The sequence below is a fragment of the Ochotona curzoniae genome, unplaced genomic scaffold (assembly GCF_017591425.1).
Source record: "Ochotona curzoniae isolate NIBS_2020 unplaced genomic scaffold, NIBS_Ocur_1.0 contig_4504, whole genome shotgun sequence".
NCBI lineage: Eukaryota > Metazoa > Chordata > Mammalia > Lagomorpha > Ochotonidae > Ochotona > Ochotona curzoniae.
The window spans coordinates 1730067-1791014 of NW_024466309.1; the positions used below are offsets into that span (position 1 = coordinate 1730067).

At 40.0% G+C, this 60948-nt stretch overlaps 1 protein-coding gene across 1 annotated transcript; it reads right to left on the reverse strand.

The window, feature by feature from the left end:
* Positions 1-18978: 18978 nt before the first annotated feature.
* SERPINI1 (serpin family I member 1) lies at positions 18979-48214 on the reverse strand. Its single transcript, XM_040986384.1, has 8 exons — positions 47955-48214; positions 46728-46958; positions 45847-46041; positions 43404-43608; positions 35093-35190; positions 21574-21660; positions 20161-20250; positions 18979-19292 (listed from the first exon to the last, which is right to left on the reverse strand). Exons 1-8 carry the CDS (start codon positions 48199-48201, stop codon positions 19216-19218), a joined length of 1230 nt encoding a protein of 409 aa, XP_040842318.1. The 5' UTR covers positions 48202-48214; the 3' UTR covers positions 18979-19215.
* Between the last annotated feature and the right edge of the window lie 12734 nt (positions 48215-60948).

A 60948-nucleotide genomic window follows, 5' to 3' on the forward strand; every position in this document is an offset into this window, starting at 1 on the left:
AGTATTCATGTGATTCAAGAGTGTAAGCTTGAAAATGGACTCAACGTTGAATCCCTCGATTTTAGACCCCTTTGCATCTGCAAAGTAAGGCATGGAACTTGAACTTGAATGACCAACAACGAGTTCCTTCAGGCAAAGGCAATACTTTTCTCATGTATTTGGACAAACTTCACAACAAACATACACAAATTAAAACAGAGGAAAGAAGTAGGGTGCCAGGATATAATGCCGCAGTTCTCAAACTTGAGCAAGCACTAGACTTTTTAGACACAGAGACCCTGCTAAACTCTAGTTGTTGGGCTAAACTTCCAGAGCTTTGGATTCATTAGGCCAAGAGAAATGCTTGAGAATTTGCTCTTATTGGAGACCTCCCGATGAGGTGAGTGCCCAGCAGCCAGTGGTATGGGCAGAGTCTGATGTGGGTGATCAATGCACCTGTGCCCTTCTCCACATCACAAAATCCACATTGCCAATGTCTTTGCAAAAATCACTTAACCTTCCTGATCTGTGATTTTTTTCCTTGACTTACGGAAATTATGTGTGATAATAACGAAGCTACAAGAATTCTCAGGAGGAACAAGTGAGTCAGTTAGGAAGAAGTTTGTAAGTGTTGGTTGATGATGGGCATTTCTTCTTTGACTTTTCAATCAAAAATAAACAAAACTCCTCCCTTTGTAAGTTTATCTCCAAGGGGCACGGTCTTGCTTTGGGGGATCCAGGGGTATGGCTGCAGGAAGGTTAATATAAGCCAAATAGGTTAGCAGTCTTATCACAATGACAAATGGTAACAGCAATGTTGAACCTGCCCAATAGCCACCATTTTTTCTTCTTCATGAAACATTGCTTCTGTTGGAGAATGGGGTCATTTGGCAATCAAAAAGAAAAAGAGCTTCCTCCTATATTTCAAGAAGGTGAATTGAAGGTTGATAATTTTGGCTTTTTTTCATATGAATAAAATATAAAACATATTTGTAGTAATATTTATTCAAAACCAAGCACCATTGTTGGTATAGGGAGTGAACGAGAGTAACTAATAGCCTTGAGTGAAGGGCTCATATTGAACAAATAACACAAATAATGTGTGTTTTGATAAAGTATCGTAGGCTGTAAGAATATGTGATTAGAATCTGAAACTTCTCTGGAGGAGAAAAAGTGGAAATGAGTGTCAAGAAGGTTTTTGTGAATAAGTGGCACTTAATTAAAAATTAAGGATTGATAGAGCAAAACCATTCCAAGCTTGTACAAAGGCCTTGACACTGATAATAAGCTCCATGTGTTACACAAATTGGAGAGCTAATGTGGGGTCAGATCACCTACAGAAGGTGACATAGGTTCTGTGAAATGTTTTACGCTCTAGCAAAATACAAAAGTGGAATGTCACTGAAGGGTTTTAGATAGAACCATTAGGACACAATGGCATTGAAAAGCATGAATTGCAATGGGATCAGGTGGGAATATGGGAAGCCATGACCAGTGAAACAAGGGATATTTGAATCTTGGATTAAAACTGCTCTGTCCAAGATGGTAGGCACAAGTCAGGTATTTTTATGGATGCCTTAAAACATGGCTGACCACATCACTGTGTACATTCAATTCTAAGATATATGTATGTGTCAGAATCCAAACTTGGTAAAAAAAAAAAAATTTAAATCTCAATATTAATTTTATATTGATCACATGTTAAAATGAAAGTATTTTGGATGCATTGAATTAAGTGAGGTATTTCATTAAGTTTGACTTCATCTGTTCCTTTTAAATTAATCTTATGCTGGTTTTTTTTTTGAGTTTTTTTTATGTTTTTTATTTGAAAGGCAGATTTTGCATAAAAAAAGGAAAGGAAAGAGAATCTTCCATTTGCTAATTCACTTACCAAATGGATGCAAAGGCCAGAACTGAACTGATCCAAAGCCAGGAACCAGGATATTCTGCCTGGTCTCCTACAAGGGTGCAGGAACCCAAAGGCTTGAGGCATTCTCTATTTTCCCAGGCCACAAGCAGGGAGGTGAATCAGAAGTGGAACAGCCGAGATATGAACCGATGCTCATATGGGATGCTGGTGTTGCAGGTGCAGGATCAGCAGGCTACCCACTATGCTGGCTTCTCTTTACTTTTTAATGTGGCTTTTACAGAATTTGAAATCTCATGTGTTACTGACATGTGTGGGCTGAGTTGTGTTTAACTGGACAACGCTGATTCAGACTGGTACATTGGAAATGAAAGGATGTAGGAGCATTTGAACATGTTTAGGAGGAAAAACTACAGCAACTAATTTGACGATTTATTGTGAGAGGATTATCAAGGGTCATGTATCTGTTTCTGACATGAAAGGCTAGATATACACATTAATTTTGGGAGGAGGAGAGTATGAAAATAATATATTCTTATTTGGTCATATTGAGTTTGATATTCCTCAGAAAGTATGTGAGCAGGATGTATGTTGCATATTCTGTTTTCTGTAGCTGATAACACAGCACGACAGTCGGGATGAGTTATGAAGAAAAGGTCTCATTGTGGAGATGGTTCTGGAGACACAAATTATGGATGTCATGTTTGGGATGGCCCGATTGATGGTTGAATTCCTTAGGCAGCACAGAGCATCACGTGGTGAGAAGCAGAGTCTGTGTGTGTGTGTGTGTGTGTGTGTGTGTGTGTGTGTGTGTGTTCTGGTCTCTCTCCCTTTTGAATGAAGCCACTAGGACTTGACCATGGGCTCTGTCTAGGGAACTCTTCTCTTCCTAACTGCCTCCAAAGCCCTGCCTCTGGGTGATTTATGTTTCCAGTCTCTTATGAACTCCCAAGTGGTTTTAAACACATGAAACTATGGGGTACGTACTTAACTCTACCCAAGTCACACAGCATATAGATGGAGAGTTGATCAAAGATGCTAAACAAAGCCATGGGGGTGATGGAACTGACAAAAGAGGAGTCTAAGGGTGAACAGAGGGTAAGAAGCGCAAACTCCGCGTGTTTTACCATAGGAAGCAGCGGATGTCACCACATCAAAGGCTGCTGAGACCAAAACTGCAGAATGTAGAGAAGCCTTGAAATCGAGACTTGATGGTGCTGCCAAGTTTTTCTAGAGAGGTTTCTGTCTGGATACTTAGAAAGAAAAGAGCCAAGATGTGCACATCGGGTGTGATGAGATCCTTCACACATTTTTTATTAGAGTCAAAGTTTATGGATACTGACAGTCCGATAATGAGAAGGTACAATAGATATGGATCTGAAATATTAAAAAGGCTTCTCCAGTGAAAAATACGTGTTCATTTTCTCTCTTCTCTGGCAATAACAGTGTAATTTCATGTAATTTGAGAAGGAACAATGTGAAAAATCCAGTTACTGTTGTATATTGGTGAGAAAGATGACAGAATATGAATGTTTGGATGTTGTCCTAATTTTTTATGCCTTTCTACTGACCAAAAAAAGGAACAAGATGTGTAAGTGTGACACAGAGATGCCAGTACGTAGATAACATGACAGCTCACGTTATGTTTCATTTACAGCTTCTTCGACAGCTGCAATCGAGGATAGTGTAGTCGGCCTCATTGTTTCCTACTGAAATTTAAGTTAGTGAAGAGTGAATATTGGTTAGGCATGCATGATATTGCAGAATTACTTTGATCATAAATTGGAATTTGTAAGATTCTTGGTATAATGATCTTAAAGACCAAGAATCAGTAGATAGCATTCCAATATATTTTTCTCTAGACATGAACTGACTATTCTTTAAGGAGAAGTGAGTTAAATCAGCATTTTATGTTAAATTGCACTGGCCTGTTTAATACAACGTGAACTCTAGGGAAACAACCCTAAATTTTTTTTCATGTACTGGGAAAATATATTTCACTTAGAAATAAAAATTCTCTTTTTTAATATGTGAGTAAACTAAAAAATTGAGAAGCAGAATATGTAATAATTAAGGATAAGAATGATTGATGTCAGCAATCTAAGCCTGAATCGCTCAACAAATGCCTCTGGAACAGCTGATCAGCTATTTTTAATTACAGAATAGAAATAGAATTATATTCTTAACAATTTATGCACAAACACACTAAAATAAACTCCATCTGGGTTGAATAACCAAATATAAAATGAAACAGAAGTAATAATAGCTAAGTAGTAACTATGGATGCAGAAAGCATGCAGGAAAGTATTGATAAATTTAACTTTGTAAAATTTACATTATATGTACATTAACAACTCTCTAAACCCAATGGAAAAGAAAACTATGTTTTTGGAGTAAACATTTGCTATACACAAAAAAGATTATATAATTGATAAAAAACATCTGAGTGTACTGTAGGAAAAACTTGTGAACAATTCATGAAGATACAGAGAAGTAAACATAAAAGACTATTTGCAAAAGTATTCACTTCACATGGCTAAATTTTTTTCTAGTTATTTGTTTATTTTGTAATTCAGAACTACAGAGAAAATAAAAGAGAGAAAGAGAGCCAAAAAAAAAGACATCTTCCATCCACTGATTCACTCACTTCCCAGCTTGCTGATGGCTCACACTCGGGCAGGTGCAAACCAGAGGCAGGTGCTTATTCCAGGGTTTTCCCGGGGACAGCACAGTCCCAAACACTAGGGATGTTCTGTGCTGCTTTTCCGGGCCATTAGCAGGGAACTGGATTAGAAGTGGAGCAGCCAGGACGCAAACCAGTGTTCTTGCTGCTAAAAGGTTCATGTGGCTTCTTTGCAGGAAGTGGCTTTCCTGGGTAAACTTCAACTACCAAAGATTTTTTCAAAAGAAGTTTTAAATGTTGCTCTCAGAACATGGGTTTTCTCATATACTGTTCACATAGCTTCTAATGTAATCATTTTTTTAAATTTGAAACATGGCAAATTGAAAATATACCTTTTTAAAATATTCATTTGTTCTTTTTCATTGGGAATGCAGATTTACAAAGAGAAGATAGATCTTCCATCTGCTAGTTCACTCCCCAAATGACCACAACAGCCATAACTGAGCACATCTGAAATTAGGAGACGAGAGCTTCCTCGGGATCTTCCAGGTGAGTGAGCCCGAGGCCTTGAGCTGTCCTCCACTGCTTATCCACACTGTACGCAGGGAGCTGGATGGGAAGCAGACAAGACATGAACTGGTGCCCATGTGGCATGACTGCCTTTGAAGCAGGGGGATTAACCAGTTAATCCGACGTGCTGGCCCCAGAATAATCGTTAAAGCTAAAAATTTAGTGAGTTTACAGCTTTAGTTTATAACCTATGCTCTTGACTCAGAAATTTTATTTCTACTCAATTTAAAATAATGTTATCCATCATTATGAATATACAAATGTACTCACTATAACATTCAGAATTATGAAAATTAAAACAGCTTGCATTCTGGGGAAGAGTGAATTGATTAAATGCATCATATTGCTGACATAAAACAACTGTCATTGGTGAAGAGGTTTGCACTATATACAAGTATTCTAAATGTTCTCATTCACCAGCAAAGGGGAGCATTTTTACCTTTTGCGACACCTGCGTTTCATGTTTAGTCCTAGGTTAGAATGCAGACTCTGCTTCCAATGCCAGCTTGTACTCTTTTGCCTTTGGAGGCAGTAGCTACTGGCTCTGGGAGCTGTGGCTCTGACGGTCACGTGGGAGACGCGGGAAGGTTGTAGGCTGCTGGCTTTTCCAGACTTAGTCTGGGTCATTATGGACATTTAGGGAATGAACAGCAAGTGGAAGATCCCTTCTTGTTAGTCTCTGTCACTCTCAACGTGTCTGTGTGTCAGCTTTGTGACACACAAATAACTTCATTAAATTAAAAAGTAACACGTGGACATCGAGCAGCCCTTAGGATTGTTGAGAGATTATGTTGTGCGACCTGTGCAGAGTGCAGGGGTGGCACCTAGGAGATGCACAGTCAGGGCTCACACGCAGATGCAGCTGATCTGTTAGGTGCAAGCTGTCGGTTTCCCCAACTGGGATCTTGTGATGAAAATCTGTATTTCCTTTCAGTAAATTAGACATTGTAGGAGGCCTTTGAGGGCTAGTCCAATGAATAAATGCACAGAAATAGCAATTCTTACCCCAAAATTAATACAAGTTAAGTTTCCATAATGTTTACCTTTATGAAAACTTGTTCTATTTTTGTCATTATCAGTGTAAGGCTTAGGGCACGTGTTTCGTTTTAGACTGTCGCATTTAGCTGTTCATTATTACTTAACATTTTTTGGGGTTTTGAAGTCTTATCTTCTTCTCAGCTGAGTTCAATTGCCTTTAGTTTTTCCTCACCTACCCTGCTGTAATTTAAAGCTTCCACAGCATTCTATCTTTTCAATGCATTTTAACACTGTTTTAATTTGTGCTGTGCCTGTGAAATGAGAATTCCATAAATATCTTGAAAATAGGTTAGTTTATGGAAGGATCAGTAAACATCTTGACTTTCAGGAGAAAATGAAAGCCCAAATGAAAATCAGAAATAATTGATTATTTAAACAAACGCAATATGGAAAAGGAAATGATCCTATTAAAAAGGAGGCAAAGGTTAATTAATAAATGCTATTTTTAAAAGCTTTAGTAAGTTTCTTTAAAAAAAATTTTTTTGCTTGCGAGGCAAAGAGTCAATGACATGTCTTCTATTCCCCGGCTCATGCTCAGATGGCTGCAGTGTCAAAGCTGCACCAAGGCCAACGCCAAGGACCAGGAATTTACTCCTGGTCTTCCACCGAGTGGCAGAAACCAAGTACCATAAGCCACTGAGCCATTCCCACCAGCTCCCGGGGGTGAATTGGTAAGCGGCTGGGGTCAGGAGGTAAGGTTAGAATCTGAACCCAAATCCTCTGATGTGAGAAGTGGGCATTAGAAATAGCTGGCCAAACCCACATAAACAAGTTTCTTGTATTATGTTGTCTATAATTAAAGTAACAAAACTGTATCTCTCACACATCCTTTTGCCATATACCTGGCCTGAGATTCTGAATGCTTCCTGTTGTCCTTCTCCCTTTCAGCTCCTTCATGAGTGTGGAAACCTTGAGGTAGGGACTGAGTCAGCCTCATTTTGTCCTCTGTGACATCTCAGAGCCAAGTGGATGTTCAATGATGAATAAGTAACACATAAAAATTATTACTAACCTTTTCTGAGCTCAGACGAGTGGGGGATGGCAAATGATAAGGTTAAAGGCTGTGAATGCTTTTAGAACATTCACCCCAAGTGTGTGAAGCTAAGTTTCTCATCAAATTCTCCACCACAGTTCAGGGACCCCAAGGAGAAGTGGCTAACGCTGCAGAATCTTGATCATATGGGACAAGCATTGGGGTACCAGAATCAGAAGCTGATGAGTGGTAACAATCTAATCAGTAGCTGGCAGCTGACCCACAAGAGCAATGCAGGGAGATACACAAGGTGCCAGTGCTTGGAGATTTTCCATAGACTCTGTGGTATATTCACAACTTAGAGTGACAGCAAACTCATAACAATCTAATATTAATTTAAAAGAGGTGTTTTACTGATTAGAGCCACATTGTTATGTTGTGTAAGTTTGTTACATAATATGTAATTATGAAAATAAATTCATCAAGTGTATGCTTGGAGAAGTAACAGTTATACAAAACAAAGAGATTAAAGCTTAGTGACTTAACTCCACAAATCATAGCTTACGTTCATGCATGGTCCAACTGGGCATTTCCGATTTCAATGTCTTTTGGGGCCTTTTTCCAGATGGCCAGTCAGGGATGTAGCTCCTCCCTTGGGATCCTGGCAGCTCCTGGAGCCTGGGCTCCTGTCTGCAGGTGCATGACACTATCCATGAACATCCATGGCATCACAGAATGAGTACAGCAGTTACTTCTTTCCTCTTGTGTTTTCATTTCTAATGAGTGAAAAAGTATTGATAAAATAGTAGCTGGCTAGTTGGATCTGTGTCATAAAGCTGGAGATAATTGCATTTCAAAACAAAAATTCTGTTTTTCCAAAGTTGTAATTGCGTTCCTGAGGCTCCAAGGGTGCATTTTCTGGTTGTTAAGGCAGAAAGCAGCTCACATGACAACCTGGTTCTGTACCTCTTGTGAGAGTAACTTCTTTAAATGTTGAAAGTGGGTGCTATCTTATGAGTTTATTAGGGTTATAGTGACATCTTGTGGTATATAATCCCCCCTTTTAAAACCACTGCCCATGTAGACATCTACAAGTAGAATTTTTCCTGAAACAAAGAATAATTGAGTGAACAAACATCAGATTCATATATTTATGCACTGTGAAGCTGTTTAATAAAGAGGAGCAATGGAGTGGCAAGATAATTCAACTGGCTAATCCTTCCCTTGCAAGTGGTGGTGTCTCTATGGGTGCAGACTTGTGTTTCTGCTGCCTTTGTCCCCGTCCAGCTCCCTGCATTGGTGAGAACAGGAATAAGCTCCTGGCTCCTTGCTTGGGATCGGCTCACTCCAGGCACTGTAGTCATTTGGGTTGTGAACCCATGGAAGATCTTTCTCTTTCCTCCCTTCCCCCGAAAAATCATAAATCTTCTTATATGGGAAGGGGGCAAAAAATAAAAGGAGGACTCCCAATGAAACTGCTAAATATCCCTCAACAAAGACTATCTCTGGTCGTCTACACCGACAATGCCATGATAGAGTAAATAGCAGAATGCTGGACTTGTGACTGTTGCTGAGGGGCTGCAATATTGTAAGATTATGAGGGGAATAGTAGAGCGTCTGGGAAAAAGGGGGAAATCCCTGTGCCATGAAAAACAATAATAATAAATGAGTGTGTGTGAAACATTGACTCCTTGTAAAGATCTAACACTTCGGTTCTTGATAGAGTTTTAGCTTTATTAGCTTAATAGTAATTTTTCAAAAGATTTGGAAACTACTCATTGAGTTAGAAGCTAAAACACATTCTAATTTGTTTCAATGGGTTGATATTTCTGAGTAAATTAGAAAAACAAAATGTTAGCAATTTTCAACATAGGAAAAATATGTTTTTGTTGATGGTATGATAAACAAAGAATCTGGGCAAGGAATTTTTTTATTTGAATTGGGTTTTTTGTTTCAAATTATGCTGTGACCACAACTACCATGAATTGTGAAATTCATCTCATTAAAATAATCATATCAGAGGACATTTTTTGGAAGGAACGACATTTTCCAGAGAAATATTCAGCCTGTGCCATATGAAGCCTACTAATTATCACCGCCCTTATGGGTGCTTCTAATTAACCAGTGTGGAGTGTAAACCGAGAATGATATCAAGCTAATTAGGAAATATAAACCATTAAAAACTGTGCTGAACTCAACAGATTCTTTCACGCCCACCTCCCTCCCATCCCACAGCACAGTTAGTCACAAGCGCTCACTGCCACGTTACAGTTCACTGATGGCAAGCTGAATGTACTTTGGGAAATGTAAAGGGGTTCTCCTGAAAATTATCACCCCTCGTGGGGAACTCAGTAGGATTTGCATTTCTCTTTCCCTTCTCCTTCTCGCAATCAGTTTCTCTCCTTTGATTTTGAGCATCTAAACAACCATTTGACTAGCTGATGAAAGCAATGCCATTCTAAAATGACAGGTGACAATATTTTGCTTTCCACATGTTACTAATTATGATTGCTTCTCAGTCTTGGTGTGAATAATGTGCCATTTCATCAGATTCCAGACATCAATTGTAAGGTACCTTTTTGTTTTGATGTACTGTCAGAAACGAAAATGAAAAATCTGTCCATGAAACTGTGGTACATTAACTAGGATGTTTATTTTGAACTTAGTAAATAGGCCTTTTAGAGTGGTTTAAGTACAGCTTCTAATATACCATACTTATGTGTACTTTAATATGAAAAAGCAAACCAAACACAATGTTTCTGCAGCACGGAGTCCAGCTCCCAGCCACTGGCTGTGTAAACAGCTGTCTGCGTTGGCACACATCACTTCCCTGACTACTACAAGGCACACTGGGGATTCAGAAGTGCCCAGAGGAGTCCAAATTCTGTCTTCAGGGTTTTCCTCCAAGCTATCGACAGCTTTTCTGAACAAACTGAAACTGGCACTTTATCTTACAGAAAAATCAATGAAAGGTTTTTACACAATAACCAAGATTTATGATGCTTCCCCGAGATGCGGTCATGATTCTTTCTCAAGCGGCTGACCAAGACACAAAGCACAGTTGGTCATGAGACAAGATTACTGCTTCTCAGGCAATGGCATCGAGGCCAGCCCTGACCACCAGCAATGGTAAACTACTTTTAGCCATTCCATTTTCTTACATGTTGAAATGTGAAAATGACGGAGAGAAAAGCTTACATTCCGTCATGTTGACCTAGTATACAATTGTTGTTGATGCCATGTGTCAGATAACTATACTGACCATGCACACCATCTTATTTAGTGTTTCATACAATCCTATAAAGTAGATGCTGTTATTTGATTATATAGACAGAAATTAAAGAATTTGCCTCAATGGCAGAGCTTTAGGAGGTGGCAGATACAGAGCTTTTGCTCAACTCTGTCTTAAATCCAAATCCATGATGTTTTCATGGGTCCTTACTGTAAATATTTGAGTAGGAAATGCCAGGAGAAGGGGCTCACTCAATTGTATGGAAAAGGACAGGCTGTTCATCAGCTATTTTTCTTAACCAACAGTCAGAGCAAAGAGAAACTGCAAGGACAAATGTCAGATTTCTGTTTTCTTGAAGTATGACATAACTTTCAGAATGGGAGAGAGATGAAACACTGTTTCCCACTTGAAGAAAACCTGCGCCATCAGCTAGCAACTGTGTTGACTGCCGAAGAAACATGTTCTAGAACCTACTGTATGTCACCAGTGAACGCTTTATTTTGCTCAAGGAAACAAAAAGTTCAGCAATTTTCCAGGATAGGAAACGTATATTTCTATTTACCATGCAATCAATAAAGAACCTCAGCAATGGATGTTTTTGCTGGAAGTAGTTTTATTTTCATCAGTCGACACTCCTTTCACAATTATTGCCTTACTCAGATCAGAAATCCATATAAACACAGCCCATGTTTACTTCTCAGTTGATTGTTAGATTATCTTATACATTTTAAACCAAATTAGTTTTTCTTTTTTAAAAGCAAGCTGATTTTTCTGCAGAAGCTCAGTTTCTTCACGGCAGGTTTTTTTTTTTCCCCCTGCAGGCTATTTTTAATACAGAAACAGCATTCCCTCAAGAATAACTTTGTTGGCAGACATGAAATAAAGTGACTTGGCTAAACATCGTGTTTGCTATGTTTGGGCAAATCAAGATGAAAGAATATAAATCATGAGATTCCTTTTGCTTTTAATAAAGTTTATAGCCTTGCATAATTTTATAATGCTTTTAAATTTTGTATAAAGTTTGAAATTGGCATGAATCAATGAAATTTTCCATTTCTTAGAAAAATATTTTATCTAATAAGTTAGAAACAGTTTATAATTAAAAAGTAAATGGATACTTATACATAAATTGGAGACTTAGAGAACTTAGTCCTGGAAATTCATTTGATTTTGCTCTTTTATAGGTTATTTCTATCCTTTTTTTTAAAAGTTGGAAAATTAGGGCCTGGTGCGGTGGCGCAAGTGGTTAAGGTCCTTGCCTTGCACGCCCAGGATCCCATATGGGCGCCGGTTCTATCCCGGCAGCCCCGCTTCCCTTCCAGCTCCCTGCCTGTGGCTCGGGAAAGCAGTCTAGGACGGCCCAAAACTTTGGGACCCTGCACCCGTGTGGGAGACCTGGAAGAGGCTCCTGGCTTCAGATCAGCATAGCATTGGCTGTTGCGCTCACTTAGGGAGTGAATCATCGGATGGAAGATCTTCCTCTCTGTCTCTCCTCTCTGTATATCCACCTTTCCAATAAAAATATAATAAAAATAAATTGTTGGAAAATTAATAGTCCTCTTAACTATTGCTAGAACTAATTTTATGATGGAATCTATAAAAATGTAGAATTTATCAAGAACAAGCATAACTATCTGAATATTAAATTAGAAGTATAAAATAAAACTGAATAAACATGTATGTTATAAAATAATAGTAAAGGTCCTGGAGTCCTATAAAAAAACACATAGTATTTAGCCTTTGCTTGCTTTTCCCTTATTTGTAACTCCAGCATGAGCTTCTGGCCCACAGATATGAAAAGGAAGAATCCACTGTGCAGTAAAGTAGATTGGAAAAGAAGAGAATTAACAGGAAAGCGACCACAGAATAACAAAAGGGAGACATCCTGCCATGTCTAACCACCTTTATGATTCAGCGAGCAGCTAACCTGTGACCCATCGAACGGCAATAAGCATCTCAGCAATTGCGTGCTCCCTTTACAGCAGGTGTATAACGGCGTTTACAATAACACGGACTTACAGGAAAGGTTATTATGTCCAGAACATTCTAAAGTATCAAAGAATGACTTTTATGAAAATATTTCCATAAAATATAGCAAAAATGAAGGATGTGGAAATTTAAAAACTGTTACTGGGAAAATTTACAGTTGAAATTATATTCATTTCCAATAAAGCTATTTCTATTGAATTTGTGTTTTCCTTAATTATGCTAAAAAAAACAGGTTAGGCATATTTATCCAGGTTTAGAGTTTTCCTCCTTGTGGTCTGTGGATAAATGGTACAAGCATTCTCAGACAAGTTGTCAGAAGTACTAATCCCAGGGCCTGGCATGGTGGCTGAGTGGTTAATGCTGCTGATTGCATTTCCAGCATTGCATATGAGTGTTCGTTTGTGTCCCAGATGCTCTACTTGTAATCCAGCTCCCTCCTGGTGGCCTGGGAAATCAGTAGAGTATTGGGCAAGTTTCTGGGCCCTGCTACTCATAGGGGAGATGCAAGGGAAGCCCTTGACTGTATGCTGGCCCGGCTTTGGCCATTGCAACCATTTGGGGAATAGATCAGTAAATGACAGATTTTTATCTTTCTGTCTCTCTTCCTCTATAATATGACTTTCAGTTAACAAATAAATATTTTAGAAACACAGAATTTTATTTCTGATTCACATATCTATTAATCACAATCTTAATGTCTACTTTAAAATTTATTTTATTTGGAAGGCTTAGTTTCACAGAGAGGGAAGGTTAAAGAGAGATCTTCCATTTGCTGGTTCGCTTCTCAATGACTTCAAAGGCTGGGGCTGGGCCAGGTGGAAGCCAGGAGCCAAGTGCTTCTTCCAGAACTCCCATACGAGTGCAGAGTTAAAGCACTTGGGCCATCCTCTGCTGCTTGCCTGGGCACATCAGCAGGAAGCTGGATCAGAAGTGGAGCAGCCAGACTTGAACAGGTGCCCACACGGAATGGCAGCATTGAAGTGAAGCAGCTTTACCTATTACATCACAATGCCAGACCCTACACTCGCCTAAATTTTACCAGGATTTCCCCATGAATTTTGGAACATATTAAAGTTTTAGAAGAATTGGTTTAGAGAATATTAAAGACTCCACTACAGAGAAAAAAATATATTTTTTAAACGGGTCACACAAGTTGAGTGTAATGAGTTGAATACTTCCTGAAATGTCAAGTGCTGGACCGACTTTAAATAGTATACAAAATGCTTTGATAAACAAATCAGAGTGTAGAATAAAGTTCAAATGTCCAAATCTTGCCAGGGCACACATTCTGGTACACAGAAATAACACTATAAAACTGCTGTGTTGGAAATACCTTCCACAGAAAGCAAATCATAATATGCATCCTGAATTCAGTCGGGTCAAACATCTGCCAAAATGAAACAAAACACATTGAACCAACACTCTCCAGAAAACTGAAGTAGGACATTCACATTTCTAGAATATCATTCAGTTATGGAACACAGACACTTGTGAACTCCTGATGGGGAGAATAACCAAAGGAAGTGAGATTCATGATCAAAATATTAGAATACATCAAATAATTTAAAGTAGCTATTATAGCCTGCTCAAAGAAGTAAAAGCAGACACACTTAAAGTGGAGTTGAAACTGCTCAAGCTCTGTTGAAAGTTACAAAGAAGAATAAAATGACTATTTTAGAGCTGAAAAACACAATAATTGAAATAAATGAATCACCTAATAGGCTCCTGGTAGAGTAGTCATTACTGGGATGATAAACTGATCTTGAATACAGACAAGTAAACCAATCACTTTGAACCACAGAACAAAAGCAAATCTTAGGAATTAACAATCCTCAATGAGTTATTAGACAATATCAGAATCCAAAAAGAATTACACTATGGTGGAATTTTATTACAGAAAAAAAATGTTAAATCTTCCTAAATTTTATGAAAAAAAAGTTACAGTTTTGAGGATAAGACCAAAGAAAATTACATTCAGAAACCTCATAATCAAAATGTTGGGAAAAAATGATAAATATTTGAAATGATAAGATTTGGATGCAAACTACACATTCCCCAGTGCCTATAAAACTGTACTACATAATACAATGTAAGCAACAATAAAAAAAAAAAGATAACATTCTAAAATACTGAAGGGAAAGAACTGTCAATCAGGAATTCTATATACACTGAAAATACTTTTCAGTAAGAAATGGGAAGACATTCTCAGATGAAAAACACTAAAATATATTCTCACTAGTATTCCTGTTGTAGAAGAAATGCTGACGAGATTGGTTCTTCATCAAGCAGAGATGTGATACTGGAAGTAACTCAAGTTTACCAAGAAAGAGAAACTTGGGAAGTCCAGATTTTGGAGGCAGACATTGTGTGGAAGCAGGTTAAAATGCTGATTACTATAGGAAAACCCATACAGGTGCTGTTTTTTGTTCATGCTGTTTTACTAATGATGCGGTTCCCTTTCAACGGCCTGGGAAAATGGAATAACTTGGCCCAAGCGCTCGGGTCCTTGCACCCAGGTGGGAGGCCAGATGAAGTTGCTAGCTGCTGGGTTCAGCTGGCCCAGGCCTGGTCGCTGCTGGAGGAGTGATTCAGCAGATGGAAAACTGCTTTTCTCTTTCTGTCTCCTTTCTGTAACACTGTCTTTCAAATCAATAAGCAAATGCTTTAAGCAATATTTTCATAAGCTATAAGCTATGAAACGTTCTGTTAAAATACCCACATCTGTCCTTTAGTTCTTTTCAATATGTGTAATTTAAAACAAAAATTATAATTATTATCTGATGGGATTTCTCCATTGTATGCACAGGTAACTTAAAACAACTATAAAATAAGAAGTAGGGTCAAGAAATTACATGGTTGGAAGATTTCTACATTCCACATGAAGTGATGAAACACTAATAAGCGAAATATTATGCAAAATGTGAAAACTGTAAGTCAAATCTCTGGAACAAGCACTAAAACGTGTTGAAAGACAAATAATGAAAAATGAAATGGATTTAGGAAAAAAGGTCAAATGTTCTCAATGAAGCCAAGAAAAGGGAACAGATGGATGAAAAGAGTTGACCAAAAATACACTTTTCCTATTTTTTTTTTTTAGTATTTGCACTGCAGCTTTTTCTCCTCAGTATGGGACAGATGAGAGCTGTCCTCCCACATATATCGTTATTTACTGAGCAGCAATTTCCTTTACCCCAGGATGCTTCTGGCAGCTTCCCCCAAAGCCCCTTTAGAGAAAAAAGGGAAAGAATTTGCAACACCAAACTCGTTCCACATAGATACCCTCTGCTCTGCAAAGTGGTGTCATGCTGGTTTCTTATTCAAACTCCACAGTCTTTAAAATTGAGCAAGAAATATTACTGCTGTTTTCGAAATGAGTAAACTGAGATTTAGATAAATTAAAAGCATAACCCAAAGGGGTATTCAATTAAGTAACTAAAAAGGAATAAAATAATACTTTCTTCCATCATCCCACCCTGTATGACACACACAGCAAATTCACTTTATCTACCAAATGTGTAGTTTATGTGGATGAATGAATACAATGTTGTTTCTGCCAAGGAACTCTTGTTTTGGAGGTTCTTCTCCCATTCAGCCCAACTTGCTGACAGGCTCCTGTACCCAACTCCTTTCTAAGGTGGGTCCTTTCTGGAAACTGGTCACCAAGAGAGCTTAGCAGAGCTTGGGCCAACATTCAGAAATGTTCCCTTTTCCAAATGTCAGGTCAGTGAACAGGAATTTATATGCCGCAACATGCCTGGGTAATACGGCACAGGAAAGAAGTGCCGGAGAAAGAGGATTTGTTACAAAATCAGAGAAATAACCAGCATTGTGCCAGCCTTTGTAACATCAAAGTTGCTCTTACTGTGTTGATGGTTCTTCTGTTTGTAAGGGAGAATAAATAATGACACTGTTTTTAAACAAAATGGCATGAGTTGCTAAAAGTGAAAATTTTACATTAAAAAAATCCTTTTTGGTGTATAGCTCTAAGCAACGGTAAAGTACAGCTTCCTGGAGCCTTCGTCATAATGAAAACAACAAAAGCTCCTCCCCCAAACCTCTCTTCCGCTGTCACATTCAGTCACACACCCTCCTCACCTGCTTCCACCTGCCCAGAGGTCATCTGAACACAGCAATGAGTTATTTTATTCAGCATACATGTGTCAGCAGCTCATTCCTCTTTATGGCAAGGCAGCAATCCATTGTGTGGATACCTCACACTTTGTTGGTCTACTCATTCACTGGCATGTGTGTTCTTTCTGTTAGCAATGACCAACCATAATTTTAAACATTCATGCCATTTTTTGGGGGGAAATTGTGTGAAAACTCTCTGCTTTCTTATCTGTACAATAATATACATGATTGGAATTGCTGGGTCATATAGCAGGTTTTAAAGCAAGTGATATTGAATAATAGAAAGTTAATTTTTCCAGAGAGAAAAAAAAGTAAAGAAACTATAGACAAAATTAAATAAAAGGTTGACTAGAGTATTCATATATTTGGGTATTTCACAAATATGCTAATAACAAGAGATAGTACATTTTCTGGCAAAACATACATAAATTGTATGAAATGCTATAAAAGTAAACATTAATTAGTAGAATTTAACCTTATAGTTGCTAATAAAAATTGCCTTTGGGATTTCATAAAATCTGCATGATTGTGTAATGATGTTTTCTCTTTCTGATAGGTCTGTGGCTGAAACAGACATAGTAATTTATACAGTACTTGATAAATATCAGAACACTGAATGAAAATCAGTTAACCCAACCTGCATATATTATGAATGAAACAGTGTTACACAATAGCCTCACGTTAGAAATGAACTGTAAATGCTCTAGAAACATATACTATAAATGATTCAGTGATAAGTATTGTATTCTTGAATCGTCTTAAAGTTGTCTGCGGGTATTGCCTATAAAAGATGCCATATTGCTAAATAACATAACTCTTCTAATATGTGGAGTGATTCTTTGCATTTGTCCACATAATGAAACAGATAATAAAATCTGGAATAAAGCTAGCTTTTTTTTTGTTCCAAGTGTATTGCATTTTTAATGCATGTTTCCAAACTATCGCCTGAATCATGGAGAGCTCTGAGAGAATCACACAGCTCTTCTGTCTTCACTGATCCAAATACCAAGCATGAAAACCTCGTCAGTGACAAACAGCCATGGCGTCAGTGGTGAACTTGTCAGAATGTGCAGTCTCAAGCCTCTTCTCCCCGCAAGATCCACCAAATCAGAATCTGTATTAGTCCTAAGACTCCTAGGTGATCCATCACACTTTGACGTTTGACAAGTTCTTAGCATGCTTTATTGAATGATTTAATTTTTTACAAATCAACAATATCTAAACATTAGTACCGTGTAAGGATTTTTCCACATTTCCTTTGACAGGCTCAAGACTGCAGCATGTAATAACAATGCTGATAGAAAAGATTTCACATTTATATTCACAGTTTATAATTTATAGATCAAGATCGGAGTTTGCTTCTTGGAACTCCTGGATTAAATTATTGGTCATGTTAATTGTTATCAAGCACAAAATGATAGCGAAAATATCTAATGCATCAGAAAGTAACAGGTAAATACTTTTAATTTACAATGTTCCAAAACTTTCTGGAAACTGTTAATCATAGAAATAAAAATGTTGCTTTAAAGAATCTGTGTTTCCCAGAAATACCACTAATTCTGCTGAAAGATAGCAAAGTAATTTACTGGAGACCTTGACTGTAACTCCACCTGCCCTGGTGGACAACTTCTAATAAAGGAAATAAGTGTGTTAGTGACAGCTTTCCAGCAATCTCAACCACAAATACATTCAGGAGTCTGCAGCCAGCAGGAGAGGTGCAGAGCGTGATAGCCCAGTCTAAGTTATCAAGCCCCCATGTAGAGGGACCCGAGTGTGTCTGTGAGCCCTGGTGAGCCAAGGACCATGGTCACCTCTGGACCACCGACAGCCCTTGGGGATGGTCAGCCCAGGGTGTGGTAAAGCATGGCTTATGCTGAGCCCTGGTCTGCAGACAGCCCTTGGGCATGGTCAGCCCAGGGTGTGGTCAAGCATGGCTTATGCTGAGCCCTGGTCCTCAGTCAACCCTGGGCTGCGGTCATCCTGGGCCTTGTACCTGTCCTCCTCTGTACTAGTAAGGCTTTTCTTGTTAACTCTCCAGTCACATACGTATGTGTCTACTTTTACTAATTTGCTTATATGGCTCATTTTGAAACTTTGGGGAAATTGCAATTTGAATGATACTTGCAGCAGCAAAACATGATAATAGCTTTCTAACTACATCAAACATATGAAACCAAGGGGATTTTTAAAAATTAGAAAAGTAAGCCATTGGTATCACCAATGGCATTTATATAAACTTATTTTTTTTAACAAAGTTTATCATGTATTAATGCAAAAGATGTTCATTTTGTACTCCTATATACTATGATGCTAATTTATCAAAAATGACAATAAGAATTTATGCGGAGTGCTTGCCTTCATTTATTGCTGTTCTTGCTAAATGTGTAATGCTAACTTACTTTGCTGCTTTGGTCCTCCATCTCTATGAAAGATTTAAGACATTCAGAAACATGACTATCTCCAAGTTTCTCCTCTTGGTATTTAGATAGTATTTGGATTTCGAAAGAGAATCACATTTGCAAGCTAGAAGTAACTTTAAATTCTGAAATGAAAGAAAAAGAGCTGTTGATATGTTCGACATGTACTTTTATTGTGATAACAGCACAACAAATACAATCCCATAACAAGACTATTGCCATAATACTGACCACATTCCTTGGCAAGTTGCTTATAATTTACATATATATATATATTTATCTGGAGTTTCTTAAATACTATCATAAGATACACCATTAAACACAAATGCGAAGGGTATACCAGTTGCAGACAGGATGTGCTTTGTTACTGCTTTCCTGCTGTGTGGATGAAATGACTCAGAGTTCCTCAAAGTCGTGTCCACTCGTGTTCATTGTTTCGGGGTGCATGACTCGCCCCATGAACAGGATGGTGCCTGCAACAAGATGTGAACAGAAGAGAGGACCATTCAGCTCCCTCTGTGCTTCCTATTAGCAGTGCTGTAAAATGAAGCTTTAAATTTCATTTATCAATACTTATGATTCATATAACACTTTTTTCAAAAAAGCATTTGAATGTTCAACCAAGGATATAAACTGTGGTTGACTGCACATTTTGCCTGCTGGGAACAGCAGCTCTCTGTGTATTAGTTCATGTTCTTTGTGTATTGATCTATAATGGGATTCCTGGTTCATTTGGCAGATCTATATAGCAGATGAGTAAATTAAAAAATATATACAGTTATTCAACTATTTTTAAAAGACCGAAATTCTATTCTTTTACAACAAAATGGCTGGAACAAGAGGCTATCAGGTTGAGTGAAATAACCCAAACACAGAACAACAAGTATTGTCTATTCTTCCTTATACAGGGCAGATAAAATTAACCTGTGAGTACCAGTTTTTACTGTAATTACAGTGCTTTATTAAACTTTTTAAAATATCTGCCATACATATTAATATTGTATCCTGCCATTATTTCAACGATTTTATAACTTCTAAAATGTCTTCGTATGAGTAAAGTTGAGAATAATATTAACAGCTATTCATTTGTAGTCCTTGCCCATTGTCCCTTTCTATTTGTCAACTCTTTAGTCAAACTATGAAGCCTGTGGCTATAACATAAACTTAAATAGTGTTATCTCAAAGTATAATAAATAAAATAGTTTTTGAGGAAGGCTTTGAACATTAGAAATTATTTGATACACAGTAAAAAAAAAAAAAGGCTTCAAATTAAAGCAGAAGATTTCTTGCTGGTTCATTTTGAAAAAAAAAAAAAAAGTTCCATTCTTAAAACAGACTTACCAGCTCTCCTGTTTCTGATCAGAAAGAAGAATGGATGGTCCACAATCACCTGGGGGTACAGCACGGCCATCCGGCTGATGGCGATCATTCCTGCAGAGAGAGGAAGCACGTCTGAGTGTACACAGGCACTCGCGAGCACCTGTTCAAAGGCAGCTCTGTCACCACAATGGAAAAGCAACGGGCCACAGACGACAGACCTGAGGGAAACTTGTAAGAGCACCAACATTTTCACTTTCTGTTTTGAAAACAGAAGAACCAACACATGTCACATGCAATTACTCCTTCCATTCCACCAAAATAATAGGATAATTTATTCTTCCTGTTAGCAAAACGTTATTTTGTCTCTGATATACACAGGTGCTGTTCTTGAAATGTCCTTTGAGGAAAGGGTAGGGAAAGAAAAAAAAGACCCCCAAAATAGAAAAAAATGAAGATAATTCATATTATTTACATTCTTATTTCTTTTGTCTGAAATGGTTACTTTTATGCAGCAAGGCTCCAGCAGCCAACTGTGAGGAGTCAGGACAGACATGATTAAAGAGAAGCAGCAGTGAGAGGGGCAGTGGCTTCCTCCAGCTAGAAGACTGCATTTCCCTGTGATCCTCATTATGAGTAGTGGTTGTATGTGTGATACAGCATGCTTTTCAGGAAAAAGTCAAGACTGATTTTTGCCAAAAATTAAGCTTTCATATTCTAAGATGGCTGCTCTAATTTAACCCTGAAAATAACTGCTGTGATCAGTAAATTAAAAATATATATATATGTTCACATATAATCTAGTAATTTTTTAGAGGGATTGAGTAGAGCATCCTATTGAAATGTGAAGTTAGTTACTGAACATGAAATTGATATAAATTCAACCCCACTCCAAAAATAAGGGAGAGAAAAGGCACGGGATATGCATGTATTAGCTAACTAGGGGAGCAGCATCATGCATACTGGACATGTGATTTCTAGCAAATTTTAAGTTATTTATTTAACCATTGCTCATTAAAAGCACTTAAAATTATTTTGGATTCTGTTACATGCTCTCATTATGTATGGGTTTTCCTTTTTAAGTTGAAAGTGTTCACCTGCAAAACTAAAAACCAACCTCCACAAGCAATTAGATGGGAAGAAAAATGCTTAAGTGGGTACCAGAGAAATATTTTAAATATTTAAGCAGGCAGCACAGCAGGACAATCTATTTATCCATTGCTGCCAGGGTGTCCAGTCTCTCATTAGGGAGCCAGCTACCCCAGGGGTTACTCGGTAGAGGGGCCCTGCAGCACTCACTTCCCTGACCCTAAATTGGAGCTGACTCTGGCTTCACTTGATTCTGAGAAGGAACCCTCCCCCAATCCAGGATGGCTTCGAAAACACAAATCCAGACAGATGAGATGAGAAAATTTTAGCAAACAACATTTTGAATACCTGAGGCGGCAGCAGCCTCCGAGCCTTCTTCATTAACCTCTATGAAGGATTTGTGAATTGCCTTGGAAAGGAAAAGTTCTTTATTATCTGCAAAAACAAAGAGAGAGGAGAGAAAGAAGCAGAAGCATCTTCTTCATATAAGAGACAGAGAAACAGGGCACCCTTTTGGTAAGCAGGCCTCAGAGATAAGAGGAACTAAGATATTGATATAATAGATAATGTCACAAGATTTAATTTGATAGGATATACCATTTTGTGATTGGTAACATGCCTTAACTGTATATTTTCTTCTTAATTTTATTGGTCATTCCCACTGGTAATATTTTTTGTCTTTAATTGTGACTCCAAATTAATTCATAACTCAAGATTAAAAAAAAGTCTTACATATTGCCCTCTAACTGCGATCTAAAAATACAGAATGAAAACAAGCAAAAATCCAGATATAACCAGAATAACAAAAACGCATTTTAACCTAATCTCTAATTGAGACTACGTGAATAGTTGTCACACACAAACAACTGGGGTCATTACAGTAGCTGAGTAGGCTAATCCTTTGTCTGCAGCCCCAGCATCCCATATGTGCACTGATTCATGTCCTGGCTGCTCCACTTCTAATCCAACTCCCGGCTTGTGTCCTGGTAAAGCAGCAGAGGATGGTCCAAAGCCTGGGAACTCTGCACCCGAGTCTGAGACCCAGAGAAAGCTCCTGGTCTCAGCTTCAGCCCAGCCTAGTTCTGGCCATTGCAGCCATTTGCAGAGTGAGCCAGCAGATGGAAGATGTCAAGCAACAACAACAACAAAAATAAACAGTTGATTTCTAGGTTGTAGAAAAGTAAAGAAAGTTACTTTCTATTCCAATTAACTGGTTTATGCAGGGATTCAGAAATGTGTTACCCTGGAATGAGAATGAGAGGAAATAACATATGTTAAGTATTTTCAGATTCTTTCATTTATTTGAAAAGGAGAGAAAGAGAGAGAGGAAGGGAGGGAGAAAGACAATGAGAATTCTCCCATCAATACTTCACTCCCCAAATGCCTGCTACAGTTGGGATTGGGCAAACTAAAACCAAGAGTCAGGAAGTCAGCCCTGGCCTTCCACGGGAATGACAGGGACTCAGTTCCCTGAGCCAGCACGGGACTTCCATAGGACGTGGAGCCAGGACACAGACCCAGATCCTCTGACATGGCACATGCACGCCCAAGTGAAGGCGTAACTAAACAACCTGCTCCAAATCATGCAGGTGTTAGACACCATCAGATCTCCGTCGGCCAGGCTTCCTCCCTTGGGTTAAACATCCTCTTCTCTACTTTTGTGACTGTAAATCAACCTCTTACTATTGAGGAAGTGGTGCAGCTGGTTATATAGGTTCCTGAACACAAGACTCAGATCATTCGTCTCCCCCTAAGAAAATAACCTCTTGATACTCAGTCTTGTCTGAAGATTTGTTTTTCCAGGGACCCCAAGCCCTGAGCAAAGAGTAACTCTACCACCTGACTACCATCATGAAGATTTCCAAAAGAGCATGATACTGCTGACCATCAAAGGACGGGCATAAGCATAGACCAAAGACATGACTTCTCAATCCCACCCTTAATTTGAATGTCCCTTTACTCTAGCCCAGTGAAGAGCCCAGGAAGTAGGCCCCATCTGCCCAGCTCCTTGCTCTTCACTTTGCAATAAACACGCACTTTCTTCTACCATGTTCAAGCCAATGACGGAGTTGCTGCAAGCAAAGGCAGGCTTTGAGAATTCTGCATCAAGGAGAAGTATTCCTGAGCTGTTTTTCATCCCAGGCGAGTTTTCAGTTAATGAGTGGTATGGTCTGAATTGTGTACTCTCCTGCTCCCAAGTTGTACGTGGAAGTTCTACCCTTAGCACTTGACAATGTGGAGTGGAGATGCGTGTTTACTTCCATGTCCCAGATGGAAACAACAGCATCTGATTCTTCTTGACGTTAGCTTCCCAGTAGTTCAGACCCTGAGAAGCAGTAAGCAAGGCTCAGGTAGCTAAGACTGCCACACACATGGCAGACCTGGAAAAAAAATCTCCCCTCCCAGTTTTCACCTACAGTCATGGGCATTTGACGAGTGAAGGAGCAGTTAGGATCACTCCCAAATCAATAATAAAAATAATTTAAATGTGTTTGGAGGTAAGACTTAAGATTAAGTCACTAGGGTGGGTCTTAATCCAATGTGAGTAGTGTCTTACAACAGGAAATTGGAATATAGGCACTGGTATTGAGGAAAGATCATATGAAGCATTTAATTCTATCTGCCAACCTAGCTGCGCCATGGTGCCCAGATATTTGGTCAAACATTATTCTGGATATTTTTGTGAAAGTTCTTTTGCATGGCATTAATATTTAAGCAAGTTAATTTTTAGTACAGCAGATAACTCTCCCAAGGTGAGACAGCTGCATCCAGCATACTAAAGGTCTTACAAGATAAAACTGGCTGCCCAAGAGCAAGAAGAAAATCTGTCAGCCAGTCGCCCTTGGACTTGAAACGTAATGCACCCCTGGGTCTTTAGTTTGCAGATGCTATATTTCCAAAGCCTCAACAGATCTTTAAAATATCTTTCTCTGTCTCTGCCTCATTCTCATGCTCTCTCCCTCTGCACACATGTTCACACACATAGATATAGTACACACACACACACTCACACACACAGATACACACAGATAGCATGTACATACAGATATGCACAGACTGCTGGTTCTATCACTAACACACCATGTAAAGATAGAGGGCGCATACGGCCATTGCCTGCCAGGAGGAAGGCCACAGAAAACATTAAGCCTGCCGAAATCTTTATCTTGGGCTTCTGGCCTCTCAAACTGTATGGAAATAAATTTCTGGTTTTCAAATCACTCAGGCTTTAGCAACTTATAAAATGGTTTGCAGAATTGAGTTTTCTCAGATGCCCTAAATATTTTTTAAGCACAAGAAAGCAAAATTACTCAAGATTATAAGCTTCCTTTTGTTCCCCTCTCAATTCCAGGAGCTCTAATGAAAATTTAAGATAAATAATTTTGTTGCTGGTGCCCAGCACCATTCAGTAAGGGCACAATGGGGTTTCCCAATAGAGTGTTGAGTCTGACTTTGAAAGTAACCAAATCTTACTCACTACATATATTTTCCCTGCAAGTTTTCCAAAACATATAATTATGCACAAGCAATTATATTCAAAAACAGCCTGGGTACACCTGTTACACAGCACCTGGCAATTCTGTGTAACTCCCAACAAAACTAATAACAATATCTTTGAATACACTAAGATCTCTCTTTTTTAAAGATACCTTTAACTTGGATGTTACTTCATCATATCACATTTGGCTTTAAAATATAAACATCACATTATTACATAGTGCATCTTAAATATTTCCTTCTAGGATGCCTTTGATGACTAGAAGAAAAAATAAAAGGCAATGAAATTTTTACATTTAGCAGTTAAGTATAATTAGCTCTCTGAAGTCTGAAAGAGCATTTTGTTGTCATTTTTGTTTGAACAAAAGGAAAACTAGAAATCATGCTAAGTGTCCAAGTCCATTTAGCTGGAAGACAAGCACATGAATTTCCAAACTGTAAATCATATTAACCATTTAGTAGCTAAGTGGTGCTGTATTGTTTCAGAATCTGCTGTCTCCTTTGGTCTGCCCTTACTAAAGGAAGGATCACTGTCCTGCCCATAAGGATAAACACACAGGACATATTTCCTAAGGGATAATGAGCACTCAGTCTTTCAGCCAAGCCCTGCCTGAGTATTCTGAGGATATTCCCCATGAAGAAGACACCAGGGGGCCATTTCAGCAACATCTGGGGAACTTCCCACAGTCTCCTGGCTACACGAGGCTCCTCAGAGTATCCCTCCACTGTCTACGGGCAGACAGAGAATATCTGCTGGTTCACTTTCCGAATACCCACAACAACCCAACAACCGGGGCATACTGAAGCTGAAGGCATCTCCCACAAGGGGGCAGAGACTCATGCCCTGGAGCCAGCACCTGCTGCCTCCCAGGAGGAGTTAGCAGAAAACTGAATGGGCAGCAGCAGTGCCAGGGAGGAACTGGAAGAGTGCCAAGCGTGGTTTGCTCCAGTCCTCTATCGCTGGCCTTTTCCTAAAATGTTGTAACCTCCTAGAGCCACATGACTTCCTGTAGGCTCTCACTCACCCCAATAAAATGATGGTAGTGGTTGTGGCAGGGTACTCAAGGTGCTTGACCGAGATGATCAAAAGAACAAGGATACTGGGAGGTCTCTCACAGTTTCAGTTATTTCAAACATAACGAAGTGAACAACGCTTCCAACAAGATTTATGGAGAAACGGAGAATGATTGTCCAGACAGGTGATACGAACAAAAAGGAGAGGAAATCTAAAGATGATTTCGAGGATGGGAACACACACACCAGCAAACTAGGTACAATTTTATGCAAATAAAACCTAATTGCATTTATTACAAACAATTTGTTTGCTATGTACTATATCCTTCATCTGGTAAGTTTTGACAAACATGTAAATCTATGAACTCATTTCTGCAAATACAAAATGTTTCCAATTCTCCCAAGATTCTTGCTTCTTCGCAGATAATTTTGACAATGAGCAGATTAGCCATGAACTGGAATATTTTACAGAAATGTATAAATGACAAAATGGAGTGAAGGAAGAAATGAATTATCTGTATAAGCCAGTAACCGCTAAAATAATTGAATCAGTAAGCAAAAGCTTTCTCCTCTCTTTAAAGTTAAAAAGCTCAAGCCTAGATAATTTTTCTAAGGGATTCTGACCAAATCTTCCATGAACAGACAGGATTAGCTATCAGAAAACTATTCTAGACACTAAAGTGAATAAAAGCTCTCCAACTTCTGTGGGAAGTCACACCCTGCTATCAGAAATGAACAAGGGCCATGTAAGAAAAGAAAATCCTAGGTCACGCTCAGCTATTAATGTGCAGATAAAAGCTCTTTTAAAATCAGAATATTAAATCCAGTAGCATATGCAGATCATTCTTAAGACGAGTTTCACATCACACATCTTGACACAAAAACAGAGAACTGTTCTCCCAACCGTCTTCAGTTCATATTAAGATTCCTCCGGGATAATTGGATCAAGGTACAAAGCAGATTGTAACTGCCTCTTAAAACTCCTCATTTTTTCATGTCCCACTTGAATTTCAGTACATTTGAGGAAGCATGTGTGCCTGCTTGGTATACATCCTGAGCATCCCATGAGGATGCCCTGCTTCACCACTCAGCTTGCTCTACCCTTGGGCTGAAGTAGCCTGAACACACCACACCATGACCTACCCTGTGTTTATCATGTCTGTGCCTTGTTCCACTCCCCTCCCCCAGAGCCTCTTACCCTTTTGTACGGTGAGATAGCAGATCTACTTAGATGCCCAGCTTCCAGCCCTAGGACCTATGTGGCTTCCTTTTCTCTCCTCTAATTCTTAAATTGGAAAAGCAGATCTGACAGTTCTTTCCTACCGAAATCAGAGTGATTATAAGAAGCTCCATGGCATCTCTTGTGCACCATCGTCTCTTCCTGAACTGCCAACTTCCTCCAGGTCAGAGTGTGTCCTTCCTTGGGATTCTTACACAGCTGGGCCTACTAAACTAAGCTAAGTAGAAGCGGTTTCTTCACAATGTGCAGCTGTTTAGTATTAAACCCAGGACACAACAATCAATGGGATTCAAGTGGAAGCAGTTAGTGTATTGTTATTTTGTGTACTTCGAAAGACACTACAGCAAAGCCTGCTCATAATTAGGGTTATAAAGTTTATTCTTCTAGGATATAAAATGTGACACTAATCTGAAGCAGGTGTTCTAAGAAAATTGAGAACAGCAACAAAAAGAGGAAAAGTCAAAATGCGACATATGCAACTAAAACATTTAAAAATCGGATCTGGAGACGGACATTTAGCTTAGCAGTGATGGCACCTCTAGCCCATGTTAGGGTGTGTGGATGCCATCTCCAGCTCATGCACACAGCCCTGGGTGCCACTGGTGATGGATCAGCAATCTGGTCCCTGCCTCCCAGGGAGGATTCCTGGACTGTGTTCCCCAACCCGGCCATAGCAAGGATGTGAACATTCTGTCTTATCTTTTACTGTGCCTCTCTCAATTAAATATATTTTTAAAGACTGGATCTAGTACAATAGCAAAGAGAATAGGATTTGGAGGCCCATATCACTGTATCTATTTTAAAGAAAACAAGACAAAGCTGGGAAGCAGTGTTTGAAATCTCAGTCTAAGTGTTACACAATTCAAAGCAAACCCGTGCAGACATAAACAAAAGCTCACAACATTTAACCTTTTATTTTTGTGTTTTTTTTCTTATGGAACAAACTCCAAGCCTTATGGGAAAATAAAATATATTTTGAAAAATCATTAGGAAAGTGTGTGTCCACAGCCTCCAAATCCTAAAAGTAAACCAGTTCCCAGAGAGCTGTCAGAATATTGCCAACATTGTGCGGCCCTTCCCGTGCCCTCATCCCGGCAACCTCAGGCCAACACAGGCCAGCTTCCTATGATGCTGCTTGCCTCTCCACACCCACACCTCACCTGAAGCTCAGCCACACCACCTTGCACATGGCCAGGCACCTGCTATACTTTTCAAACATTTGATAAACAGGAACAAAATGTGAGGGGGTATTCAGCAGGCTTACACTGCAGAACTCATCTTACTGGTTAGAGAAAAGTTGGCATTCCTTTCACTAAATCAAAGGCAAACAGAGTTTTAAAAGACATCTCTTCAGAAGCTCCAAGAAGCGTTCTCCTGGCTATGGCCGACACTGCTGCCAAATGGCCAGTGCCTCTGGGCAGCACGGAGCCTGGCTTTCCAGAGTGAATGAAATGGGAACGGAGCCAGTAGGAGCTGAGTTCCCAAGAGAAGAAAGCAAGAATTCAATCTCTTCCAGAGAAAGCAGAGCATATCAGAGCTAAATGCATTTCGAGAGCCCTTCCCATCTGCGACATTGGGCATCAAAATCCCAACGACCTGAGAGTACCAGAACATTGGCAGAATGGCTGCTGTGCCCTGGAGGGCTCTGTGGCACTATTCTCACACAGTTAACTTTAGCAGGTTTCTGCGTCACCAAGGGCATGCTTAAAATAACAAAATGAACACAGCACCACAACTGAACCCTAGAATACCAAAAGCTTCTCTGTGTCTTAATTGCTACAATATTTTTAGCTTTAATGCCACCCACAAAATCTAAAAGGCTTCCTAAAGGCCACAAAAGGCTTCCTAAAATTTGAATTGTTTCAAAGTAGGAATGGTGTTGGTTTGCTTGTCAGATTAGATTATGTTACAGAATTTGCAGGCAGAAATTTGTTTTCCCATTCTTCCACTCATGTAGTAAACCAAACAGAAGATGTGTTGGGTATACTGTGGGGGAACCAAACAACTCCCTCCTAAATAACAGAAGGCAAATATTACCTAAAAGGAGAACAGGCAAATAACAAATAGCCACAGTTTATGTCAGGACGGAAAAGAAAGGAAGATGGTATGCCAGTGGGGGAGGGAGAGCTGCTCCCCGAGGTGTTTGGAAGGCACAGGGAGAAGACACACTTGAGATGAAAGGACCACAACAGACCAGGCCAAGGGAGGACAGGAGGGCAGGGTGTGGCAGAGGTGGACACAAACTGGGCCTGGACAAGGACACAAAGAGGTTGTGGATTGTATTATGGATCACAGGAGGGCTGGAAGGCATGAGAACTGCCCCCTCCCGCTCCCTCATGTCAGGCAGGAAACTGTGCCATCTACTTACCCACTCTACATCTGACCCCAACCCCATGCTGCATGCTGAGACACATCAGATCTGACACACTGAGGAGCTTGGAGCTCAGAAAAAAGTGCGTCCACCAACACTTTAAGGCACCTGTGGAAGCTGTGGCACAGATGTGTTCATGTGCAAAGTGCTACCACACTCCAGGGAAGGGAAAGTCAGCCATGTGAGAGACCAGTCATGTTAGGGAAGCTCTTAGCACTGGTGACCTTTGGGCCAGTTCCTGACATTGAGGGGAGGAAGCAAAGAGGCCAAGGGGCAAGGGTATCCTAACAGAAGGATTTGATTTGCAAAGTGAGCATCTTCCCACTAAAGCGTGGGCTATGAGGGGGTAGGACAGAATGTGGGTTGTGCATATTCTTAACTGGTCATAATAGTAGAAGGCATGGGCTTGTCATCCAGAAGAGAAAGGAAGTAACTGCTTTTGTCTTCAGAAACACCCATGGCAGCAGCTGTGAAGGGTGAATCGGATGAGCACACAGCCAGGAAAAGGACGATCAAGTTTGTTAGATGTTGCCCAGCTTACAGCACCAAGGAGACAGAGAAAAAACAAGAGCAATACATGAGTGAATCCAACACAAGTCCGTGTAGCACCTGATGCTGACCTGCCCGGTAGCTTCGCTGTGTCTTATTTCCTGACTTTAGTGGCTCATTTCTTCAAGCTTGCACTTCCTACTGAAAGATTTAGCTCTCTTTCTCCTTCCCCCTACTCCTTCTGGGAGGGGTATCTAATAACCCAAATGCTGACATCATTATTTCCATTACAACATAGCCCTAACTGCACTGGGATCCATGATGCAACCAGATGAGCACTTAAAGCCCGAAAAGAGAACATTTCTCCCCACGAGTTCCCATCACGTTTACTGCATAAACATTCCCCGTGTTAACACCATTCACTGTCAGAAGCAATGGGCATCAAGTTGGGATTTAAAAAGACAATAAAAGCTGAGCATTATTTCTTCTGGAGTGGATGTCGACTAGAAAGCACAGTATACCTTGAAGAAATTCTTCAGACTCACGCTTGGGCCAGGGGAGTGAATTCCAGCCGGAGAGCTGTGCATCTGACAGAGCAGTTACTGCCACTTGAAATATCCACATTCAAACTGGAATGCTTGGGTTTGATTCCGAGCCTGCTACCAACTCTGACTCCTGCTCTGGGAGGCAGCGAGTGATGGGTCAAGTACTTAGCTCCCCATGCCTCCATCAGAGAACCTGGAATGAGTTACTCACTGCTGGTCATTTGGGGAACAAGTCTGTGAAAAAGACTCTCTCAAGAATATAAATAAATGGAAATGAACAAACTGTGACAGGGGCCATTAGATGTGAAAATAACAGTGATGCAAGCTGAGATCTGGTAAGTTCCATAGGAAAAGCATGAACCATCACAAATCCAACAAGAATTCAAGTTCTGGTTGTAATTATGGTGGCTTGATGAAATAGGATATTTGAGTGGAAACTTGTTCAGAAAGTATTATGAGAGGGAAGATTTTATCAAAAATGGGAGCTGGGTTCAGAGAGTATGCACAGTGTGGCTGGAGCACAAATCCTACATAAGCAATCCCCCAGAGTGAAGCCTGGGAGGGGGCTGGGCAGAGGGGCCATGCTGAGCAGGGAATGGATGAGACCAACCGGCTGAAATGATCCGAGAGTCAGATTTAAGATGATTAACCTTAGCAGTAGTAGATAAAACAGATTAGGTTGGAGTGAGATTGGAAACCATTTAGGAGGCTGTTGAAATAGTCTAGGGCAGCAGTAATGAGAGTCTGAAATAAGAATAGATGCCAGGGAATAAAAAATGAAAACGGACTCAAGCAGTCTTCTAAAGGATGCCAAGTCACTTTCTTTCCAGAAGCAAGAGGTGATGTAGGCTGTTGTTTTGTGCACCACTGCTAAATCACATTTGCTGTTTTTGAAGAAAGATGACATGTCTATTACATCATAGAAGAATTAGCAGTGTTGCAATAGAACCGAACTCTTGTTCTAGGGTGCTTGCAAGTTCTCTGATGAATTCTTCCATGAATGCTGCTAATTTTCCTCCTATTTTTAAGCTAGAATTTTATTTGAAAAGATAGTAAAGTTCCCAATAAGTGTGGAGTGGGGCATGAAATAAAAACTCCCATGCTCCACAGGCAACCACACACTTTCTCAGATGCCGCCCAAATGCTCGATGAGTTAAAAATGCAAACATTATTCACTGTCCACTCATTCTATTTTTTGATTATTTTCTTCATAATCTTCCTTCACAGTGTCTTCCCTTCCATGGGGATTCTCAATCCATCCCATCGAGAGTTTGTTCTAGATAACCCTAGGTGGAGAGCAGTTGGTGGTGGTGTTGGGATGTGTTTGGGTGGTTGGGTGGTGACTGAGATTGGCAAATCCTGGATTTCTTATTGAATTTTTTCATACTGTGTAAAGTGGGTCTGAAAACATACCTTCTCTCCTTCCTTCTGCCACTTTCATTTTTCAGGGAGCATTTACTGGGTGCCAAATATGTGTCAGCTCTATGCTAGGCGGGGATCGGGAATGCAACTGTGGGCAGGACACTAGAAGGACTCCTGATGTATATGTCTGGTCCGTTGTCTCTGTACATAGCCAGAGCAATTAAATATTACCTTATAAACTTTGAAAATATGTCAGAAACTGTCAGCTACCCTGACCACAGGAATTGCCTGGCACTGTAGTGCTGCCACCTCAGGCCTGGGAGGCTCTGCTTCTCACGTTGGGTACAAGAACTGCCTGGATGTTTGGGTGACATTGAGGGATTGCTAATCAAGCCAGAGTCAGGTGAAGCAAGCAGAATGTAGTTATCTACTTGGAAGATGGCCGTGACAATAAGACAGAGACTCAATTCCTCAGGAAGAGCTCTGGAGCTGTAGACTAAAGAGCACAACGGCCATGAGTACGTTTCGGATTCAGGCAGAAAGACACCAAATGCCTGTTAAATTCCCACCAGTCTTACCTATTGACAGCCCTACTGAAAGGCTCGGAGCCCCAAGAGATTGGATATGAGCCACAAAAACATTTATTCAGGGAAAACGCATCTCTCTCATGTAGGCAGCAACATTTATATCACAGACATTCAGAAAAGCTCTATTAGCACTTCAGGCTGTAAGCGCTCTAGACCAGGGCTCAAAGTTGTGATACCAACTACATCAGGATCAACTTATTGCTGGAAGCTGAGTGCTGTTGAGGAAACAGTCTGCCCAATCCTGGATCTGGGAAGGCTTTTGGATCACAGAATCCTCCCGAGAATTCCGTGAGCAATCCAAGCCCCACTCCCACCCCCTCCTTCTATGTGTACCCTGAACACACATGTGAACACGTCACGAAGGAGCCATCACTTTCCTTGAATTCAGTCTATGGGCCTTCACACTCCAGGTGCACAAGTCATGTTTTTAAGCCTCCTCTGTCAGGAAAGGAAAGCAAAATGATCTCCTTAAACAGTTCAATTATTGAGGGATCATCCATCACCTCGTGGCTCTCTAGTTCGGTAATGGACTTGATGAATTACATACCTAGAGGTACTACTGCCAGCACAACTTTTAATATATGTCTATCTTTATCTCATTAAAAGAAAAACAGCTTCTACTTACTTTTGTTTTCTACTGAAAAAAAAAACCAGAAAATTACCAATATATCTATTTTGTTAATTAAGCTTTAAGTCTTTGATGTCTTTTCTCATGGATGAATTTCTTGAGGTAAGCTATCTAAAAATACTTCCTAAAGTACTTTGTACATTCTAAACACTCTAATATTATTGACATTATATGAGTTTTATTGTGAACAACTTAGAGTATCTAAATTAATAATGCATCTGGAATTTTTTTCATTATGTAATTTACTGATGAAAGAAATATGAACACTCCAGCTAATCTCAAACCCAAAGGATACTAAAATAATCTTCAATTAATTTTTGAATTTTTAATTAAATTAATTAAACAAACTAAATCACATAATATAAGAGTCTGACAAAATTTGTTGAGGAAATGAATAAATAGGTAAATGCAAACAAAACCTCATGAATCCCCAAATCATAGAACTATAATTTTTCTATTTGAAGTATAATTTTTATATTAACCTATAATGCATATAAGTATACAGTCTGATTTTTCAAAATACATATATAGCATGTGCTCATTAAGTCATAATTATCTTTTGTCCTTGGGACATTTAAAATAAATCAGGAAAAGGTATAAATAAATTTGAAGCTGTTTTTTTCAAAACCTTTAGTTTTTTGCATTGTTTTTAGGCAGAGAGAGACTGCTTTCATTGCTGGTTACTCCCTAGATGAGCATAACAGTTCAGACTGGGTCATGAGGCTGCAGACAGGTGCAGGAAACCCCAACTAGGGCCTCCACAAAAGGTGAGGACTCACCACTGTTCTCCCCTGGGATCAGCTTTAGTGGAAAGCAAGAGGCTGAAACTAGAATCAGGTGTTGAATCCAGGCTCTCCAATGTTGACATGGCCATCTTAAAAACTAGGCTAAAAGCTTGCTCCAAAGCTGTGGCTTTTCATTGCAGACTTAGGGAACTTCTCATGTTAGTTGTTTGCTATTTGTTTTTCTTTTTCAAAGTGTTTAGTTCTGGGCCCAGCGTAGTGGCCTAGTGGCTAAAGTCCTTGCCTCACATATGCTGGGATCCCACGTGGGTGTGGGCTTGTGTCCTGGCTGCTCCACTTTCCATCCAGCTCCCTGGGAAAGCAGTGGAGGACAGGACGAAGCCTTGGGATCCTGCACCTGCATGGGATACCAGGAAGAAGCTCCTAGCTCCTGGCTTCGGATGAACTCAGCTCCAGCCATTGCTGCCATTTGAGGAGTAAACCAACAGATAGAAGATCTTTCAGTCTCTCCTTCTCTGTTTAAATCTGACTTTGCAATCAATTAAATAAATCAGAAAAGAAGGAAGGGAGGGAGGGAGGAAGGGAGAGAGAGACGGAGAGAAAGAACAAAAGAAAGAAAGAAAGAAAGAGAAAGAAAGAAAAAGAAAGAAAGAGAAAGAAAGGTTGGATGGATGGATGAATCATTCTTTTAAAGAAAAGTGTTTAGTTCTTGGGGCCAGTGGCATGGCTTAAGAGGCTAATTAACAGTTGAACACCAATATCCAATGTAAGATGTGAGTGCTGGTTTGTGTCCCAACTGCCCCACTTCTCTTCCAGCTCCCTGTTACAGCCTGGGAAAATAGCAGAAGATGGCCTTAGGCCTTTGGACCCTGCACCCACATGGGAGACCAGGAAGAAGCTCCTGGATCCTGGCTTAAAATTGGATGGGCTGAGCTTTGGCCATTGCAGCCACTTGTGGAGGGAACCAGTGGATGGAAGATCTTTCTGTCTCTCCTTCTCTCTATAAATCTGACTTTCCAATGGGGAAAAAAAATCTTTAAAAAATTGTTTAGTTCTTATAGCAGGCACTCCTTTATCTTTTTTCTTTTCCTTATGACATCACAACAGCACATCTTGGCATACTCAACACATTTATTATGTATTCTCTAAGATGTAATGTCAGATTGAAGAGCTCAGTGGTGTAAAAAGTACTACTGAATATAATCTAATATCAAAAATAAGGAATGCATCAGGAAACATAAACCAAATGTTAGGACTCATTTATAATTTGGCTTATAGAAGTAAAATCCATTTTTGTTGATTTATGTAAAAATTAGTAAAAATCAGAACTTTGGAGTAAACAGGAAACTTAACATTATCATTTTAAGAAGAATTTATGTTTGGTGTTTCTTACCAGACAGAGATGTCAAATTTGCGTTTTTGATGAAAACTTCGTTTATCCCAAGAGCTTTCAAAATGTCCTTCATATCAACCCCTTGTTCCACTGTGAACCTAAGAGAAGAGATAGGAGGAAAGGTTTTATCTCCTGCATCCTGTTCCTGAGACAGCCACAAAATGTTAGATACTGGTTTTAGAGATAACAAAATGTGCTAGACCCGGCTTTTGATTTCAAGGAGTGTTTGGTTGTGATGTTAGAAATGTGAGACATTAGGCCTGCTCTAGTAGCCCAGTGGCTAAAGTCCTCAACCTGCACGTGCCAGGGTCCCAGTTTGTGTCCCAGCTGCTCCAGTTCCCTTCCACCTTCCTGCTGGTGGCCTGGGAAAGCAGTTAAGGATGGCCCAATGCCTTGGGACCCTGCACTCACATGGGAGACCCATAAGTTCCTGGCTCTTGGCTTTGGATGGGCTTAGCTCTGGCCATTGTGATCACTGCGCAGTGAACCAGCAGACAAAAGATCTTCCTCTCTGTCTGTCCTCATCTCTGTATATCTGACTTTCCAATAAAAAAAAAACAATACTTTTTTTTTTAAACTGAGACATCAGGAGCTGGTGTGGTAGCATACAGAGCACGCTAATCCTCCCCCTGTGGCACCAACATCTCATATGAGTGCTGTTTTGAGTCCCAGATGGGGTGCTTCTGATCTAGCTCCCCGCTGAGGGCGTGGGAAAGCAAGGGTGGGTGACCCAAGGCCGCCTGCTTCTGCTCCCATCATGGGAGAATCAGAAGAAGCCCCTGGCTCCCAGTTTCTGCTTATTATGCCCATTTTGGAAAAGAGCCCGCGGGTAAAAGATATCTCTCCCTCTGTTCGCTCTCTGTGAGTCTACGTTTCAAATAAAAAATAAATACTAAATTTCATGTAAAAAATATGAGACACCAAAGAAAATGACATAAAAGAAGGATTTAAATTTTCAAGCAGGAAAATACATGGTATATACACAAAGCCATAATACATAATAGAACAAATGATTTTTTATGTAAAACTCATTATATTAGTATGGTGTAAAGTTGTAAATGAGGAGCTTTCAAACCCTGTGCCCTAGTAAGTAACATGTTTGGTCTTCTCATCTGGCAATGACTAATCATACAGTTACCCAGTGTATTTCATAATACTGTTCACCCCCTCCTCTTCTATGGGCAAGGTTAACTATTAGCCAAGTTCTGTTTTACGATAATACATTCAGGGGTCAACTTTGGACAACCTGGAAAAAGAGAACACAAAATCTATTGCCTTAAAAATGATGATATATTAAAACTATGTCATCATGTAGTAACATCTTATAGCAATGTCAAGCCTCTTTTTATATCATCACAACAAAGCCACGAATCAATGAAAGTGTGCTAGACACTACACCTTATAAGCTGAGTGCTTTCACAATGATAGTGGATTATGTTAAGTGAAAGAGAAGCAAGTTTTCAGCCTTTTAGTCTTGATAGTCTTTATAACTTATGAATAAATATGCATGAGTTTCTTAAGAAGAAAACATTTTAAAATGTAGTAACAAGGAGCATTAACAAAATGCTGAGATAACAACTTTCGCAGACAGTCTCATTGATCCATCACACCAAAGAATCACATCACCTAGCTATTACTGAACATGGATCAACTGACCTGCATTATAACAAACGATATTTTTAAAAAGCAAAGATTAATTTAGACGGGTGAAAGCAATTAGATTGATCCAAATATTTCCCTTTTCCTAAGAGATATTTGCCTGACAAATGCAGAGTATAGATATAAAGTTTCAGGCTGTCGGTGTCCCTAGTAGGGAACTCTGTGTCATTCAATGATTACGCAACACCACCTCTGGCACTCACTTTAAAAAGACTGAGAACAAGATGATGCCGAAAGTAAGTCATGGGCACCAGGAGGAATGATCACACGGGAATGTTGAGCAGGCCTGTTTCTGGGGAAATGTGGACAAAGCCCAGGTGTGTTGTACTGAATTTGGACTATCTTTTCTCCTTTAACGTACAGTTAACATTGTGTATTTCATTTTATACCAAAAGCATTGATTCTGAAAGCAGAATTGTTCTACAATACACACTTCAATAATGGAAAAGAGCAGGAAAAGTTAAAGGATGCCCCAACAGATACAGCTGATGAGTTCAGGGGTATGTGTGTGTTTCTCATCACTTACTTATCTATTTGTCAATCAATCAACACCTTTATGAGAATTACTGTGTACAAGGCATTGTTTCAAAAGGATAAAAATAGATGATTAAGTATTCCCACTGTCTTTTGAGTAGAAAGTACTAGACTCTTTGGATAATAAAGGAAACTGAGAGGCACAAAGCTAAAATGAAATAACTGAGGTCAGATAGCTGATAAATGGCAGAGGAATCCATGAGAAAAGGCAGCCAGTAAAGGCAAAGAGCACTAGAGGATTCTTTAACTTTCTGAAAGCACCTTATTTCACATGTTTGTGGCTAGCTAGTTCTCTGAGGATGAGTAAATGTGGGCAGCTCCTTAACTTCACAGTTTTTTTTTTTAATTTATTTTATCCATTTGAGAGGCAGTGAGGCAAAGGGACAAAAATGTCCCATCTGATGTTTGACTCCTCACATGCCTGAAGCATCTGGAACTGGGGCAAGACAAGGCTAGGAGCAGAAAATTCAGTCACTTTATTTTTAATTGCATAAATTTTATTTTTGATAATTTTTACATATTTGATTAGGGTGCAAAGGTCAAGAGCTGGAGGAAAATGGGTGGGACCATTGTGTTGGCATTCTCTTGTTTCCTCCTGCACCTGGGGGCGTGTTGGTCTCCCACTTGGGTGGCAGAGATGCCAGCACTTATGAATGGACTGCTCTCTCCTGGGACATCCAGAACCTGCACTAGGAGCCGACCAAGGCTCTCCAGATACGGAAAGGATGCATTCCACATCCTAGCTTAATGCTACTCCAAAAACCTTCCTAAAACTCCTTACTTTCTGAGCCTCGGATTTGACTTCTAGAAAATTGCCATGGTAATATTTATCTCAAAGCATTGTTGGAAAGGTCTAATAAGGCTTGTTAAAATCAGAATTCACGTGCTGGCATGTACACTGAAGAGCAGATGCTGCCGATATTACTTATTACAGTTGAGCTATATATGTCACATTATTATAGATGTTAAAAGATATATTTGTATATTGTCATAACTAGAGTAATTTGGTTAAATATCTGTTTTAGTTTTTGCTACCTTAACTATGCATTAGTCAAGTATGTAATCCAGCTCACTTTAATACTTACAGTATCTGTCACACTAAAAGTGACAGAAGTTGAAGTCAAATGAAATCTAGCTATTTGTAACATTCTTCCGTCTAAAGGTAAAGGCAGGATATAATCCTCTCTGTCTACACTTCGTCTTTTTTCTTCATCCTCCCATCGCAAAATAGCTATTACTCAACTATTCTTTATTTTTGATATTGACTATTAAGATGAACAGTAACAATCAACTCTTATATAGAAGGTAATCATTTTTGTAGAAATCATTTATATTTTTGAACAAATCCCCGTGGCTTATCATTTGTTTTGTTTTATAAACATTGCACTAAAATGTTTTATTAGAATGGCTTCTTGTTATGCAATGAAGAACCACTCTACCTCCTTTAAGGTTTCCTGATCACAAATGACGAATCTGCGACACAAAACTGAGAGTGGAAAGATACTACAGGAAGGTAAGTTTGCACTCCAACTTTCCCATACCTTAGCTCTGTCAGCAAAAACTAAAACAGAATATGTAACGAAAAGGACACAGTTCAACAGAGTCAGATCCTTTTCGTTTTTATCCTAATCAGAGAAAACCATGGAGGAAGCTACCCAATGGAACACAGAAGAAATACTAAGACATCAAATGTACACTGAACAACTAATGTGATGATAGGCAATGATTATTTCTTGATTACTCTATGCTAGGGAGTATTTTACCTAGTTTTTTATGCATATTTTATATAACAGATGAGTTGTTTTTGTTACCACGGATAAACTGGAAAAAGACTTGGCAATTCTACTTAAACCTGAAAGATGTCCCATTGTGTATGAACTGTGTGACATTTTCAATGGATTTAGTGATATGACATGGGCACTGCACTCTTATATTATTGAACAGATTTTTGCATTTTTGATAAAATATAAGTTCAATTCAGCATTTTATTCCTGTAGGATTTATTGTTCAGGGGAGAAATGGAAAAATACAAAAGTAATTGTTATTTCTGGATCTACCCCATCTCCACCTCTGTGCCCACTCCTCCACCCTGTGCCCCTCCTCCACCTCTGTGCCCACTCCTCCACCCTGTGTCCCCGCCTCTACCCTGTGCCCCCACCTCCACCTCCGTACCCCCTCCTCCACCCTGAACCCCTTTTAGAGCTGTTTGGATAAGCTCTAGCACAATAAAGAGTAAAACGTCTGTCAGTCGGAACAAGAATGTGGTCATAATTCAGAAATGCAAAGCTGAATTTTTGCAGCAATACCTCTGTATGGATGGAACTATATGAACCATTGCAGACTGGCAGTTAAGTAAACCTGGAATACAGGCATCTGAAAAGTCTGTACCTTTGCTAAGCCTGAATAACATAAGTCATTACCTTCATTCAGCATGCAGTGGATCCTAACATTGTAAAATGCAGAGGGTAAATAGTGGTCCACTGATTCTTAAAATGTATTTTAAACCAGTTAATCTGCTACAAAGAAAAGACAACTTTGCCTTATCTGGCTTCTCAGCCTCCCTGTTTTATGCATTAGCCATGCAGAGGGACAATTTATAAAACTCCTGAAGAAATGCATAGATGGTAATTAGCTGTGCCTCGTTTAGTCACAGGCATTAATATGAGCAAGTGAGCTAAATTACTCCATAATTGAAGAGTATCTCTTAGAAAATGAAAATTTAATTTTCTTTTGCTGCCACATTCACTTTCTCAGTGGACAGGACCTGGAGGCCACATTTTCTAGTGAGTATGGTTGAATTAGAATATGTGATGCTTATTAAACATTCATTTGGAATTCAGCTAAAATCCTCCCCCACAGCTACAGCCTAACAGAGGGGGAGCATGTGTAGTCGTGCCTTTAACTCATGGACAGTACACTGAGTTAGTCACATTGCCAAAGGAATCCACTATGAAATGCAAGAGGAATGCAAAATTAATGATAGAAAACAGTTACAGGACTAAATGAACCACTTGGAAAGTTTAGACCTGATTCAAATGATAATTTACATTTGATTATTATGATCCAAAATTAAGTTGTCCCTTGGAGTTGAGACAGATTTTTTATGTGTGTGTGTGTGTGTGTGTGTGTGTGTGTGTGTGTGTGTGTGTATGTAAAAACATGTGAAAGCCAACTATTACTTGGTTCCTTAGGTCTTCAGCGATTGCCTCCGAGAGAACAGACTTAGTGGAATCATTCTTCATAAACATATTTCATGCAAAGATTTGCATGTAAAATATCTTAATAAAAAAGAAAAGAATAATCTGAGCTGAGTACCATGATTTTTGTGTGTAGATTGCAAAAAAATGACTTTATATTTTCATCATTACATATGAGCATAACATATAACAATGCTATTTATAGTATACTGCTGTTGTCTAGTGAATATATTACATAGTATAGAATCATATATTCTCAATGTATAACAGCATTATTTTCTAAACAAAAATACCTACAGTTCCAAACAGATATCCATCATTAGCATAAGCAATCTATGAGTACAGTTTTTGGAAAAACCTTAATTTTGTGATTTAATTTTAGATGACAATTCCTAAAATTAAAATAAATACAATAAGTTTGTAAGTTTTATAACTCGACTTCATTATCAATTATCATTCCTTTGAGCATTCATAGCAATTATATTTCAACAATTTTCTTTATTGGGACTTTGTGTGTGTGTGTGTGTGTGTGTTCACATAGAAAAATATATGTATCTATTTCTTGATAAGCAAATTATACATATGTTTATAAACATGCTGTGTTTCCTGTTTGCTGTTACCTGTGGGTTTCCTCTTCAACTCTAAGGTAAACTAGAACAGAATAAATTCCTTGAGTTGGACTGCATTTGGAACACAGTTATCATGCCCTGTTATAGGCGAGAGAATTAGCTCTGTTGTAGAAAAACTCATAGAGGAAAAGTGTGACCAAGGTGATTGCCCAGCGCAGTAGGTCTGAACAGAGTGTGTGTGACATAACTGTGTGAGCCAACTGCTCCATCAGACATGTGACCTGACCTGAGAGTGAGGGTCAACTGCTCCATCAGACATGTGACCTGACAGTGAGGGCCAACTGCTCCATCAGACATGTGACCTGACACTGAGGGCCACCTGCTCCATCAGACATGTGACCTGACCTGAGAGTGAGGGTCAACTGCTCCATCAGACATGTGACCTGACAGTGAGGGCCACTGCTCCATCAGACATGTGACCTGACCCCGAGGGCCAACTGCTCCATCAGACATGTGACCTGACAGTGAGGGCCAACTGCTCCATCAGACATGTGACCTGACACTGAGGGCCAACTGCTCCATCAGACATGTGACCTGACCTGAGAGTGAGGGTCAACTGCTCCATCAGACATGTGACCTGACAGTGAGGGCCACTGCTCCATCAGACATGTGACCTGACCACGAGGGCCAACTGCTCCATCAGACATGTGACCTGACAGTGAGGGCCAACTGCTCCATCAGACATGTGACCTGACACTGAGGGTCACCTGCTCCATCAGACATGTGACCTGACCTGACACTGAGGGCCACCTGCTCCATCAGACATGTGACCTGACAGTGAGGGCCACTGCTCCATCAGACATGTGACCTGACCACGAGGGCCAACTGCTCCATCAGACATGTGACCTGACAGTGAGGGCCAACTGCTCCATCAGACATGTGACCTGACACTGAGGGCCACCTGCTCCATCAGACATGTGACCTGACCTGAGTGAGGGTCAACTGCTCCATCAGACATGTGACCTGACCTGACAGTGAGGGTCAACTGCTCCATCAGACATGTGACCTGACAGGGCCAACTGCTCCATCAGACATGTGACCTGACAGGGCCAACTGCTCCATCAGACATGTGACCTGACCACGAGGGCCACCTGCTCCATCAGACATGTGACCTGACAGTGAGGGTCAACTGCTCCATCAGACATGTGACCTGACAGGGCCACCTGCTCCATCAGACATGTGACCTGACCTGACAGTGAGGGTCAACTGCTCCATCAGACATGTGACCTGACAGTGAGGGCCAACTGCTCCATCAGACATGTGACCTGACAGTGAGGGCCAACTGCTCCATCAGACATGTGACCTGACCTGACAGTGAGGGTCAACTGCTCCATCAGACATGTGACCTGACAGTGAGGGTCAACTGCTCCATCAGACATGTGACCTGACAGTGAGGGTCAACTGCTCCATCAGACATGTGACCTGACCACGAGGGCCAACTGCTCCATCAGACATGTGACCTGACAGTGAGGGCCAACTGCTCCATCAGACATGTGACCTGACACTGAGGGCCAACTGCTCCATCAGACATGTGACCTGACACTGAGGGCCACCTGCTCCATCAGACAGTTCAAAGAAGCTCTTTCTGTAAGAACTTGTGCAAAGTTGCATTCTAGAATCACAAAAAGGACATTTGGCAAAGAAATGTGACCAAGACATTTTAGGTCAATGCAAGAGCGTAAGTGGAAATGGAGAAGCATGAAAACAACATTATGTATGTGGCGTAATTGCATGTACACAAACAGAACATGCTACAGAAAGTGTGATGTGATGAGTGGCTAGGGAAGAGGACAGTAGCCAGGACATCTGAAGTTTTGAATGGATTTTATGCTTTCAGATCCAGGGAGGATTTAGAGCAGAATCTGTCCTTTCTGCTCATGTATGCTTGAATTTAAGCACTGAACAGAGTAGGTACCTGGCAGTTCTCCCAACAAATCAAGGATAGTTTTATCTTCAGCTACCATCAACTGTACATATTAACAAAACACAGAGCATTGGCAATGCACATAATATGCCTAGACAATCACGGAAAATCCTACTACAACAAGGCTAAATGCACTGAATCATATCTGAAACTAGGTCTCTGTAAATAGTACTGGATGAACCAACAGATGCCTGGGTGTTTCTGGGCAGGATCTTGTGAAGATGAAGGAATACTACAAAAGTACACACATACGAAGACAGAGCAGAAAGACACTAACACAAGACTCAAACTGCAAAAGTGGTTCCTCTGGTCTGGCAGTCGCCGACAGCCCATGCTCGGGCTGTGGGAGGGGTCAGGGGACCTCTCACCTGGGCAGGTAGACTTCCACTTTCTGCTTCTTCACGGAGCTTGCCCACTCATCAATGAGCTGTGCTTTGACCAAAGGCTCCAAAGTGGCCAGTGGAACTTCCTGCCTGGACAGCACCAACATCATGCTTATCTCGTCTCCCTCATATGGTATTTCCAGGACTTGGTAGATACCACCAGCCTCATTGGAGCCATCACTGAATTCCCCTAAAAGAAAAGAAACACTGTGAAATGACATGTCAAAGCTTTTTAAATAGATTTAAATCTGCTAACAATTCCTTTTTTCCAAAATAGTAAACAGAACAGAAAAAGTTCAGGCATCCAAGAAAAAGAAGGTTTATTTGAAAACAGGCTCTGAAATTCAAATGAATTCTCAGCAGCACACACTTCATTTTATTTTAGAATCCCTGGAATTATTTCACATTTGTACTAGGCTGTTTTCTGGACTTACTTCATGTTCAAATGAGATAATCCAATATATTTACAGGATATTATTAGAAACAATGAAATGTCCTGCTAGAAAAACAAAGTGTTATCTGCAAGTTGGATGTAACCAATGCTGTTAACAACAATCACCTGATTTCTAAGAAGAAAATAATTTAATTTAGTCAAACCTGGTATGCTATGATCACCACCGCAAGTTTTGAGGCCTAAGTTGCACATTCAAGATGAAACCTAGGTCTTGTACAACATGTGGTACATATGATTGTTAGGATGTCCAAATTAGGTAATTACATAAACTAAGTAACTGGGCTTATGATGTATATATGTGAGCAAATTAACTAGGCTTGTTTTCTCAAAAATAAATCTTAAGGGCTGGCTTAGTGGTAAAAGGGGAAAACCAACTGCTGGAATGCTGGCATCCTATATGGCTGCTGGTTCCCGTCCTGGCTTTTGATCCAGCTCCCTGTTAAAGTGCCTGAGAAAGCAGTGGGAGAAGGCATGCATGCTGAAACACTGCCACCCATGTGGGACACCCACATGAAGTACCTGGCTGTTGGCTTCAGCCTGCAAGAGTCCTGTCCACTGTGGCCATCCGAGGAGTCGAACAGTGGATAGAAAGTCTCTCTCCCTCTTTTTCTTGATCCCTGTCTCTGTCTCTCTGTAACTCTTCTCAACAAACAGATAGATATTTTTTTAAAAAACTTTAAAATTGTTCTGTCATTAATTTAAAATTTATCAATTTTAAAAGTAAGTGTAATATTTTATTAGAAATATTTTCCTATGGCCAATCTAGGTTCTTAAGACATCAAATTAAACATTTGGTTTGAATATGGATGGGTATTCTGTCTCATCTTTACTGCTAACTTGATCAGCTGTGATTGTAATCCTATTTAATATTACAACATTCTTGGCTTAAAATTACATCTTCGCATGACAAACAATGACTACAGTTCACTATAATGCTTAGGAAGGGCTAATATCCTTAACTTCTGAAGAAATGAAGGAAAATCTTTGAAAATAATTCCAAGGATATTGATTTGTGTAACAAATACAGGCTCAAAATAAATGAAACTATAATTGCACAATTATGCTTGCTTATACATTCAAGTGTACTTCAGAAAGTTCGTGGAATATTGAACTAAAAATAAGTTTAGCTAACTGTATTGTGGAGTGGCAAAGCAGGCTAAGTCATTGCAAACAGCTCTGGCTTTTTCTATTGGAGTGCTAGTTTGAGTCCTGGGCAATTTAACTGTGATCAAGCTCCCTGCTAATGCACCTGGGAAGGCCGAAAAAGACAACCCAAGCACTTGGGTCTGTGCTACCCATCTGGGAGATCTTGATGCAGTTCCTGCCTCCTGACTTCAGCCTGGCCCATACCTGACTGCTGTGGCCATTTGGGAAGTGAATCAGTATATCAAAAATCTCTCTTCATCTCTCCCTCAACCTGTCATTTAAATAAATAAATCTTTTAAATAAAAAGTAGTTTATTTTGGCATACAAAAAGTTGAAATCTAAACATAGCTTAATCATAGTATGCACCTTCCATGAACTTTCTGGAAGCCCCTGTGCACAAGTCTGAGATATTTTAAAGCAGAAAGAAAAGGCCTTTGGGAAGAATTCTATAATTCAAAAACACAGTAAGAACTGCAAATCAAGTGATTGGTACAACATTCGGTCCACTGAGAATGGTCCTAAGGCCAGTGATGTTTTTGTTGTTGTTAAATCAGAATATTCTTGTAAAACGTTATGTACTTTCAAGTGAATGAAGCCATGCTGCAGTGGGTGGTTAACTTTATAAACTGAAGGAACATATCAGCAAACTATCAATCCATAAAATATCCATTCAAGATCTGATCACAGGCTTTTCAAATTGGAGCAAGGGAAGTGGAATTATGACACAAATTCCACTGACAAGCAGTTTGAGCAATGAACATTCCATGTTGTTTTCCTAGACATGTGCTGACATGCTGCAAAGGAGAACTGAAAGTCAGCATGCCTTACCATAATAAAATTCTCCTTGTTGATACATCATTGGGATTTGGACTTCAGTTTCATCATCTTTTGTGAAGGAGAAGGTTCTAGTGTTTTCAGGTCTGAACTGTGATTTCCAGTTACCCTTGAAATAGACAGCATTGATGAGGGCCAGATGAGTCCCAGCATCAAAATCTCTCGGGGATACCACGTCTTTCAACAAATCTATTTACACACACACACACAAAAAGATGAACAGAATAAAAAAAAACAGAAGGTGAAAAAAATCAAGACTGCTAATCCTCCACTGATAAAACGGCTCAGAAAAACTAAACACAAGCTTAGCTACAAAAAGAAACAGTTCCCTACTTTCAAAGGAAGCACACACTACTAAAAATAGTGCGTTCTTTCTAATTCTCCATTTTAACATGGGATTCTTTCAGTTTTAAGTGATTCCTATACAATCTTTATGTTACTAATCAAGTTCTTTATTTCAGAAGCCAACAAACATTTCTAAATTCTGATCTAGCTCTCTTGTTCTATTTTGATTATTTTCTGTTAAAAAGAGCCCAAAACTGCCATTCTGTCTAGAAACTAATTCATTAAATAGTTGGCTCAAGCAAAACTCCATATAGTAGAGGAGACTACCACACAGAGGAAACTCATTAATCAGAGAGTACACATTTCAGACTGTCATGGCCAAAAATCTGCAGACGCGAATAGATTTAAATTCTTCTTTTAAATGCTCATCCATAAATAATGTTTCTATAATAGACCATAGTCAATACAAAATAATTATTTATGTACCAAGCTGAATGGTATTCGGCACAAAGAAAGTGAAGGGACCCACTCTTTCAGCATCAGAGTTAAAAACCAAGCTGTAAGAGAAAGAAAAGCAAGGAACGACTTACTATTGGTGTTATTCTCCACCCATCTATTGATGTGGTTGGCTGCAGCTATATTTTGACTAAAGTCCACATGATTCACTTCTGCATGAAAGTACTTTTTCAACATTTGCAAAAACTCATCATTGATATAAAATCCATTTTGCACAAAGAGAGAATTGGCAATTTTCATCATATACTGGCTCTCTTCAGCCGTTGTCATGTCAGAAAAATCCTTCAAGAAAGAAAATTCTTCACCTGCAAGATGAAATAGGACACTTATTAATGGAACAAGCATGGTGAGAGGTGAAGGAGTGCAGGAGTGATGAGCATGGCAATGGACATTGATAGAACAGGCACTGGAGAATGGCTCCAGGCTTGCTGTTTACATCACAGAGTGAAAGATAGTTTTTATTTGCACTACAACTAGATGCTCACATTAACAACTTTGTACTTTATTATTACCTACGTGACTAAGTTCTGCAAAAAAAAAAAAATTAAAGTTGTTTTCTTTCAAAATATTCAGATTGCTTTCATTATTATTTTGTGATTATCAGGAAGAACTTACTTTAATTATGTAGTAAAAAAACTTTTTTAATGAAAAAGGTATTTCATTACATTTTACTATCATTAGATTTGAAAACCTTTGTAACTAGAAAACTTGTTAGAAATTGTTTTAGTTCTTAACCTTTAAATGAATTAACTTTATATTATGAACATTAATAAAGTATACAAAGCTTCAAAGTTACTACAACATTCTTGGCTAGAGAGTCTCCCTCCAATTGTAACTTTTATAATAACAAGCCATTTTAAAAATGCATGAATCCTACTTAAACAATGATGATACATTTGGCTTTAAGTCAAAATGTCTGATATTCCTGGCAAGCCATATTACCTTTTTATAGCATACAAACAGTGCAATTTTTCTTTCATTTCTGTAATAACTGACAATATGTACTCTTTCCCCTCAGTATTAGGAGAGTCAGAATGATGTCTCTTCCTGTTTATCACAGTGTGCTTTACTTAAGCAATGATAATTTTTAAAAGATATGATTCTCTTAGATCTATTGTGCCATACATGGATCTAGGAATCAACATCTTTCTTAATTTCTAATCTTTCTCCTTGTGACACTGCATCTCAAAGAGATTATTTCCAATTCTTTGTAACTATTGCTGCCCCTGGCATAAGAAAACACAACTGAGTTAAAAGTTAAAGTCCTACTGTGTTGAGCTGTGAAACCTAAGTGCACTAACCATTAGTTAGACCCTCGTATCCCATGGAATGGCGGATCTCTCTGAGGGTAGACCCCTGGGCGCCGAGTTCCATCATGCCCACTGCGAGGGCGATGCTCAGTGGGGAAAAGAGGATATTTTCATCTTCTGCAGTAGCTCGAAGGTGGTTGTACATATTCACCGACAGCTCGGCAATGCCCTCATCAGGGAAGGCAGCCTCCACAGCCACGATCTGCAGAGCCAGCAACAAGAGTCCAAGGCCAGCCATGCTGCTACAGTTTCAAGACTGGAAAACAAACATTTATAAATGGATTGTTCATTATTTCAGAGGAATATAGTGAAAGGTAAAAACAGAAAGAATTAGATATTGATAAAGTTGTAAGGCGAGCTAAAGATTTATAAACATGGAGCTTAAAATGGTAGCATTCACCAAACTGTGTACAGAAAGGTGCTGGTTTTAAAAAGCCAATCAATAACCGAATGAATAAATGACACTGGAAATTTCTGAGGATTAATTAAGAAATAAGATTGCTCCTACCTTCACGAGATGCCAGCTATGCAGAGACATGTATGACCACTGCGTACCACTCAAGTCTGCTGAGGCACATTGATTAGTTTGTCATAGCCTTGGTCCATACATTTTGATCATGATTCAGAACCAACTTACTCTAGATTCCATGAAACTATGTAGACCCAAGCCCACCATGATGAAAATGAAATTTACTAAAAGCAAGCATCTGGCAACACCGTGTTACCAGTTTACTGCATTTTTATAGAACGACTGCACCTTCCAGTTGGGTCAAGGACTGGTCAGAAAACGTCAGACACACACCAGCCCTAACTCCCAGTTAACTCAGCACACAGTGCACAGTCCATGGACATGGCAGCCCAGAGTGGTCACAGCACAGTCCATGGACATGGTAACCTACAGAAGGAGCAGACACAGCACAGTCCATGGACGCGGCAGCCAGAGAAGGAGTGAACACAGCACAGTCCACGAACACGGCAGCCAGAGAAGGAGCAGACACAGCACAGTCCATGGACAGCACAGCCTACAGAAGTAGACACAGCACAGTCCATGGACAGCACAGCCTACAGAAGGAGCAGACACAGCACAGTCCACGGACACGGCAGCCAGAAAAGGAGCGAGCAGAGAAGAGCAGAGCAGAGCCTTGTACATGCTCATTCCTGGCAATGTTGCTGCTGCCTGTGACCAGCAGCCGGTAGGAGCAAGCTGCCTACCCATGATGGGAATGAAGCTGAATTCTTGCCACCACACTGTCCTGTTGTTCTAAGACTTTTGTCATCACATCAAAGGACACTAACAAAAGGGTAATTTCATTTAAATGAACATCTCTAAAAACTCAGGCTTGTCTGGTACTTGAACCAAAGGACAAAGGGACTTAAGGCCACACTTTCCCAAGGAAGGAGAAAATAACATCAGTGTCCAAACATCTTTGAATGCTGTTTTTGCCTCTTGTCTTTCGAACATTCCAGAAACCCCAACTGCACATGCTGTGGACAATACTGCCTCTTTTTATGCTCCTATTCTGTCACCACAGTCAACTAGAGAGCTAAACTCTGTATTCAAACAATTAAATCACTTGCTTATTCTTGATTATTTTTTTAAAAATGCATCATTAAAATCGCATGTAAAATGATATTGAGCAAACACATTTGGAAAATTGTGTTTTAATTAGGAATGCACATTAACAGTCTCCATTACTCAATTAGCAGAGTGCATACACATTTAACTGAAGAGCACTGTGTTTCCAAAAGGCTTTCTACACTAAAAAATTTTAATGAATCCTTTAATATCTGCAATTCCAATTCCAGAAACTGCCTGAAAACATCTTCTAAGCTCGTTCCCATTTTCAGGTTACAAGCATTGTTCTCCTTGTCTAAAAAGTTGCAGGCTCTCCCTGCCAACCTCCCACCCCTGCATTTGGGTTACTGGGATTGTTGCTGCTTTGGATGGTGTCACTGGGCTTCTGTGTAAACACGGACTCCCACCAAGCACTCACTGCTCAAGTGCTGGCTGATGCTGGGCAACAGAGGGTAGCACTGCAGGGCAGCGCTGGTATTCCCGCTGCAATGGGACAGAAGCCAGGGGAAGAACACAGCTGCCATGCCAGCCTGCCAAGTCCAGCTGCAGCATTTCTGCTTCAGACAACCCAGGGCAAGGTGGGTGTGGGGCCCATGCGGCTATATTCTCTGTAGATTCATGTAATCCTTCAACTTGAAGAGAATGTAAGATTCATGCAGCAGTTAATATATAAACTGTAATACTGTTTCATGGAATGTATATCCAAAAGCACCCCCCCATGCTCTTAATCTTTACGCCATAATGTTTGGCATGCTATCTTTCTAGTGCTCTGCCTCTGCCAGTATTTATGAAGTAATTTGAAAGATAGAGGGACAGGGTAAGAGAGGATGAAAGAGAGAAAAGTAAAGAAAGACAATATTGTATCTGCTTCTTCACTTCCCAACTGTGCCAGGCCAAAGCCAGAACCACAGAATTCCACTCGGATCTCTTGGGTGTATCAAGGTGGAATTCCACTTGCGTATCATCTCAGGGCTGTGGCAGAGTGAAATTCCACTCGGGTCTCTCAGAGCTGTGGCAGAGGCTGAGTCACTTAGGCCATCTTGTACTGTTTTCCCAAGGCACATCAGCACATCATCCTTCCTTGGGAATAGAGTGGTCAGCATCCATACATATCCTCCTCTAGGGGAGGCAGGCAGCACTTAGCACACTGGGTCATGACACTGTGCATCTTAACTTCTATGCTGTAGACCCAACCTGGCCCTCACTGCTGATATATAACACTAGCCAGTTTAAGACTAAGAAAATAAATTCCATTTATGGTAGGCATGTCTGATGGTCAGTAACACAGCTACTTGGAAACCATTGCATTTAGTGTGAGTATAAAGATTTTAAGATAAAAAGTAATTTTATTTATACAAGGTAGAAACCAATTTATTGTCAAGCAATACGCATTCCAGAACCTAAAATCAAGTCTATACGATATACAAGTGAATTTACCATGAGACTGCATTAGTAATGGCTAACACTGACTAGTATATTAAAGGATTATATTTTTTAAACTGCTCTGTAAATAAAAACTGTATTGCCACTTTTTATGCATAGAAGTGTACCTTCTGAGACATGAAGAACTGGCTCAAGGTTGTAAGGGAGGTCCTAGAGCCACATGGATCCAAAGACATGTGTAAACAGACTTAACTAGTAAGTTGCTTCTCCAATCCTTGGGTCATTGGGAAGACATGTGACTTCAAGATCAAAGGCTTGGACTGATAACAGCACTGAGAACTTAAGCAAGTCACATACATTCTCTCCACATGCACTTCCTTATTTGTGTAATGAAGCTAAGTCCTAATCCTAATCCACAGCATCATGAGAAAGAATGATAGTGGAACACTCATTTTAGACCACTGGTTTACTCTTAGAAATCATTATTGTGAGAAACCAGGTTTTCTGGCTTTGCATCTGTGCTGTTGGACAAGAAGATGCAGTACATGAGTACTTCATCATTCCCGTTGCTTCACCTAATGCAGCGCCAACGTCCATTCATCTAGCCAAGACTTGAAAAAAGATAGATTCAGACTGTTATCCTCAAAGAATCCCCGTCACTGTGCAAGAACGCACAGCTGTACTAAGTGGCCTTCAACATCTTTTTTTAAAGAAAAGAGAGCCATTTAAATTTAAAGAGAAGGATACACCATTCCTGTCAAAAAGAATTCATGCACTGGCTCGCATATTCACTAGGAACGTCTGGATCCATGGCAGGTGGTCAAGATGCACAAAGAGGAAGTGTTTGATGGAACTGCTGGTCTGCAGGTTTCACTTTATGTGGGAAACTGAGCTGCCAAGCCATAAATGCATCCTTAGCCTGTAGAGGACTCCTGGAAGGAGCACTCCATCTATTTTGGGAGAGGGTTCATCCAGGGAAGGGAAGTGAGCAGCAGGCTGCTGGGTACATATTGTGCCAAGAAATTAGGAGCCGTGTGTTTGAGAATGGTGAGGGCTGATCATGCCAGGAAACTGAACGGATCCACAGCTAAGTAATACTCTCTCTTTTCTGGAAGGCAGACAAAATTTCTTTTGTTGTGCTTGTCCAGCCTTTCTGACCCTCCCTCCCCTGGACCTGAAGCCTTCTAGTTTGTGCCTTGGCTGCAGCTGACGGTGCAGCCTCAGTGGTTTTCCTTACTCCTCTTACTTTATTGTTATTATTATTATTTTTACTGGCAGTGGGGTGCAGACTGCAGGGAGGTATAGTGGCTCATTTCCTTTTCCTGTTTTATCTATTAAGTACCACTGTTATCCATACATCTAGTCCTGATTTCTTCTAAAACACCCCCAATGCCCGCTTACAAATTCTCAAAAGAGAACTAGTTCAATTATTCTCCCTATCCAGTATTTTTCCAATTATTTATTCATTTTTATTTGAAAGGCAAATTTGTAGAGAGAAGTAAAGACAAAGAAAAAGATGTCTTCCATCCACTGTTTTACTCTGCAAATGGCTGTAACAGCAGGAGCTAAGTGCATCTGAAGCCAGGATCCAGGAGCTTCCTCTGGGTCTCCCACAGGGGTGTAGGGGTCTAAGGACTTGAACCATCCTTTTTTTGCCTTCCCAGTTTGTAAGCAGAGAGCTGGATCAGAAACAGAGCAGCTAGGATGAGAACCAGTGTTCATGTGGATTGCTAGCACCTCAGGCAGAGGATTCATTTGTTGACCACCATGCAAACCCTTGGCTTTATTTCGTTATATTTTTATTTTTTTTTAAAGATTTATTTTTATTATTTTTTCATTGGAAAGGCGGATATACAGAGAGGAGAGACAGAGAGGAAGATCTTCCGTCCAATGATTCACTCCCCAAGTGAGCACAACGGGCCGATACTATGCCGATCCGAAGCCAGGAGCCTCTTCCGGGTCTCCCACGCGGGTGCAGGTTCCCAAAGCTTTGGACCGTCCTCGACTGCTTTCCCAGGCCACAGGCAGGGAGCTGGAAGGGAAGCGGGGCCGCCGGGATTAGAACCGGCGCCCATATGGGATCCCGGGCATGCAAGGCGAGGACCTTTAACCACTTGCGCCACCACGCCGGGCCAATTTCGTTATATTTTTAAAGATGTATTTGGGCCCAGTGTGGTAGCCTAAGGGCTAAATTATCACTTTGCATGCGCCAGGATCCCATTTGGGCACCGGTTTGTGTCCTGGCTGCCCTGCTTCCCATCTGGCTCCCCGCTTTGGGCCTGGAAAGGCAATTGAGGACGGTCCAGAGCCTTGGCACCCTGCACCCCAGTGGGAGACCCAGAAGAAGTTCCTGGCTCCTGGCTTTGGATCAGCTCAGCTTTGGCCACTGTGGCCAACTGGGGAGTGAATCAGCCGATGGAAGATCTTTCTGTTTCCTCCTCTCTGATTTTCCAATATATATATATATTTAAATGATATATTTATTTCTGCTATTTTCCCAGACCACAAGTAGAGAGTTGGATGGGAAGTGCAGCAGCTGTGATATGAACTGGAGCCCACATGCTGGCTCAGCATGCTGGCTATCCCATCTTGACCTTCCCAGGCTCTGGTACCGTGAGCCAGTAAATTTGTACTCATCATGCATTACTCAGTCTGTGGTGTTGTGGGCCAGATCATGAGCCCCCAGTATCACACCTGTCTACCATCCCAAGCATGTTTCCACGGCAATGACAGCAGTTGTTAAGGACTTTGGCAAGTTTCCTCTGAGCCCCATGTCACTGCTCTCTTAAGCCCAACACATTCATGACCAAAGATCAACTGTTTTAATGTACTCTACTCTCAGTTTATGTCTATATTTGCAAAAACCCACAAGGGACCCAAAGTCCCTTCAATTGTAGACTGACGTCAAAATCCCTGCTCTTGGACATAACTCTTTGCACTGGGGCCCAGGGAAACCTTCTCCCATTGTTCTCCTTCAGGTATCTGCACTTGTAGGCAGATTGCCCTCTGCAGCTCCTCTCTGTTTTTCTGTGAAGCAACCCCAGGCCAGGAAACACAAGATGCCACAAGGTTCTGCTAATCTTTCCCATCCTTTATGACTATTATCTGCTTCTTCATTCAAACAGTACTTTCGTCCGCATCTGGGAGAAACGCTTATCTTATTTCACCAATAGCACACATCACTGCTTCCATCTTTACTGATAATGTTTTGCTTGCATCATGTCTTTTCCTAGTCTTTTTGAAGCAAAAATGAAAGTATATGCATCTTTGTACTTCTTAAAATAATCAGAATAAAAATCTAATGCATTACACATAGAAAGTGCCAGATGAATATTTATTGAATTAATACTGCATGGGCACAGGCCCACGATGTTGCATCAGAAGGAACAGCAAGGGAAGCTGCCTGAATTCTCATGGCTAATGTAATCTTAGCCCAGAAGCAGACGCTCATTCCCACTCCCCATTTCCTTTGATGAAGTGTTCCTCATGGAGTGTGAGACCATCTTTCCAGTCTGACAAAGTGACGCTGTCACCAGTGCTGGCATAATGCAATGGCCAGGCAAGTGCATCACCTTGAGCAATAGCAAGAGATGATGCACAAATGGGCATGTATTAACATTAGTCTACAAAATGTCGGGGGGGACTACTCATCGTGAAAACCGATACATGCACTGGGGTTACTCTGATACACAACATTACTTCGATGTCTACTATTGGGAAGTTATCACAAGAATAGCTCAATGCAAAGAGAACAGGGGTCTGCTGTATAACATAGTAGCGCTGTGGTGGCAGGAAAGGCACCAGTGGTGAGCATGAATGCAATACCATTAATTCTCGCGTTTCTCCTCCTTGTTGACTGTGATCAGATAGCTGGTGTGCAAGTGTGGATGGAAGCTCTCAAAAAGGTCTTAGGAATTCAGATTAAAAGTTTGGGGAAAACCATGTGGCACAGCGCATAGTTAGGCTGTCGCTTGGGATGCCCACATCTCATTCTGCAGTGCCTGGTTCAAGTCCCAGCCGCTCCATTTCCAATGCAGCTTCATCCTAGGTACCAGCAGACGGTCCCTTAAACAGCACTAGGATTGAGTGCTGAGCTCCCGGCGTCAGCCTGCCCAACACTGGCTATGGCAGACATTTGGGAGCTAACCAGTGGCGGAGATTTCTCTCTGCCTGCCTTTCTGGCACATTTTCAATGAAAATGGAAAATGAATAAAAAAGAAAGCAAACTGCAAAGTAAAAACAAAAGTACTTTTCAAAGAAGGAAACTTTAACTTGGTGCAAAAAGTTCTAAAATCTATGTATCACTTTTATATGTACTTTACATAAACTTGAAGACGTTTTGTATACACAGATATCAAGATTTTTGTACCAAATTAAATTTACTTTTTACTGCCACTTTCCATAAACTTGTCTACCTCTGGGTTCAGATGACATTCGCCATGAAAATGCAGGCAGTTTCCTGAATTCGTGATTCAGTCCCACAGGCTCAGAGATGTATGTACACACCCACCCTCACTTTCTCTCCCCCCTCGCTGTTTTCCCCATATCACTACAATAGTACAGTCCTTCAGCAACAGTCAAAAGAGCAACATTCTGCTATCTGATTATATCATGACATTGTAGGTATAGACAATGGTAGAAATTCCAGCGTCCTATTGTTAAGACATATTTAACAGATTCATCGGGAGACCATCTTTTATTTGGGAGTAGAGATGCATACTGCAATGCATCTTCACATTTTGGTATGCTAGTCTCCATTTACAGTTACTCTAGATAAATATATGTACATATGTGTTTACCTATATATCTCTTGATCTTATATTTTGCATGAAGGTTGCCCTATGTCACAGAGAACATATGATATGCATATCATTTGGGGATTGGCTTACTTTAATGAGCATAACATGTATCTAATACTTCTATAAATACTTATTAAAATGGGTAGCTGAATTTTATAACTGAGGTGTCAGAAATCAGAAAACAGTCAACAGTGCTTTTTAAAAAAAGCTTATCTGAGGTTAAACATATTAAAAGAGATTGAGTATTCATAACTGTATCAGTCTTTACAGACATAATTATAAAATGTTCTTTAAAACAGCTTCATAATTATGAGTATTAGCAGGGGGAAAAGATGATTGAAGAAGGTCCTCTCTGTGAAAAAAAAAAACCAGAGAAATGCCTAAAATTAAGAGCATTGTTTTGAAGTCCTTCAGTCTGCTAGTTTTTAATTTTTAAATTTTGCATGCAAATAAGTGTTAGTTCTTCTTATTAAAGGAATCAACATGGGGTTGCTTGAGTTCCACTTTATCAAGTCAGTAAATTAAGTAGTAATAAGAAAAATAATGAAAATCATTTCTAGAATCATGTAAAAGAATGACTACTTCAAAACAGAAATAAGACATTTAAAGTTTACATAGTCTGTAAGACCTATGTGGTCTTGTGAAGTTTTTTTTTTTTCTTTTCACTTTGCCATAATTTGATAGGAATTTTAGGAAAGATGTTCAAAAAACTGGATGTTTGGTACTACTCTGAAAATGTAAACCACTGCTTTAATTTCAGATAGTACTAGCTCACTTGATAAAATAAGAAACAAGTTACATACTGTATTTTCTTACTTTCTTAAGAGAAAGTTTTTATTTATGTCAGTAATAATGAGGGTGAGAAATCAAGATGTTTTCAAGGAAAAACAAGTCACCATCTTGTGAAACAATATGATCTTTTAAAAAAAGAGTTATTTTATTTTTAATTAAAGATTTATTTACTTTTATTGGAAAGTTGAGAAAGATCTTCTGTCCATTGATTCACTCCCCAAGCAGCTGCAACAAAGCCAACCCAAAGCTAGGAGCCCTGAGTCTCTTCCAGGTCTCCCACACAGGTGCAGGGTCCCAAGGCTTTGGGCCATCCTTGACTGCTTTCCCAGGCCACAAGCAGGGAGGTGAATGGGATTTGCCCCAGCTGGGATTAGAACTGGCACCCAAATGGGATCCTGGCACGTTCAAAGCAAGGACTTTAGCCTTTAGGCTACTTCTCAGGTCCCAAATCTGACCTTAACTAATCTGTGATTTAATAATTTCCTTGGTTGTAAAGTTAAGGGTGCTTCATCCCTCCCTTATGTTTAACTTTCACGAAATTGGAATAAATTTCATTGTCAGTGTCCTGCAGTACGTAGGTTAATCCTCAGGCAGAGGCAAGCTGTGACACAGCTGTCATCTCCTGTGTAAGCGCCACAGCCTGGGCAGGTGTGAGCCTCAGTCTGTCTACCCATGCCCCTTGACGGACTTTCACCTGCAGATGCTGACTGTCACAGTTGCTCTTTCTTGAAACTTGGACCTGGAACTCTCCCACATTAGTACATTCTATGTATATAGAAGAGAACAGAAATGGCAGTAGAGGATGTAAATTTACTTGTAAATGATGCAAATATTCATCACTCAAGAAAGGAGTCAAGCGATTTTATGCAAAACAAAAACCACATATTTTACAAAGGACCCCAGAATAGAAGACATATGCAAATAGAAAAATCTGCGCACAAAGAATTATCTTTTGTCCTTGGGATACACACCAAAAAAATGATGTTTGATGTCAAGCAGTTAAAGACATAAGAATTTGCCAAATCTCTCCGAACAAATCATAATTTTCAAAGTGAGAAAAGGTGAGTGACCCGTGAGAACTATTGCTCCAGTGCTAAACTGTCAGAAGCCTTGTGATAATTTTCCAAATTAGCTGTATAGACTTAGGCGTATAATTATGTTGAAATATGTGTGTAGTGTAGGAGTGTTGGGGTGGACTACACAAATAATCAAATGGAATGTAGTGAATATCCCACTCTTCTTCAAAATGCCTTTGATTACATTTTCAATCACAAAAGCCCTAAAAATATTTCAATCAGAAAACCCATTATGAAAACTTCATGTCATGTGCATGATGGATGGGAAGCTAAGTGAATGAGGAGAATGTTAAGAAGGTTTAAATTTAAACTTTTGCTTACCAAAAGGATAATATACTGTAGCATAAATACATGCCCATGACTTTTTAAAAGAAGTGCAGGTTTTTTTCCTTATGAAATTTTCTTTCTTCCCAAAAACTGTTGTTATATTAAGATGTCTCTTAAAACCAACAGCTCAAAACTAAACAGAAAAAAAATTCACTACAAAAACTGTAATCTTGTAATTAACAACATCAATAAAATTATGATACTGTTGATGCTTAGGATACAGGTCCCCACAATATGGCATCCTGGTGCTCAGTGTTCTAAATGAAAGCTCTTGGAGAAGATTGGTTCCTGGGACACTTCACTACTATTTAATTACCTACTATGAGACCACATCTGCCACAGGGCACACCATTTCCTTTTGTGACACTGCTGTAATTTCACCTTCCATCTCAAGAAAGAAGGCCAAGGAACAAAATCTCAGTTGGCATGACCTTATTCCAAAATACTGTCTGTCTTTGGGGTTTATTCACATTTCATTTTCTGAGCTAATCTGTATCTCCTTCCAGCTATGCATCTCCCCCACATCATTTACTATTTCTTTAAGTCACTCCTCCATTTCTCTCTTCCTGATGAAGAGGTGACACAGGTCTCTAGCTTCCTTCTCTTCTTTGAGGTTCTACATTTTGTTTGGTTCTTCTGCTTATCCACACTGATGAATTTGGTTACAGCGTTTCTCCTGTTAACCTGTCCAGTGTCAGTCTGCTTCTGATGGCACCAGCCAGTGAGACCAACCTTCACAGGCAAATATTGAAAGCCCTTGTATTTTGCATGAAAGTTAGGTAAACATAAGTAAATCTATTCATCGAGAGGAACTGTATAATGGAGACTAGTGAAGATGCATTCCAGTTCCCAGCTCCAGTGAAACCTTGGCAACAGGCTGCTGGACTTTGCACCACTGCCATCCCTACCACGTCATGATACACTGAAATAGCAGAATGAAGCACTTGCCATTGCTGCTGAAGGATTCTACTATTATAACAATATAGAGAAAAGCAGTGAGAGGAAGGGTGGGAGGGCAAATTCCTGATCCTATGGAACTGCATCAAGAAAAATAAAAATTATAAAGAAAGCCCCTGTAGCATGATCTAACCCTTTTGTTTTTCTTTTGCCTGTGTCTCCAGCCACATAGCTCTTGCGCTTTCTATACATACTTAACTTTAAATTTTCAATGGGATACAAATTTATATCATTTTTTTCCTCTGTACTATTGAATTAATCAAAAAGAAATGCCTTTTAGCCATCTCTCAAATGAGTTGTGTTTGGAACTTGCCAGGTAAATCCAGAAGGGTAGAACCAAGGGGAAAAACTGTGAACCAGCAGGCATTCCGATGCAGCAGGCTAATGCAGCTGTCGTAGGCATTTACAGCAAACACGTGAATGGAAGATCTCTCTGTTTCTTTTTTTTTTCATGCTGCCTTTCATATAAATCAATCAAGCATTTTTTAAAATTTACTAATATAAAAAGAACACTTTTTATGTGTTTCAAAGGTAGAGTTCCAAGAAATATTATGGAAAACTTGAAAATATGCCAAGACAATGACTGAGTGTTTTGAATAGAAACTTGCATTGTCTGAAAAACCAGGTTTTTTTTTAATCATTTATTTTATTTGGAAGTCAGAATTCCACACAGAACACGAGAGGCAGAAATAGAGAGAAAGGGAGAAATGGAGCGAGAGGGAGAGAGCGAGCTTCCATTTTCTGGTTCATTCTCTAAATGATCATGATTTATCTTATTTGAAAGGCAGAATTACAGAGAAAGACAAAGAGTCAGAAAGAAACAGAAAGAGACAGACCTTCCATTCTTTGGTAGTTCCTGAAATGGCCAGCATATTGGGGTGTCAGTTTGCTTCCAATGAAGCCAAAAACCAGGAGCTGCACCTGTGTCTCCTGAGGGAGTGACAGTGGCCCATGCTCCTGGGATATCTTTGGTTGTCTCCCCAGGCACATCAGCAGGTCGTGGATTTACGCTCACTTAACTTACGCATCACCTGGGATGTGGGCAGCACCACACACTCGCCCTGGAAAGTGTTCACCACACTGTTTTGAGCTCCCCAGCTTCAAACGAAGCCTAATTGAAGTGAAGAAGAACCATGGCCACAAGAAATTTTCAAAATTAAAAGTTGAAAAACTGAGTAACTGCATCCTTTAAAGAGTTACAATGATGGGCACTGTGGGATAGCAGGTTAAATTGTCACTTGGGATGTCTTCTCCCAGTACCTGAGTGCCAAATCGGATCCTGGCTGCTCTGCTTCCAACCCAGCTTCCTGCTCACACAGGCTGGGAAGCAGTGCATGATGGCTCAAGTGCTTGATTCCCTGACAGCTGGATTTCTGGGTTCCTGGCTTTCAAACAGCCCAGCTGTGTCAATCGCAGATTTTGGAAAGTGCACAAGGAGAGGGAAATTATCTCTCTCTCTCTCACTCTTTGAAAGTAGGTGAAAATAAATACATAAGTAAAAACATTTGAAATAAATAAAATTTAGAATGACACCATTAAAGAAAGCAATTATTCTTGAAATGTATTAAAAGCAGTAAGGAAGACTATTTGAGAGAGGTCCTTGCAATGGGGCAGGGTTTACAGTAGTGGAGAGAGGAGGCTAGATTCAAACACAAGAACAAGTGGGGGTTTATACCCAGGAGTGGGGTGGAGCCAGAGATGGAAAACTATGATGGGGAACCTACAGAAGCAAGGACAATTCTGCCTCCACTGACTTCACAAGCCTCGTGCTGAAGAATGGCCAGAGCATGGGCAATGGGGAATCCAAACAGACAGCAAAATGAGTTTAGATGATCTGGAAGGAGACTCGTGAATATTGGCTGAACAATCGGGTCTAACTGAGAAGAGGGTGTAGAAGGAGCCTGACTCACCTTGGCCTAGCACGGAGTTGCCATTGTTACTGTTCAACAGAACTTTCTGTGATATTGGAAATATTACATATCTTGTCCTCCATGGTTTCCAGTAGCCACTATGACTGTCAGTAATGCATGTGGAGAAGTGAAGTTTTAACATGATCTTGTTTAAATTAATGTAAC

Excerpts from the sequence above, each read along its gene's own strand:
- SERPINI1 (XM_040986384.1), bottom strand. The coding sequence starts at position 48,201 with ATGGCTGGCCTTGGACTCTTGTTGCTGGCTCTGCAGATCGTGGCTGTG. Across the intron at positions 46,959-47,954 it reads ATACGAGGGTCTAACTAATG|GTGAAGAATTTTCTTTCTTG; the intron begins GTTAGTGCACTT and ends TTCATCTTGCAG. Across the intron at positions 43,609-45,846 it reads ACAAGGAGAATTTTATTATG|GGGAATTCAGTGATGGCTCC; the intron begins GTAAGGCATGCT and ends CTTTTCTTTTAG.